We start from the raw sequence: 72,089 nt of genomic DNA on the forward strand, positions 1-72,089 counted from the left end.
TTCCTCAGAAAACTAAAAATAGAGGTACCATATGATCCAGCAGTTACACTCCTGGGTACATATCTGGAAAAAAATAAAAACACTAATTTGAAAAGTTATATGTACCCCAGTGTTCATAGCAGCACTATTTACAATAGCCAAGGTATAGAAGTAACCCAAGTGTCCGTCAACAGATGAATGAATAAAGAAGTGGTAAATATATACAAAGGAATATTAGTCATAAAAAAGAGTGAAATTCTGCCGTTTGCAGTAACATGGATGGACCTGGAAAATATTATGCTTAGTAAAATAAGTCAGACAGAGAAAGATATCACTTAAATGTGAAATCTGAAAAATAATACAAATGTATATAGCAAAAGAGCAACAGGCTCACAGATATAGAAAACAAACTAGTGGTCACCAGTGGGGAGAGGGAAGTGGGGGGCATGTTAGGAGTATGAGATTTAAAAATATAAGCTGCTATGTATAAAATATGTAAGAAACAAAATATATTGTATAGCACAGGGAATTATAGCCATTATCTTGTAATAACTTTTAATGGAGTATAGACTGTAAAAATACTGAATCGCTATGGTGTAACCTGAAATTAATATAATCTTGTAAATCAACTATGCTTCAGTAAACAACAACAAAAGAACTTGGTCTGTCTGATGCTAAACCTCCTGATGGTATAAATAAATACAAAATCTTTATCACAATATGGAAGATTTGTCATGATCTGGCCCCAGCCTCCCTTTCAATCTAATTTTCTATTCCATCACATTATATAACCTACATTCCTGACAAATAATATGGGAAAATCTTAGAGGTCATAAACCAAATTTTATTTACCTTTCTATCTCCCTCAGGATCTGGCAAAATGTCTTGCTCTAGTAGGAACTCAATAAATATTTATTAAATTTTCATTAAAATTTCCATTGCCATGGAAGTGTAGTTTCAACTGTAAAAAACAAAACAGATACTACTTATCAGATAGAAAAGCAGAAGAGTTTTTGTGTTGTTTCAATTATTAATTTGTTTTGAGAATAAAAACCAACTTAGCCAAAATAATATAATAAATAAATATTCTGTGAAAATTATTGCATAACACAGAGTGGTTTTCAGTAAAAGTTTAATTAATCCTTTAGCAAAATAAGTATGGTGTCACATATGTAAAGCTATTTGAAATATTTTAAATTTTTGTTTTCATAAACACATAATTTATTTCGTTTTGTTTCACATAGTTTATAAGAAGGCTTAAATGTTAAATATGTTTGAAACTTGGTGATCTATGAATAAAAACAATAATTAAGGTTTCTTTATCTCAGAAACTCATTACTGTTGTCTGAAATTCTGTCATTTGCTTTATGTAGTCAATTTGTAATGGGGAATTGTCATATAAATTAATAAACAGATAAGTTCACTTTTCAATTATACTAACAAATTATATTATTAAATAAAAAACAGATTTCCTAATTATAAAATGCAATTGAGATATTATTTGAGATACATTCTTTAGTAAAGTTTCTAATGAAATTCTAAAGCCAGATGGTTGGTATTTTTATCATTATGAGATGATTTACATTCTTGGTGTTCTGTGGTTTTGTTTTATTATTCTCTGTGCTGTGTCCCTGGTGAATTTATGCTTTCTAACCAATTATGTAACTCTAAGCTCAGTTCACTTAGGGAGGAATCTGTGGCAAAGCTTAAGACAACAACTTTGTCTTTATGCTTCACCATGATGAGGAAGGAGTTTTTATTACTCCTCTGCTGGCGGAAGGGGTGGGGTGTGGGTACCTCACTGATGTTGTGCTAAGTACATTAAATGAATTCCTTACTTAAACCCCACAATAATCTTTTAAGGAATGAATTCTTTCTGTTCCTATTTAATATAAAGAAAGTGGCATTCCTCTGGTCACACAGCAGTAAAAAACCCTGGGCTGCTTTTCTCCTATAATTTTCAGGTTCACGTAGTTGGAATCTTCTGAGTTAGCCATTAAGCTCTTTTGCTTCTAAGGGAGGTAGACCCACCAGCTGTGTTTTTAGGTTGAGCAAGGTGAAAGGTGCTCACACTTCCATTTTCTGTTTCTGTGACCTTGAGAAATTTATGTAATCTTTCAGTTTCATTCTCTAAAAAGTGAGGATAATAATAGCACTTATCTTTTGAGGTTATTGAGATAGATAAATAGCATAAAGTGTGTAAACCATACTGCCCAGTGCCTTGCACTGAATCACTTTTACTGTTATTATTCTTAATGGTAGAAACACTGAAACAAGTAACCTAGTCAGGACTTGAGGCTTTTCCCCAACAGCCTGGTTTAGGTGAGTTGTCTCTAATCTAGTCATCTGTGTAATCAGAATAAATTTACTACCTCTAAGGATTTCCATGAAGATTTTAAACTGATAGTGTATATAATGCTCCTAGGATAAAGTCTGACATAGGTCTTTGTATATATTGGTTTCTTACTCTTCTCTGTGTGAATTACCTTGGCTACAATCTTAATATATGGGGAATGGAGCCATCGGAAGATGCAGGGACCACCAACTGAGTTTAAAAATCTTTATGAGTTTTTAAGTCTGTGTGGAATACTATTTGGGTAACAGTATTTGGACTGGGAGAGATACTCTAAGGTGCCAAGTTGCAAGTGTACAGTTTATGTGGCTTTGCAGATTAATATGTTATAAAGGAACTTGGTCACTAACATGCCAATTCTGCTTTTAAAAGTTTAACAGCATTGCATAATGAAATAAGATCCTGTGATTTTAATGTCTTATAATGCAAATTTCACAACCTTTTGAAATACAGCCTTTTAAATTAATTTTAGCCAGAAAAAGTACCTTAAAGTATGTAGACTTATTTAAGTAATTCTTTAAACATATTAAACAATGATCTATTAAACTGGCCTCAATGAAAATATAGCTATATTAAACAACTTTAATATTGAATATGAAATTTTTTTTGTCTCTGTGGAAAGGCCCTATTAATTGCCAAGTAAAATCTGTGAAAATACTGCGTATAAGTAAGCATTGATGTGATCAGCCACACTAAAATCAATTTTGGTGGTCAGTTGTAAAAATTTGATGATAAAAATGAAATGTAGTTTTATAGAAACAGTTTAAAATCATTATTTATACAAAATGGATTACTAAACTCTTTATATCATTTAAAGATATTGTCATTTAGCAGAAATTTATGTTTTATTATTTTAACTAAAAGTTTTATATTAGTCCATTGAACCATATTCAGAGATCTGAATCATTTGTAAAATTTCTAGGAAATAATCCAAGTGTTTTAGATTATGAATATCCCATATCTGAACAGTGGGATTACAACATATGTTTTTTTAACTGAAGTCAGCTATATATGATCACTTGCTTATATCTATATTTTTAAACACTTAGACTTTGCATATGTATTCTGCTAAACACTACAAGTCAGTTTATATATTATTAATTTATATAGAATATCACTCAACAGGCTAGATTTTATACTTCAAGGGTTATTTATAAAATTATGAAGGGAAATTTTTACCATATGTGCCATACATACTTGTTTTAGAACCTAATAAGGTAAAATGAGTCACCTCTGGGTTGGAATTCAACATTTGTGTAAAACAACATAATTTTTGATCAACATTTTACTACTGTACAACACTACAGAAAAAATGTAAAAATTTTCAGTAACATAAGAAAATGTATCAATTGTGTTTTTTAGTTGTTTGATTTTTTTTGTTATTTTATACTTTTCCTTTGAAGAGTACCAAACCTGAGGCCTTTTAGTTGATAGCAAGTTGATTTAATATTATAACCTTCTCATTGATAGAGTTAACTAATTATTCTTTGTCTATAAATTCAAACACTGTGGAAGCAGCTAAAATAAATATTCATAAACACTCTAAAATCAAATATAAAATTTTAAATAAGATGTAAAGAAACTGTATTCCCATCACAGTTCAGAATATTTCTGTTGACTATAAATAATCAATTTGATTAGTCAACACAAAAAAGCAATATATACCAACATTTTTCTTGGCAAAGGAGGTATAACAATGAACAAAACAAAAAAATCATTGCCTATAGGAACTTTCATTTAGTGGGAAAATTAGGCAAAAAGCAAGGAATAGTTAACATAATGGTATGAAAAATGGTGATGTGTACTAAAGAGAAAAATAAGAGGGGTTTTAGAAGGAGGTTAGGGAGTTGAATAAAAGAAAATACTGGTTTTGCAAAATTAAATAGAACAGTCAGGGAAGATTTCATTGAAAAAGTGACATTTTATTAAGTATCTGAAGGTGGAGAGGGAGTCAGCCATGCAAGTCTATGAAGGAAGAACATGTTAGGTAGAGGAAACAGAAGTGCAAATGTCCTGAGGCATAGAACAGTTAAGAGGTCAAAGTGAGCCAAGAGGATAGTAGTAGATGTTGAAAACAAGACAGCAGGGCCAAAATGGAGTTGCTTATGCTAAGCTCTACGTCACTACCTTTGAGTGATCTACCTAAAAAGCAAGGATTTTGTAACTTACCAAATAGTTTACTGTGCTTCATATTGTTTCTGAGTTTTTCACCCTGAGCAACTTGGAAAATAAAATTGTTTTTTGCAGAGATGATGAAGAAATAGATTTGCGTTGGGAGGTGGGGGAGTGGAATAATCAGGTGCTCAGTTTTCAGTATATTGGTTTAATAGTTCTATTAGATACTCAGGTGGAGATGTCAAGTAATTAAGTTGGTTACATGAGCTAGATGAGGAGAGAGCTATGGGCTTGAGATAATAATCTAGGAGATTTCAGTATATTTAAAGCAATTACGAGTTCACCAAAGATTTGATAGAAATTAGAATGTAGATGAAAAAGAAATCTGAAGAGTAAACTCTGGGCCCAGCAACCTGTAGGGTTTGGGAATAAACAAATGATTGAGAAGGAGACCCTAAAAAAAAAGAAGAAAGACAATGAGACCATGGGTTACAGAAAATTGAATGAAAACAGGAGGTGGGAGTGAGTGATCAACTCTTATTAATGGAGCAGGGAGAAGGGGAATAGAGAACTGATTTTAATCTAAACCTTTAGCTCAGAATTGTCAAATTCAAGGGAATCTTATGTTATTCAACACAATAAAATTATTTTACAAATTAAAACTACATGTTCAAGAATGCCAAATAATTAATTCTCAATCTACTAATATGGGAATAAAATTTTCTGGCACTTGAAGAAAGAGGAGATTGTTCCTGGCCCTTTTAAAATAGCTCTGAGACAGAAACAGCCACTTTTTGGGGAGATTTGTGTTACTGTTACTTCATACTGTGCTCATTATCTCATCTGCTTTTTATGTTATTTTGGGGGGAGGGATATTTTCCCTGCTTGATTTTAGACATTTGCTACTAAACTCTTAAGTGTAGAACTTGGTGACATATTGAAATTTTTTCCTTTGACCTCTTAATTAAATCTGAAGTTTACCAGCCTCTTTTTGGTCATTTGACCCCTTGTAATTCCTCTTGTTTCAGTTTTACTGAGCACCTCATTTTGACAGGTAAGACTGGTATTCTTATGACATGATAGAATATTTAGCCAATTGACATTTAAGTCTCAGACGGCTGGACATTTTCCTTAACTTCCTAGCCCTTAACATGCTTTTATGAAAGAAGAAGAAAATCCTTTTGTCCACATTAAGGGTCTCTCATTGTTTGGTGTCATCATGTGACAAGTTCTGATCAATGATCTGTTACAGGAAGTGTGACGATTTAATTGCCAGCACAAGGTCGTCTAGAGCTTTTCTTACTCTTGCACATCAATGGAACTTTGAGATGGTGGTTGCTCTGTCAGTCTGGGTTCCTGAGAAACTAAGGTAAGCAGAGAACTCTCTTCCCACCTGCTGACCTGTGATAGACATGTAATAAAACACAAAATACACCTTTGTTGTTTTAAACCCCTTAGTTCGAGATAACATTTCATTTTTTGTTTTGTTTTGTTCTGTTTTTTAAAGTACAGTGTAACCCAGCTAATCTGGCTGAAATAGTTTTGTAGGAAGTCTGCTTCCACAGTTTTTCGAGGATCTAGAAATCAGTGATCAGTGATGGTTTTTATCATTTACATTAATTGTTAAGGACATTTTCACATTTCTAATTTTTATTGTAAAATATTGGTTTATTTGTAAATATATTTGAAAAATTTTAAAAAATGAAGTTAATAAATTTTAAATAAAGCCCTCATTGGTAATATCGATGTATATTATCATTGTATATCAATTACATTTAGTAATTATTTTAATGTTTTTATTCTTGTTTATTTCAAAGTTGTTAAGATATTACTTTAGAGTTAAAATAAAATCCTCATAATAGCTCATCTTTTTTGAGCATTAATTACCTTCCAAACACTGGTCAAAGAGCTTAATGTGCATTAATTTATTAAACGGATTAGCTACATTTGGTCCTGTCCAAACGTTTATTGAGACATTTCATCTGCCAAAAAGTTTTTGATATTTGGTGCTATCCAAAACATCCATTGAGATATTTGACCCATGCCAAAAAGTCTTTGAAATTTGGTCCTGTCCAAAACGTCCATTGAGACATTTGGTCTATGCCAAAATGTCCTTGAAATTTGGTCCTATCAAAAACATCCATGAGCATATTTGGTCCATGACAAATGGTCCTTAATATTTGAGCCCGTTAAAAATGTCCATGCTTAGAAAACATCCCTGGGTTCAAATAGCCCCTAACATTTATTTATACTTTTTGTTGACAGGATTAATACATAAATACTATTATGTTTTATTGGTCCAATAATTGTGTTGTGGTTGTATTGCCAATAATAACCCTTCTTGCCTTGGTAGACTTGGTAATCACACGTAGGGCTAAGTAGATGGGTCAGGGTTTGAATCTTGCAGAAGAGTGTAATTTATATTAACTATATATACTGAGGAAGAGTCGTACAGTTTGAGAAATGCACAGAGGACGACAAGTCCAGGACAGGATCTCACAATGCATGATGTGTTAATATGCTACTGGGCATTTGTTTGGACGTGGCTTGATCATTCAATAAGTGTAGAGTTTAAAAGGAGGAACTTGGTCAAGTTGCTATGTAAAATGGGCTGGAAACACATTGAGGTGAACACTTTACAGAGAGTCTCACTTGTTTGGGAGGAGTGAGAATGGGTATGGCTCTCCTACTCCTTAGTGGTTGAGTGTAATAGACACCTTGAGGGTGATACCAGGCATCTAATTAATCCTTCTACAATCATTCCCAAGGTTAATGGGCAATATTTCCCTTGAATTGATGTCTTATAAAGGTATGATAGCAGTAGACCACAATAAGTGTCTGCTGCTATTCAGAGAGGTTTTAGTGGGTGTGACTCCCACACATACCTGCTAATCAGCATGGACCATCACTGGCTGGTACCTACTTACTAGCTGATTCAGTCCAGATGAACCAGGAGTTGAATCCATAAGACATTAGTAAGGTTTTTCCTACCTAGGCAATCCATCCATCCATCCATCCATCCATCCATCCATCCGTCCATCCATAACCATTTTTCTGTTGCTTGTCAATATGACATCTTTATTTGAAAATTCTTAGTGGAATATGGCAGAAATAGTATACTCACAAAAAGAAAAGCCAATGCTACCTTATAATGGCTTTTGTTACCTTTTCTATTTCTTTAACAGAGATAGGAGTAAAAGGTACAGTTGTTGTAAAGAGAGGGGGACCTGCAATGTCCAGTGTACAACTAGTCAGGATTTGGATAATATTACAATCATTCTAGATGGGACAGGAAAACATCAGCACAGAGTTGGTATTGAAGAGGAAGTAAGGAAGACTGAATAGGTTAAAATGACAGGCAGAAGAAGGACCAAACGCACTACCATCGCAGATACTTCAAAGAACTCTCCATGATATTCATGATGAAGGTCAGAAAGAAACTCATTAAAGTAGCAAGTAAATAGAATTCAAAACAGACAACAATCTTTGCATGGAATTGAAATTCCAGAGGAGTGTATAGTGACCAGATGTGGAGCATTTTTTATGCATGATTCCAGTGCTTAAGATGATGAAAGAATTATTTACATAGCTTATGACAATATTTGATGTTTAAGTGCCAATACCACACTATTCAGTGATGGCACCTTCACAATGGCACCAAAACAGTTCACTCAGTTCTGTATGTGCACCGTGTAGTATTGGATTACAGTATGCCACTGATTTATGTACTAACAATGAAAAGACCAGAAGACACTTACAGATATAAATTTGAAAAAGTACTTGCATTTGCATAAGAAAGAAATCTCAGCATTAACCCTTCATTATGCATGATGGATTTTGAGATTGCAAATATGGATGCAATTTGACTATTCCTACTAAATGCACACGTAAATGTTGATCGTTTCACTTTTCACAGTCACTGTGGTGAAAAATATCTTATTTAGGTCTAACATGTGAGTATATAAAAATGGAAAATAACACATGTAAGTGCATCCATGTTGTTTGGACTTCCATTTTTTTGTGGCTTTGGAAGATGTAATTGAAACTTCTAAGTACATTGTGGGGCATGCAGAAGAATATTTAGATGACCTATTATATTATGTTGAGACAGTATAAGATATTGTGGAAGATATTTTGTGGGCGCAGGTTGTAGAAGAACGCAGAAAGTCTAATGGGACCTGCACTCTGAACCACTAGACTAGATTCCTGTGTGACTAAATAGTCCTTATACCCATTATTTTAGATGTTTTATAATGCACTTGACATTTGGCTGATATTGAACATTAATATTCTTTCCAATATTTTACATGAATAATTTTGAGATAAACATTGGGTAAGCTTTCCTCTTTGTGGTTCAGAATATTTCCATGACTTAGGTGCCTAGAAGTGTCTATTCTGATTTAAAGAACATAAGCTTTTTTTTAGCACTTGAATAAAAAATTCCATATTGATATTTTTCTAAATTATTGTATTAAAGAACTGCCAGCAGTATATGAAAGAGTCCCCATTGAATGGATGTGGATCTAAACCAGCCTAGAATCATGGGTAAATATAGTGTAGGATGGACTAAGGCTATTTCAACATTGAGACTAGAAGTATGTGAAGGACAATATTAAATTACACAATTTCTTTATTATGCCTACCTTGTGACTTTCTCAAAAATCTACTTTCAGTACATGTATTTATAAAATATTCATGTTCTGCATTCACATTGACTTGATTAAATGTAAAATAACAGTGTCCAATATTAGGAAATAAGCAAAATAACTGAAAAAAAACCCTGTGCAACACTGTATCAGACCTAAAGAGAATGTCACACTGTTCAATTTTAAATTAAGAGGACAAAATAAACTCATGATATAGTAGATAAGTGCAGGAGCATGAAGAAAATGTTTACCAGATTGAAATAACAAAGGAGAACAAATGAACCAAATCCAGGACTGAATAACAGAATTACTATGCTTCTTTTGTTAAGCATTAATTTTTCATAGGCTTTAAAAGGATTTGACTTATTTCTTGTGGTTATAGAATATACAAAATCCATTGCCAATGACACTCATTATTATGCATACAGAACCTGGTGTGTTAGCAATGAAGTGAACCAGAGAATAATGCTGGGAGAATCTTCTGCACTCTCTTCATTTAAATTGTAAGCAGAGTCAGAGGTTTGCTAGAAGAAAGAATATTCTACATTTTTGGTCTGCTTTTTCCAACTTTGCTAGAAGAGTTCTTGGTGCCAACGTTTACATCATTGTTTAGCTGACCCCCTTCTTATGACTCTGCTGTTAGTCACTCTAATTTATTCTAAAACTGTGGAAAAAGAGAAAAAAAAAATAGTTGAAAGATCTTAAGATTGTTTTGTAGATTTTATTTCTAAGAGGAGAATGTGTCCCAGTCAGTGTCTATAATAAATCTTGGTTGTTTGTGACAAATTACTTAAATTTTCTGATTCTAGGTTATCCATTTTAAAAATTTAGTAGTATTAGTAACTGTTCTTTTGAAAAGGTTGTTGTGAGTTTGTGAGCTTTAAATAAGCAAGTGTATGTGGAAATTTGAAAACCATAACAATTATGTAATATACAAAAAAAATTGCCACAAGAAATCCAATATTTAATAGTTGTTTATTAAATCTCTTCCCCAATACTATATCTGCTGTATAATTAGATTTTTAAAATTCCATTCATAGCATGATCTGAATGGCTTTTCATAATATTTTAGACCATATTGCTTTTGTTCTTCTCTGAAAGGGACCACTGGGATATTTGACAATGAGAGAAAAATAGATATCTTCTAGTTGGGATAAAAGGTGCCATTGTAAGAATAGATTCCTTGAATAAGTAATAACAGAAATACACCTCTTTTTTCTAAATGTTATTCTCATAATATTTCCATTTATATAAAATGTATTTTTACTTCTATTATAAAATATAAAATCTGATATATAGTTAAGTGGTTTTACTACATTTAGAAACCATTTGGGTCCAGATTTAAGCCTCCATATCTAGATCAAATATAACTATTTAAGAATATACTAATTGGTTATCTCAAATTCCAAAACTGATCTGAGAGTAGAGGTAGTTAGGAGCCATAGCCCCAGTGCATATCAGGCAAGTTAGTGTTAGCATTTAGTAGTTATTTCTGCCATATGCTGGAAGGCATTGTGCTTTTACGTATTGACATTTCCTTTGATACTTCCACAATATATGTTTCAAAGACCAAATAAAGTAGTTTTACAAAGTAAAATTTGGATTTTGATGTCTGCTCAGGAATGGATATAGAACATTAGAAACTTGTTTTACTGTCCTGAATCTGATATTTATTCAAACTCTGTGGGAAATCCAAAAATAGATTTGCAAGTTTCTATTCATGTTTTCAAGGCCCTGAATGAGAAGTTAACAGGAACTTTCCTTCATCAATCATATTGTGGTGTGATTTCTAGCTTGAAACATTGAGCCTTACACTGCAATAGTTGATTTAATGGAATAGGAATTTTGGTTTCTAGTTAGATTCCGTTAACATTCATGTAGGAACATGGTTAGAATTGAAGTCAGTTGTTGTTTTCCAGTTTCACAGATGTCCCTGCTTAAAATTTTAGTGTAATTTTCCTAATACCAATTCTCTTTATAATATACAATTTGAGAAAAAGATAAAGTAAAATTCAATATTTTTGCTGAGTATTATGATATTATTACTTTAGGTAAATATATCAGTCTAGGTATTAAGTATAAAAAAATAAGTTGCAGGTGTCTGTAATATACTGATTGTCAAACAAATAATAAGATCATGAAATTTGCCAGAAGATAATTCAGAATAACAAGGCACCATTTAAAACACACATACACCTGGGCCCCTAATGTTTATCTGTCTGTTTCTCCAAAAATCAAATTGAGAACTTGTTCACAGGAACTCATAAATCGAACCATGTTCTTATAAAAATGCAGCATAAAAATTAGGCATCTGGGTATCTGGAACTCAAACCCTCTTTAAACATTAAAATCAGTGCTTAAATTGCTTCTAAAAGTGAACAGGAAATGCGTCCTGGCTGTGTGTTTTATGTGGCCAGGAACCTTCTGTAGGTGGGCTGTCGAATTATCCAGACACTTGGTGTGAAACTGAACATATTCAAGATAAGTCGCAAATAGGTGTTGTTAAAATAATATGACCTGGGTCTTCAGTTTGATGTGTTTATTTGACAGTTTTCCAAAAAGGGGAAGTGAAATTGTCCTGTGCATTTTTCATAAGTCAGTTATTGTAAATACATTTATATTTGTCTCTGACTCTGTGTCTAACTAACAGCAAACTCAAATTGGAAAGAGCAAGACTGAAAGACGTATTTATTTATTTACTTTTAGTATCCACTATATGAGTTTTCAGACTCAACTGAATTTTAAAGGCATTTTATTCAGATCAATGAATATGGGGAGATGAGATAATTCAAAAGAATATTCTTTGAACTTTTAATTATCCCCTGCATCTATTTATATATAGGGAGTCTGTGAGTACAAGCATTTTTGTTGCTGTTGTTATTTAATTTTTTACTACTATTTTAAGAATGCATTAAAATGTAAAGACACAGAGCACTTGCCTAATGGAAAAACAAGTAGAAAGAGTGAATTGTTTTACTGACTACTTACTATATTCATAACATGTCAAAATAAAGACGCCTCTTCTCTTTGTTATTTATAAGACTGAGGTTCCCTCCCATTGCCCTCAAAATGTGAGAGAAAATAAATCCTAAGTCACACTGCAAATATCACCATTCTAACATGGAATCATCTCCCTCTTCTCACTCAGGAGAGCAGGGACTATGAGTGATGATGTTTCATGTCAATGCATGAGGCCTGAAGTCAATGTTTAGAACTGTCTCCAGAAGCCAAGGAGAAGGTTTAAGATGGGGAAGTATATATTAATTAGCAAAGCTAATGCCAAAAAAAAAAATCAAAATAAATAGAAGGTCATGAAAGCCAAATATTGAGGTTCACCTGAAAACCATGGATAAATTGAAAATAAAATAGATATAAGCATAGAAACTCCATCTATGTTACTCTCTGCAATGATAAACACCAAGTTGGAGACAGGCTGGGCAGGGCTTCTTTTCTTGTTGATCTTAAAGAGTCTAGATTCACCAGGTACAACCTGACAAGTCTGTTATGGAAAAGAGTATCGGTGATGCTTTCAATGTGTGTGATCACAATTATAATAGCAATAATAATGGTTAACAGTAGGTTATCTTAGAACAGAAAGGCAATCTTTCTCTGTGCTGGTCCTTCATCTCAACTATTGTCAGTGGAACCAAGTCACTTATGTGTATTATAAAAGTAACTTAAATGTGTTTTGATCATTCACCTTTATAATTATTTTTGTGTATGTTAATACTAAAATCATATTATTTCTTGGTATACCCAAAATACCTTTTGGATAACTGTCAGTGGCAGCACTTGGTCCCAAGCTTTGGTTGTGGGGAAAGGTTATAGATAAAGACTGGAAAAAATAATTCCTGGGCAAGGACTTAAAATTAAAAACCTATATTGAAAATAGTGCAAATCTAGAGACCAAAAATTCTTATATAGATTGAAGATTAAAAAATATGAATGAAGTTAAAAATTAGGAAACATTCAAGTATTAAAGATGAAGGGAAAATAATAAGAAGACAGCATGGTATAACTGAATGTGGAGGCATAAGCTGTAGAGATAGGGGATCTAAACCTAGCTCAGCTTCTTACTAAGTATAATATATAAATCTCAGTTTCATCACCTAAAGATGAGATTCATAATAGCTAGCTTACTGGTTTGATATGAATATTAAATATAATTATATCAAGAATATAACAAAATATTTTAGTAAATGGAGTAATTGTCTGGCAAGCAGTCACTAAATTAGGGAGTAAAAGTAAGAGTAAGAGTAAGTAGGAAGGAAGAAATTTTCCCAAGCTAGTGAGATGCAAAGTTCAGGGAGTCAGCAGGAGGCCAAGCAGTTTGCCCAGTAACAAGCAAACTTTGAGATGTATTTTTCTTTAACTATTCCATAGCTGTAGACAACTGTGTTAATTTCAACGTTTCTGCAGTATCCTGTAGTATTAGGTACTTTGCCTAAAATATAGAGGATGATCATGAAATGGCTTTAATGAATAGATATATGCATAGAGCAGATAATGCAGTGTAATGAGCATTGGGCTTTAAATGAGGTTCTTATTTCCAGTTCCAAGTAGGTCACTGGATAGCTGTGAGAACTTGAGCAGGTGATTTAATCCCTGGAAGTAGTGTGGTCAACTGATGAAACAGTTTTTAAAATGTAGCAGATTTAATTTTTACTCATAAACAAAATTTATTTTTAATCTTAGCTTTTTTTTTTTTCTCTTAACTCTGGACATATTCCCCAAATGTCTATGGCTTAGGTTTCAAGTGCCAGTATTGGCAGTGACTCTTCATGACATCATTAGATGTGCTGTTCAAATAAAATAAAATTACCACTAACATATGTAAAATATAATTTAAGAAGTAACCAAAGTACACCCAAAAGATGTGGGATCTTAAAGCAAATATAAATGGTATTAATGTTATCTACACCATGTATTGCTCCTCCCAAAAAGGAAACTTAATGGATGAGGCGGTCACTGGGAGAGATTCCTTTCCTGTTAAAAACATAACATCATCATTAATTATCACTCTCTGTATAATCAACCACTGTAGGGCTGAAAACAAGTGATACTCTATCTGGCAGTATTCTGAACTCTGCACGTTTCATGTTGTAATTGGTGAAGTTGATCGTGTTAAGAAAAACTCAACATGGTTACAGAAGAATTAGAAAATAGGAATTTAAAAGCATCAAGCCGTGGATATACTGTCACATAATTTGATATTTTTTTTGTTTTTTATTCAACAAATATTTATTGAGCAACTATCATGTTCTTGGCCATATTCTAGATGCTAGTGAGAATGAGATAGACATGACCCTTGAATGTGTCATTTCATTAAGTACTACAAGCAGGTGAACATGAAACACATACGTAAATGCCAACAAATATCAAATAATGATGAGTACAATCCAGAAAATTAAAATAAAGTGAGGTAATTGAGAATAACTGAATAGTCACTTTAGATGGCCAGAGCAGATTTCTCTGGCTGCTATGTCAGTAATAGGTGACAGAATAATAGTAGTGATAGCTATAAATGCCTTTACAGTGGTCAGTTGCAGGAAAGTGGCAGCTTGAACTAGATTTGGGTTAGTGAAAATGAGAAAATAAAAATATCGGTGCTATGTTTTGGTATAGTATTGAGAGGATTTACTCATATATTTAATGAGGGAACTAAGAAAGGAGGGAAACCAGGATAAAACACTAGATATTTTGCTTGAGCTTCTGGGTCTATAGTTTTAATTACAGAGCTGGGAAAGACTGAGGGAGAAGAATTTGAAGGAGGTAAATAAGAGTGTTCTTGAGGAAGGTGCATTAAAGTTTAAGAATCCTCATATATCCAGTGGAGAGGTCAAGGAGACAGCTGGAGTTCAAAAGAAAGTTAAGAACTGGAGATGTAGATTTTAGAGTAGCCCATATATCTTAATAACTCCGCTTTTATTGATCCTCAAGGCATTGTGCTACTCCTCCTCTCAGTTTTGGTTTTTACAACCTAAAGCTTCCTTGATTTTACGTTTTTTTAAACTTTGAATTCCAAAGACTTTCCCACCACTTACACTGGCTCTGTATCATTAACCTCAGGAAATTTACAGAACCTTTCCAGTACTTATAGTATAAAAAAATGGTTTCATGCATGAATTAAACAAAAGAACATTTGTGCCTGAGTCATGGGGCTCTTTCCAGTCTCTGGAATTTTGATTCTTTATCTGTAAAGAATAAAATTTGGTAGTGTTTTTAATTAACAAAAAAAAAATCTTTGAAACTCTGGTTGAAAAAAAATGTCTTAAGTGGAACCTCAGGAAATATAAGTAAAACAGGTATGTTCTGTTTAAAGGAGACTAGAAAAATTCAGCCTTTTAAGTCAACACTCTATGCCACTCATTTGGTACTCAGACCTGCCCACTTAGGGCTCTGCTTATGTGCCATATGATTAGATGGTATCTAAGGCCCCCTGTGGGACTAATGATTTTATTAGGTTATTGCCTCAGGATGGAAATATCTCCTATGGATTCAGCTGGGTCTGAATTAGTTTTAGACTGTTGCCAATTCCAGAATCTGCAGGTGGTAACCTACACACGTGGGAGCACCTGGATAGGCAGAGGTTAGAGATGGAGACAGAATCTGACAGTCAGAAATGTTCTGTGTAGTGCAGAGCAGTTGCTCTGTGATTTGAAACACATGGTACATAATCTACAGAATCCACAGACTGGAAGAACTACACACTGATAATTGAGATTTCACAGTGTGACATTGTGCATCTCCTCTTTTATTTAGAATCACTGGCCAGGGTGCTAATCTACATCAGGATTTTCTAAATAACTGAGAAATTAACCACTTATACTTTTTTTTTTTTTTTTTTTTTTACTGTTCAAACTGCTTTCAGTTATACAAAATGAATAATAATGAATAAATGCATTATCTTCTCCAAACTTTTAAGAGTACACATGGAATGTATTTTAGCAGCATTTCCTTTATGAATCTCAAGTTATTGCTATGAACAATAACATTTATGTTGTGCTGTAGATAGAGAAGAAGCTCTGTATATGTTAACAAGGTTTCAGAGGACTGACTAATTTAGCGTATAATTGTTTTACCAACTGTATCAATTTCTCCTCACAGGTTTGAATTGTTTGTCTCCACTCTGGTTAACAGATGCCCTTAGGAATTATTCAGATGTATGTACTACTTTTCATCCCTGCCTTCAGTACTTTTCTGAAGTAAAAGGACTATCATTTCAAAGGCTATTGTAATCAGAGTGGTGATTGTTCTCTTCTCCCTGTTCATGCCATAAAATTTATCGAGCACCTTCTCTATGCCAGGAATTGTTCTACGTACTTGTCAGTAAACAAAATAAAAATCATTGCCTTATATTCTAGCAGTGAAGAGAGACAAAAACAAACAAAAAACAAAAGCAAAAAAAACAAAACAAGAAAGCGAAGACAGGTAAAAATACCTAAAAATAGGTAAAATATTGAGGATATAAGACCTTGTGCTATTTTAAAAAATGAAAAATAATGAAGGATACTAGAGATTGGGAATATTGGATGTGAGGAATGTTGGAGCAAGAGTGCAGGCTGCGATACAAGATGGACCTTATTAACACGGTGACTTGGAGCAAATATTTAAAGGAAGTGAGGGAATTAGTCGTGCAGACATCTGGGAAAAGAGCCTTCTAGACAGCAGGGAAATTAGCAAACTCCCTGTTTTGGGAGCATTCCTGGAACAACACAGAGGCTAGTGTGACTGGAATGAATAGTGCTGAGGGAATAATAACAGAAGATGAGGTCAGAGAGAGGACAGAACAGATAATGCAAAACTTCATAAGCCATTGTAAGAATTTAGGTTTTTATTTAAGTTGTGATTGATTCTCCTATTGGAGCATGCCATAAACTACAAATAGCACCTTTTCCCATCAGAGGTATCTTTAGTGCCATAATTCCTGCCAAGTCATATGACCCAAGTGGCAGGATTTCTTGTACCATGGCTGGACCTGCAGCAGAATTCATTCATGCTGTGGAACTGCTGGCCTGAAGCAAATAGACTGCAGACATTTCTCCATCAAAGATGAGTTTATTTGGAATCAGCAGAGAATTGCAATTCAGAGTCTGCAACCACATGAGCCACATTCAAGTCCCTGCATGGCAAGGGAAGGAGAAAGCTTTTATAGAGAGAAAAAGGTAGTTGGGAGGGTCATAATAAACAAACAGCCCATGGCTTTTCATTGGCTGAGTCCTTGTCAGGAAAGAAGAGGAATCTTTCTTTTTCCACTGGGCTCTGCTGTTATCACAGGGTGTGAGATTTCCCCCCCTTTGGTCTCCCACCTCTATTTAATTGAGGTTTCTGTTTATTAATTTTTACAAACAGCTTTTCTTGTCACTCGGTGTATGGCTGGAGAAGTATCATCAAGCACGAATAGGCTGCTTTCAGAACCCAGAGAAGCCTGTCAGGTGTTGTGCTTCCTCCTTAATTATTAGCCTGTATGAGATGCAATGATATATCCTTTATGTTGGAGGTGATATCCCAGCATCCTGAGGATCACTAAATTCCCTAATACTCCACTGATGCAGCAGGCCCCTGAAACTTCATAGTGTTTATGTCTTTTCCTCAGGAGTATGTGTTTTACTAAGGCTTCCTATTTATTTGACATTTCCTTGTTCATTATATCCAGTCAATGTTCTGTTATTGGTAAAACGGATATTCTACAGAACGTCCAGGTGGTTTAGGTCTCTTTGGACTATACTATGACAGATGGCAGAAGGGTTAACTTAGCCTGGAGTAAAATTGTAAATGTGTGCTATATTTTTCATCCCATTTGATTGTGAACTGCTTCTGATTCTCCTTCTTCACAGGTAAAAAAGAAAGTACTTGCCAGATCAATGACACCATACTATGTACCTGAGTCTTTGTTCATTTTTTTCTAGCAGATTCCACATCTGCCATAGCAGCTTCAACTGGGGTTCTATATGGCAAAGCTTGATCATTGGTGTCTGCTACTATTCATCTTCTTTTTATAGTAGGAGGAATGAAATGAGGTATGATAGCTCCATAGACTTTTTATTGGGTTAGCTTCCTTTGAAATCCCAATTATTCATCCTTGATTTCTTTTTGTTATATTACTGTGGTGATCTATTGTTGGCTACCCATCTATCTTGACCTATCCTCTATTAATTGTCGCTATAGTTCTCTGAAGTTAGGCCTGCCTGCTGCCTTCAAATGTTTCCACTCTTTGTTATCATTGGGCCTATTTTTCTTTGAAGGCTAAGTGTTACCTCTTGGTCTCTATCAGTTCAGGATTCTATCATGCCTTTGCTATCAGTGAGCCCAGTTCAATAACAATATCTCCTTCAGAGATGCTATTGTCTACAGAAGAGAGCCTTATTGCTTTGGAAAATAGTATATTCTAGGGTGTCCCACAGAAGATAATTGGCTGAAATTTTCTGATGTTATATGGTATATTCACTCTAGCATGCACACTTCTCTGTGGCTTTTTATCCTTGTCTCTACGATCTGCCACATCTGTTCTGGTCTTTCTACAACATTTAAGATGGGACACCCCTTTCAGCAAGCTTCCAGTTTCCAAACCCCAACTTAGCAGCAGTATATTAATTTCATTTTTCTGAGGTCCTCGCCACAGAGTTAAATACTGCAAAGAATGCTCCCTTATTGATAAACTCTCCTTTGTTCAACTTCCTATCCCTTTGCCCTATATTCGTCATTTTCAAAATTCATTTCTGTAAATACACAGGAAGCTGCTGCTTTCTGAACATGTTGGCTGGGTCCTCCACTCCTGTTCTCCTGGGTATAACTCTTTCACCACGGGAATCTCAGCACTCCCTGGGAAATGTTGTGACTCAACCATAGTTACTGGTCTAGTGACCAAGAAGGAAGGAAGGAAGGAAGGAAGGAAGGAGTATATCCTCAGGAGTGCATGTGTGGTCTTGCAAGGAAGAGACCTCTGGATTATTGTTAAACAAGAGTCAGAAATTGGGTCACATCTGCAGATTTTCAAGTGTATTGAGCCAGATGTGTACATCCCAAGTCGCAGATTACCTTCCATCCCAGTTAATGCTTGAATCGAGAACTAAACCTTCCCTGAAACTCTGCTACCCTTATAATGACATTCTGTCCCTTGGCCTCAACTTCATCTGTTCCTTAGCTCCGGGAGAAGAGGATCTTTTTATATACTGACAAAAAAGTCCTCTAATTTTTACACTTCACCTAAAATTACTGAGTATTACCCTAAGCTCTTCATTGTTTTCCTCCAGTGCATTCATTGTCCTATATAGTTAGTATTTTCTCTAATTTCTCAAATACCTGATGTATTGTATACAAGACTGTGTTCTCTTTTATTAAGATTATTCTATGTCTGTGAAGTATATAACAGTGTCACCACGAGAGTTTACCAGGGGCTATCAGTACTCTACCACCAGTGCTAGCGTACTCATGCCAGTCAGCCAGTTGGTGATTCAGCTCCAAAATCCCATTTTACAGTCTGCTTCTAAGACCACACTTAGGACCAACTCTCTTCAGTCAAAAATCTCCAGTAGACAGAATCAGAAATGGAGATTTCACCCAGGTGGTTTATCGTGGGAGATGAACGACTGTAAGGAATAAGGGAAGCAGGGTAGAGCAGAGTTAGAAATATGACTCAATTACAACAGAGGCCTTAGCTGATGCTACTAGTAATTCTGGAGCTAAGATGGACCCTCTGAGTTGTCCAAAGTGTAGGCAAGAGTGTTGGGCCTTGTTGCCCCTACATTGAATATTCATTGGATGTAAACTACTCTTGGAAATGGGGCATAATCTTGCCACACGAGCTTCCATCCATTCGCGTCAGGAAACGCTGGGAGAAGAACTCAGCTGTGATCTCTAAGCAGCCAACACTCCTAGCACCTGGGGGAATGATTGCCTCCGTGCTTGTGAGGGATCTTGGCAGCGAGTACAACATCCAGTATATCAGCAGAGAGGAAAGTTGTGGGTAAAGCAGATTTTGGGAGAATACAGAATTTAGTTTTAGATGTATCCAGTAAGAAAGATCTGTTTGACATTCAAACGGAGATTTGACTAGGCAGTTTGATGTGAGTCTAGAGTTTAGTAGAGAAGTTGAACTTAAAAAAAACGGATATTTTTCTGCATGTGCTTCTGAGTTGCAGGGCTGATGTTAATGGCTATTGAAATTCTCAAACTGTACACTGTTGTGCACCTGTTGTTTGTTGAATGTCAGTCTCTCGCATTAGAATGTAAACTCTACACGTTTTTGCTTCACCATCCTGTTCCTAGTATCTAGCACCTAGAAGCTCAGTATAATTTTGCTGAATCCCTGCCAGGTCAAGGTGTACCTTTACTTCTACTCAGAAATTTAATTAATTAAAGTATATAAGAATGTAATCTTTTGGTTGCTTTTTTTTTTTTTTTAAACATCTTTATTGAAGTATAATTGCCTTACAATGGTGTGTTAGCTTCTGCTTTATAACAAAGTTAATCAGTTATACATATACAATATGTTCCCATATCTCTTCCCTCTTGCATCTCCCTCCCTCCCACCCTCCCCATCCCACCCCTCTAGGTGGTCACAAAGCACCGAGCTGATCTCCCTGTGCTATGCGGCTGCTTCCCACTAGCTATCTATTTTACATTTGGTAGTGTATATATGTCCATGACACTCTCTCACCCTGTCACATCTCACCCCACCCCCTCCCCATATCCTCAAGTCCATTCTCTAGTAGGTCTGTGTCTTTATTCCCGTCTTGCCACTAGGTTCTTCATGGCTTTTTTTTTCCTTAGATTCCGTATATATGTGTTAGCATACTGTATTTGTTTTTCTCTTTCTGACTTACTTCACTCTGTATGACAGACTCTAACTCCATCCACCTCATTACAAATACCTCCATTTCATTTCTTTTTATGGCTGAGTAATATTCCATTGTATATATGTGCCACATCTTCTTTATCCATTCATCTGTCGATGGACATTTAGGTTGCTTCCATGTCCTGGCTATTGTAAATAGAGCTGCAATGAACATTTTGGTACATGACTCTTTTTGAACTATGGTTTTCTCAGGGTATATGCCCAGTAGTGGGATTTCTGGATCGTATGGTAGTTCTATTTGTAGTTTTTTAAGGAACCTCCATACTGTTCTCCATAGTGGCTGTATCAATTTACATTCCCACCAACAGTGCAAGAGAGTTCCCTTTCCTCCACACCCTCTCCAGCATTTATTGTTTGTAGATTTTTTGATGATGGCCATTCTGACCAGTGTGAGATGATATCTCATTGTAGTTTTGATTTGCATTTCTCTAATGATTAATGATGTTGAGCATTCTTTCATGTGTCTGTAGGCCATCTGTATATCTTCTTTGGAGAAATGTCTATTTAGGTCTTCTGCCCATTTTTGGATTGGGTTGTTCGTTTTTTTGTTATTGAGCTGCATGAGCTGCTTGTAAATCTTGGAGATTAATCCTTTGTCAGTTGCTTCATTTGCAAATATTTTCTCCCATTCTGATGGTTGTCTTTTGGTCTTGTTTATGGTTTCCTTTGCTGTGCAAAAGCTTTTAAGTTTCATTAGGTCCCATTTGTTTATTTGTGTTCTTATTTCCATTTCTCTGGGAGCTGGGTCAAAAAGAATCTTGCTGTGATGTATGTCATAGAGTGTTCTGCCTGTGTTTTCCTCTAAGAGTTTGATAGTGTCTGGTCTTACATTTAGGTCTTTAATCCATTTTGAGTTTATTTTTGTGCATGGTGTCAGGGAGTGTTCTAATTTCATACTTTTACATGTATCTGTCCAATTTTCCCAGCACCACTTATTGAAGAGGCTGTCTTTTCTCCACTGTATATGCTTGCCTCCTTTATCGAAGATAAGGTGACCATATGTGCGTGGGTTTATCTCTGGGCTTTCTATCCTGTTCCATTGATCAATATTTCTGTTTTTGTGCCAGTACCAAACTGTCTTGATTACTGTAGCTTTGTAATATAGTCTGAAGTCAGGGAGCCTGATTCCCCCAGCTCCATTTTTCGTTCTCAAGATTGCTTTGGCTATTCGGGGTCTTTTGTGTTTCCATACAAATTGTGAAATTTTTTGTTCTAGTTCTGTGAAAAATGCCAGTGGTAGTTTGATAGGGATTGCATTGAATCTGTAGATTGCTTTGGGTAGTAGAGTCATTTTCACAATGTTGATTCTTCCAATCCAGGAACATGGTATATCTTTCCATCTATTTGTATCATCTTTAATTTCTTTCATCAGTGTCTTATAATTTTCTGCATACAGGTCTTTTGTCTCCTTAGGTAGGTTTATTCCTAGATATTTTATTCTTTTTGTTGCAATGGTAAACGAGAGTGTTTTCTTAATTTCACTTTCAGATTTTTCATCATTAGTGTATAGAAATGCAAGAGATTTCTGTGCATTAATTTTGTATCCTGCTACTTTACCAAATTCATTGATTAGCTCTAGGAGTTTTCTGGTAGCATCTTTAGGATTCTCTATGTATAGTATCATGTCATCTGCACACAGTGACAACTTTACTTCTTCTTTTCCGATTTGGATTCCTTTTATTTCTTTGTGTTCTCTGATTGCTGTGGCTAACACTTCCAAAACTATGTTGAATAATAGTGGTGAGAGTGGGCAACCTTGTCTTGTTCCTGATCTTAGTGGAAATGGTTTCAGTTTTTCACCATTGAGGACAATGTTGGCTGTGGGTTTGTCATATATGGCCTTTATTATGTTGAGGAAAGTTCCCTCTATGCCTACTTTCTGCAGGGCTTTTATCATAAATAGGTTTTGAATTTTGTCGAAAGCTTTCTCTGCATCTATTGAGATGATCATATGGTTTTTCTCCTTCAATTTGTTAATATGGTGTATCACATTGATTGATTTACGTATATTGAAGAATCCTTGCATTCCTGGGATAAACCCCACTTGATCATGGTGTATGATCCTTTTAATGTGCTGTTGGATTCTGTTTGCTAGTATTTTGTTGAGGATTTTTGCATCTATGTTCATCAGTGATATTGGCCTGTAGTTTTCTTTCTTTGTGACATCTTTGTCTGGTTTTGGTATCAGGGTGATGGTGGCCTCGTAGAATGAGTTTGGGAGTGTTCCTCCCTCTGCAATATTTTGGAAGAGTTTGAGAAGGATAGGTGTTAGCTCTTCTCTAAATGTTTGATAGAATTCACCTGTGAAGCCATCTGGTCCTGGGCTTTTGTTTGTTGGAAGGTTTTTAATCACAGTTTCAATTTCAGTGCTTGTGATTGGTCTGTTCATATTTTCTATTTCTTCCTGGTTCAGTCTCGGCAGTTTGTGCATTTCTAAGAATCTGTCCATTTCTTCCAGGTTGTCCATTTTATTGGCGTAGAGTTGCTTGTAGTAGTCTCTCATGATCTTTTGTATTTCTGCAGTGTCAGTGGTTACTTCTCCTTTTTCATTTCTAATTCTATTGATTTGAGTCTTCTCCCTTTTTCTCTTGATGAGTCTGGCTAATGGTTTATCAATTTTGTTTATCTTCTCAAAGAACCAGCTTTTAGTTTTATTGATTTTTGCTATTGTTTCCTTCATTTCTTTTTCATTTATTTCTGACCTGATCTTTATGATTTCTTTCCTTCTCCTAGCTTTGGGGTTTTTTTGTTCTTCTTTCTCTAATTGCTTTAGGTGCAAGGTTAGGTTGTTTATTCGAGATGTTTCCTGTTTCTTGAGGTAGGCTTGTATTGCTATAAACTTCCCTCTTAGCACTGCTTTTGCTGCGTCCTATAGGTTTTGGGTCGTCGTATCTCCATTGTCATTTGTTTCTAGGTATTTTTTGATTTCCCCTTTGATTTCTTCAGTGATCACTTCGTTATTAAGTAGTGTATTGTGTAGCCTCCATGTGTTTGTATTTTTTACAGATCTTTTCCTGTAATTGATATCTAGTCTCATAGCGTTGTGGTCGGAAAAGATACTTGATACGATTTCAATTTTCTTAAATTTACCAAGGCTTGATTTGTGACCCAAGATATGATCTATCCTGGAGAATGTTCCATGCGCACTTGAGAAAAATGTGTATTCTGTTGTTTTTGGGTGGAATGTCCTATAAATATCAATTAAGTCCATCTTGTTTAATGTATCATTTAAAGCTTGTGTTTCCTTATTTATTTTCATTTTGGATGATCTGTCCATTGGTGAAAGTGGGGTGTTAAAGTCCCCTACTATGATTGTGTTGCTGTCAATTTCCCCTTTTATGGCTGTTAGTATTTGCCTTATGTATTGAGGTGCTCCTATGTTGGGTGCATAAATATTTACAATTGTTATACCTTCCTCTTGGATCGATCCCTTGATCATTATATAGTGTCCTTCTTTGTCTCTTATAATATTCTTTATTTTAAAGTCTATTTTGTCTGATATGAGAATTGCTACTCCAGCTTTCTTTTGATTTCCATTTGCATGGAACATCTTTTTCCATCCCCTCACTTTCAGTCTGTATGTGTCCCTAGGTCTGAAGTGGGTCTCTTGTAGACAGCATGTATATGGGTCTTGTTTTTGTATCCATTCAGCCAGTCTGTGTCTTTTGGTGGGAGCATTTAATCCATTTACTTTCAAGGTAATTATCGATATGTATGTTCCCATTCCCATTTTCTTAAATGTTTTGGCTTTGTTATTGTAGGTGTTTTCCTTCTCTTGTGTTTCTTGCCTAGAGAAGTTCCTTTAGCATTTGTTGTAAAGCTGGTTTGGTGGTGGTGAACTCTCTCAGCTTTTGCTTGTCTGTAAAGGTTTTAATTTCTCCATCACATCTGAATGAGATCCTTGCTGGGTAGAGTAACCTTGGTTGTAGGTTTTTCTCCTTCATCACTTTAAGTATATCCTGCCACTCCCTTCTGGCTTGCAGAGTTTCTGCTGAAAGATCAGATGTTAACCTTATGGGGAGTCCCTTGAGTGTTATTTGTTGTTTTTCCCTTGCTGCTTTTAATATGTTTTCTTTATATTTAATTTTTGACAGTTTGATTAATATGTGTATTGGCGTGTTTCTCCTTGGGTTTATCCTGTATGGGACTCTCTGTGCTTCCTGGACTTGATTAACTATTTCCTTTCCCATATTAGGGAAGTTTTCAACTATAATCTCTTCAAATATTTTCTCAGTCCCTTTCTTTTTCTCTTCTTCTTCTGGGACCCCTATAATTCGAATGTTGGTGCGTTTAATGTTGTCCCAGAGGTCTCTGAGACTGTCCTCAGTTCTTTTCATTCTTTTTTCTTTATCCTGCTCTGCAGTAGTTATTTCCACCATTTTATCTTCCAGGTCACTTATCCTTTCTTCTGCCTCAGTTATTCTGCTATTGATCCCATCTAGAGTATTTTTAATTTCATTTGTTGTGTTTTTCATCGTTGCTTGGTTCCTCTTTAGTTCTTCTACGTCCTTGTTAAATGTTTCTTGCATTTTGTCTATTCTATTTCCAAGATTTTGGATCATCCTTACTATCATTATTCTGAATTCTTTTTCAGGTAGACTACCTATTTCCTCTTCATTTGTTAGGTCTGGTGTGTTTTGACCCTGCTCCTTCATCTGCTGTGTGTTTTTGTCTCTTCTCATTTTGGTAATCTTACTGTGTTTGGGGTCTCCTTTTCACAGGCTGCAGGTTCGTAGTTCCCATTGTTTTTGGTATCTGTCCCCAGTGGGTAAGGTTGGTTCAGTGGGTTGTGTAGGCTTCCTGGTGGAGGGGACTATTGCCTGTGTTCTGGTGGATGAGGTTGAATCTTGTCTTTCTGGTGGGCACGTCCACGTCTGGTGGTGTGTTTTGGGGTGTCTGTGGCCTTATGATTTTAGGCAGCCTCCCTGCTAATGGATGGGGCTGTGTTCCTGTCTTGCTAGTTGTTTGGCATAGGGTGTCCAGCCCTGTAGCTTGCTGGTCGTTGAGTGAAGCTGGGTCTTGATGTTGAGATGGAGATCTCTGAGAGATTTTTGCCGTTTGGTATTATGTGGAGCTGGTAGGTCTCTTGTGGACCAGTGTCCTGAAGTTGGCTCTCCCACCTCAGAGGCACAGCCCTGATGCCTGGCTGGAGCACCAAGAGCCTTTCATCCACACAGCTCAGAATATAAGGGAGAAAAAAATAGAAAGAGAAAAAGAGGATAAAATAAAATAAAATAAAGCTATTATAATAAAAAATAAGAAAAAAAATTATTAAGAGTAAATGTATTCAGAAAAAATTTTTTTTTAATTTTTAAAAATAGATTTATTAATTTTTTATAGTAAAAAATAAGAAAAAGATTTTTAAGAAAAAAATTTATTAGGAAAAAAATTTTTTTAAAATAAAAAATATGAAAAAACTTATTAAAAATTTTTTTAATTTCTAAAAATAGAAAATATGGAAAAAATTATTAAGAAAGCATATATTAGGAAAAAAAAATTTTTTTAAGTAAAAAAAAAAAAAAATGGACGGACCTAACCCTAGGACTGATGGTGAAAGCAAAGCTATACAGACAAAATCTCACCCAGAAGCATACACATATACACTCACAAAAAAAGGAAAAGGGGAAATTAATATATCCTGCTCCTAAAGTCCACCTTTTGAATTTGGGATGATTCGTTGTCTATTCAGGTATTCAACAGATGCAGGCACATCAAGTTGTTTGTGGAGCTTTAATCTGCTGCTTCTGAGGCTGCTGGGGGAGATTTCCCTTTCTCTTCTTTGTTCGTACAGCTCCCAGCGTTCAGCTTTGGATTTGGACCCGCCTCTGCATGTACATTGCCTGAGGGCGTCCGTTCCCCGCCCAGACAGAACGGGGTTTAAGGAGCAGCTGCTTCGGGGGCTCTGGCTCACTCAGGCCGGGGGAGGGAGCGGTACGGAGGAGGCGGGGCGAGCCTGCGGCGTCAGAGGCGTCGTGACGTTGCAGCAGCCTGAGGCGCGCCGTGCGTTCTCCCGGGGAAGTTGTCCCCGGATCACGGGAGCCTGGCAGTGGCGAGCTGCACCGGCTCCCGGGAGGGGCGGTGTGGAGAGTGACCTGTGCTCGCACACAGGCTTCTTGGTGGCGGCAGCAGCAGCCTTAGCGTTTCCTACCAGTCTCTGGGGTCCGCGCTGATGGCCGCGGCTCGCGCCCGTCTCTGGGGTCCGCGCTGTTAGCTGCGGCTCGCGCCCGCCTCTGGAGTTCGTCTAGGCGGCGCTCTGAATCCCCTCGCCTTGTGCGCCGCGAAACAAAGAGGCAAGAAAAAGTCTCTTGCCTCTTCGGCGGCTGCAGACCTCCTCTCCGGCTCCCTCCCGGCTCGCCGCGGCACGCCAACCCCTTCAGGCTGTGTTCACGCTGCCAACCCCAGTCCTCTCCCTGCGATCCAACCAAAGCCCGCACCTCAGCTCCCAGCCCCACCTGCCCCAGTGGGTGAGCAGACAAGCCTCTCGGGCTGGTGAGCGCTGCTTGGCGCTGAGCCTCTGTATGGGAATCTCTCCATTTTTCCCTCTACGCCCCTGTTGCTGTGGGATCCGCGCTGATAGCCGCGCGGCTCGCACCCTTCTCTGGATTTCGTTTAGGCAGCGCTCTGAATCCCCTCTCCTTGCTCGCCGCGAAACAAAGAGGCAAGAAAAAGTCTCTTGCCTCTTCGGCAGCTGCAGACTTTTTCCCGGACTCCCTCCCGGCTAGCACCAAAGCCCGAGCCTCAGCTCCCAGCCCCCGCCCGCCCCGGCGAGTGAGCAGACAAGCCTCTCCGGCTGGTGAGTGCTGGTTGGCGCCGAGCCTCTGTGCGGGAGTCTCTCCGCTTTGCCCTCCGCACCCCTGTGGCTGCGCTCTCCTCCGCGGCTCTGAAGCTTCCCCCCTCTGCCACCCGCAGTCTCTGCCCGCAAAGGGGCTTCCTAGTGCCTGGAAACCTTTCCTCCTTCACGGCTCCCTCCCACTGGCGCAGGTCCCATCCCTATTCTTTTGTCTTTGTTATTTCTTTTTTCTTTTACCCTACTCAAGTACGTGGGGATTTTCTTGCCTTTTGGGAGGTCTGACGTCTTCTGCCAGCGTTCAGTGGGTGTTCTGTAGGAGCAGTTCCACGTGTAGATGTATTTCTACTGTATCTGTGGGAAGGAAGGTGATCTCCGCGTCTTACTCTTCCGCCATCTTGCCCCTACTCTTAAATATTTTCATTCCATGTAGAGAGATACTTTTTCAAACTGCTTTAGAATTCAAAGATCTTAGAAATATGGAGTTTTTAGCTTAGAGTTAATCAGGAATTTGATATAGCTCAATATGTTTATTAAATCATTCTTGATATAATTTTCTGCATTATAATATTTTAAAATTATAGTACATGCATGTAGGCACAGAAAGCAAGTTGAAAAAAGTTGCAATAATCCCTACCAAGAAAGTGTATGGATGTGCTTTAATGATTCTAGAAAAAATATGAAACGCTCACTATTTTTAGCAATCATTTATTAGCAAACAAAAGAAGGCTTTTTCCATCTATAATTTACCTGTTTTGTGAGAAGAGTTTCTATCAAATTCCATGACTTGACACATTTAAGCCTACTGTAAGCAGAGTTAAGATATCTTATTGTTCTTCCTAAAAATTAAATATCTCAATTTTGATTAAGTTAAATGTAAAGAAATTGGTTTATTCTCCAAGATATATACTAAAAGGAAGTAGGGCATGCTTTTCATTGGTCTCTTCATGTTATTAATTTTCTAATTGTAAAGAGCCCTTGTGAATTGCAACTCAAATAATAAACATAACATCCTCTGAGGTCAGTGACTTGACAAGAGAAGAAACTATAAAAAAATAAAATCTCTGTGTATTTTCAAAGTGCTAATTATTAGTGTAAAAAATTAAGGAGTTATAAAATTGGTGGAGTATGATGGTTTACTAGGTTGAAATAATATTGCAGATATGATGATAGTTAAAACCAAAAACTCTATATTGCATCTTTGAAAATGTTATTCTAGCATGAAATACACATACAATATTTTTAAAAATACAGAGCAAAGTTATGCATCATATAAAATAGACTAGCTCAAGATATATGAAAGGTGAAGAATTTCTGTTTGAAAATCATCCTGACAGCTGAATCTGGTAAGAGTTACATAAATAATTTCAAAAAAGTATTATTCACTCTAATTTGTGAGAACTTTGTTTTACTTCCTGTGGACTGCAATTTGAAGGAATGATATATTCAGACATAGGTGGGTGTATGTCTTTATTGAGTTAGAGATGGCCAGATTTCTCATGTAGATTTATATTATCATTATCCAGAAGCACTACCTTATGATCAGATATTTAAGGAATATCACTAGGATAATGATGCAACAGTCTCTGCTCTTACAATTGTCTTTAGAAAGGGTTATGATGAAAAATAACATACAAATAAGGGACAAAGACAAAAAATTCTTTTTATCATAAGCTAGAATCACTCTATAAATAACTACATATTAGATAAAAAGTGCATTTTATTTCAAAAAGTTTCTTTTGAGTATCTACATTTGACATTTTACTTGTTTCTGGATTAATGGAACCTAATGTGATTTCTGAAGACACAGATAAGAGGAGGAGACAGATTCTAAATAAATAATCATTGAAACATAAGTACAAGTAAGTTGTGAGACAATCTATAGTGTAATTACAAAGTGTTATGTGAATTTATTAAGATTTGTCCTATTTGTGGACATCATTAATGGCTTCTTAGAGGGGGATAATGATTTGAGCTAGTTTCAAAAAACAGAAAAAATTTAGCTGGAGAAGAAGGGAATTCTAGGTAGAAGGACTTTTATAAAGGTAAAAATTGTGAAAGACCGTGAACAGAATTATAAATAATATAGCCTGCCATTCTTTGGTGGCACCAAGTCCATCTTGTCCTCCCTCCAAATGGAAGTATTTTAAAACCATTCCATGATTTCCAAGTTTCCATTCAACCTGCTTGTCACGTATTTCTAGACCATTGCTTATTAAGGAGAGCAAAGAGATGGACTATAGTCTTCCTATAACTAAGCCGTCTCTAGGAAAATTCAAGTTTTCATCTTTACAACAGAATAATTTAACAAATATCTACTCCAGTATGAGTCTCTGTGTTGATAATCCCAGACCTAAGACCCTGGTCCACCATGTAATAAAGGCTACATTTGGAGATGAACCCTGGAGATAGCCCCACTCTTTGTGACTTGGTCTACCAAAAAATATGTTATTTAAGCTTGTGAACTGGATCATTCAAATGTATGTAATTCTTTCTGAAGGTTAAGGCAGATTATCTGCCACCCCACCAGATGGAAGTGAGACATCAGATCTGTTTCATTCATACAGAGGGTCTAGAGATCTTTGTAAAGAAGGAGAGTGTGGAGTTTCATCCAGCTATATTTTGGCTTCAGTGAAGACAAAGACCGTTACTTCTGCTTGATTATCAGTCCGTTTATTCAGTGTTCACTACTCAGGAAGAGTAAGTTTGCAGAAGAAGAAAATGGATTAAGTTTTGAGTGTGGTGGAATTTAGATTCTCATTAAAAGTCCATTGTAAATACTACTACTACTAGTAGCTATCATTAATCAAATGCTAGTTTTATACCAGGACTGGAACTATATTCTTTACATGAATTGATTTATTATTTGTGTAATGAATACCTTATATAGATAGGTGAGGAAATTAGAGTTTAGAGAAAGAACCAAAGAAAGAGTTAAACATGTCGCATATACTTGAAAGTTATCCAAAGAGGTGATAGTTAAATTTGTGAAGTGAATATAATTGCTAAGGGAGAGTGTATATGGTGAGAAAAGAGGGCTGATTATTAAGCCTAACTAAACCCTTTTACTTGTGTAGAGATCAGATGGCAAAAACTAGAACTATCAGTGGAATTCCAAGTGGCTGGGCAAGGGAGAAAATGTCTTTTCTTAAAAATAGAGATGTGTTTATGTGGCCAAAAGCAAAAACACTATACAAAGGTGTGATTCAGAAATATTAGAGCCAGGTGAGCATAAGAACAGTGAAATAAATGTAAATGGAGATCAAAATGGGAACAGAGGGCATTTTCTACCATTGGCTCATTTCTTCTACTACTTATGTCAAGGTGCTTAGGTGATTAAGATGCATTTATTAGTCCAGAGTTATGGTAAAGAGAAATGAGAATTTGCTTATCATTCGGGGGTAGACATGGAAAAGAAAACAACCCAAAAACATTACTGAAAATTAAAACTCTTGGGTATATCTGTTAGTGCCCTGAGAAGAAAGAGATGGTATTCTTTAACTGGGTAATATGAGAGGAGTTTAATAAAGTGTTTATGAAAACTAGAAGAGATACTAACCCCAGGATTAGTAATAGGTGAAATCTACTCATGCCTCTAACTCTAAAGAAGAGGAAATTGCTCCCAGAATTCAGAGTAAAACAACTGTTTAAAGAGGACCAACAGATAAAAACTATGACCTGTCTAGGGATGCTACCAACATTGGAAATCCCTTCTGGAGGAAAGACAGTAGAATACATACTGGAACTTTACCTTCCTATATTCCTTAACCTTCTGTTAGTGATACTCATTGGCCAAACCTAACCATAAACTGTAGGATAAGTGAGTTCGTTAATGTAGATCGAATAGGTTAGCCTCCTGATACATACAGCAGAATGGAGAAGGGTTTGCAAGAATGCACACAGAAATTTGGTGTTTAGCAGCAATCTGTCTTCTTAAGATTCTTCCCAAGGTTAACACACAAAAGATATACATTCAGAGGATAAAGAGTGAAAAAATAGAGTTCTGAGGATAAAATTCATAAGAACACCAAACTTTGAGACAAGCAGAAGATTTTCTTGTTATTTAAGAAACAAGAAAAAGGATATATTTCTTATCCTTGTCCCCATAGGATGCTGTACTATTCCATTCTGTCCCATCTGTCCCTGCCCTTGGCCCTTGGAGGTAAGTTATGGATATGTAGAAGATAAATCACATTATCAGTTGTATCATATATTTCAATGTAGTTATGCACAATCAAAGCCAAAATAAAGGCATTTTATTTGTGAATACTTGGTCATTAGTGATATGAAAGAGAATTTATAACAGAAGTTGAGTAGGAGCAATATTTTGGAAGAATTGAGGCATGAATGCTCCCTGAAGAATTAGAAAACATGAATCTAGGTTTTTCTTTTAAGAAATGTGATGGTAAACAGATAATATCTTGAGAGAAAAACATTGGACAGGAGAGGATTCTCACTTCAGATGCAAAAGAATATAATACATTCCTAAACCGAGGTAAAGCAATAATGAAATAAGAAGACATTCACCAAGTAAGGAAGGGATTGGGGAAGAGTGATGCAGAGAATCTCTAAAGAAGATGTGTTGGGGGCGGGGCACAAATTTGGGGATGCAGATGACAACAGAGTGGTCTCCTAGATAAATAAAATAGGATATTTTTCTTTAATACCAAAAGATTTAATTATGACTCAGGAAAAATTGAAGTGAAGGGACAAAGAAATCACATCATAGTTTATAACCAGGGTGTCAGTAATGTAGAAGTGGTCATCTAGCTAAGTGTGAGCTCCATGCAGAAGTATTTTGATTAAGTGCTTTTTGTCAGAAGGAACAGAGTCACACAAATTATTTTAAGTAATAAGAGAATTATTTTAGAGCTATGCAGAGGATAAGGATGTGACCTTATAAGGATAAGGTCCAGAACTTTTCAGGAATGCAAACAGGTTACACAGAATTCAAGGCTGCAGGCTGTGGATATGTATTTTAGTGCTGTGCCATCAGCATAAATCAGTAACTCTCTCTGTACCTATCTTCTTTCCCATTATAAACTGGATGTTTGATTTTATGCCACTCAGTTGAAAATATTCTTACCAGCTTTGCTAGAAATCATTGTTCAGAATTGGCAAGTGCTTTGTATTAAACTGCTAGAAACATAGCATGTCTGTCCTTTGATCCAGTGCACATCTGTGTTTTAATCAGGGTCTGGAGTCATGGTCATAATCATGTTTGCTCTTAGATACTTTTTCAGCAAGATATGTGTGCTTGGCTAAGTCCATAGAATTGGGAGGTAGGCACCTGTGCTGATATATCTAGCATGAAGCGTGAGATACTACTATTGCTGATGAGCCAAATTCTCAAAGAAAGCCAAAGCTAGTGCCCGTCACACAAAGAATTTTCTAAATTGCCCAAATTTGTAAGCCCAAAGATAAGGATGATCGTCAAGAGCAGAGCAGTTTTTTTTTTTTTTTTTTAATTTTATAGCTACTTTATTTATTTATTTATTATTTTATTTTTGGCTGTGTTGGGTCTTCGGTTCGTGCGAGGGCTTTCTCTAGTTGCGGCAAGCGGGGGCCACTCTTCATCGCGGTGCGGGGACCGCTCTTCATCGCGGTGCGCGGGCCTCTCACTATCGCGGCCCCTCCCGTTGCGGGGCACAGGCTCCAGACGCGCAGGCTCAGTAGTTGTGGCTCAGGGGCCCAGCTGCTCCGTGGCATGTGGGATCTTCCCAGACCAGGGCTCGAACCCGTGTCCCCTGCATTAGCAGGCAGATTCTCAACCACTGCCACCAGGGAAGGCCCAGAGCAGTTTTTATCCATGCCGTTACCTTCTGTCTTCTGAGAGATAAATTATCTATCTATCTATCTATCTATCTATCTATCTATCTATCTATCTATCTATCTATCTATCTATCTCTGGACCAAATAGGTATCCTTCCTGCAGAAGAGAATAATATTGGCTACCATAACCTAGTTTACTGAAAATTTAAGATACTAAGTAAATAACTGACCTCAAAGATCTGTGTTTAGTATTATCTCATCACCCCTTAATTTGTACCCAGATAGTGTCCTGTGAGAAATGAGGGCAGAGATAGGCGATCCTTCTGAATCAGCATTTAAAAAAATGCTTTATTCTACTGATGTTTATTGAGAGGGTACTTCTGGATGCTGTGTTTTAGGCCCTGGTGATGCTGTTATAAACAAAAAGGTATAGCTTCTTTAGTATTCTTGTATTTAGCTATTGCCAGACAAAAAGAGAAACACTGCATAATCTCACTTTCTATGTGGAATCAAAAATCGTCAAATCATAGAAAGACTGCACAGAATGATGGTTGCCAGAGGTTAGGGGTGTGGGAAATGGGGACATATTATTCAAGGGACACAAAATTTCAATTACGCAAGATGAATGGTTTTGGGGATTTAATGTACAGCAACGTGACTACAATTAACAATACAGTATTGTATACTTAAAGTTTGCTAAAAGGGTAGATCTTAAGTGCTCTCACCCCCCCACACACAACACACACATACACACACACACATACACACACATGCACACATACACAAGATAACTATGTGAGAAGTTGATGGATATGTTAACTAGCTTGATTGTGGTGATCACTTCATAATATATATGTATATCAAAATTTCAAAATTGTATACCTTCAATGTATACAATTTATATGTGTCACTTATACCCCAATAAAGCTGAAAAAAATTAGCCAAGGGAAGTAGAGCACAGAGTCAGAGTCCAAGAAACACAGAGCTTCCACTAGCCTCTCCCTGAGAAGTCATGGATGGCTTACTTTCCTGTTATGATGTGTGATAAAACAGAAGAGTATTATCAACCAGGGAAGTTCATTCAAGCCTTGGTGCCCAGAGTTTTTATTGGGGCTTGATCACATTCTGCCCATCTCTAGCCCTTCCTGAGGTTTGGCTGATACATTTATTCTCCAGTCCTTCTGGAAAGAACTGATACTGCATGACTCAAAGCTCCCATTGTAAATCATGCTGATAGACTGTCTGGTAGCCAAAGCCCTCATGCAAACAAAGATATTCCTGATCTATGTGACACTCTAAGGACCTAGGCATCATCTCAGGAGTGAAGGGCAAAGACCACAGCTTAATTCTTCACTACACAAACACAGAGGAATAAACTACTAGTGTATGTTATAACTTCATTGTATCTCAAAACGTTTTTACTGAATGAGGACAGCCAGAGAGAAAAGAGTAGATACTATATAATTTCATTTATATGAAGTTCAAAAACTGGCAAAATTAATCTATGGTGATAGAACTCAGAAGAGTATTAACTGATGGGGCTTGATTTTGACTGAAAGGCACAAGAACATTTTCAGGGTGATGTAAATCATCTACATCTTGGTAGGGAGAGTTGTTAACACAGCTATATAGTACATATATATTTATCAAAACTTGAATTGCACCCTCATGGTCTGTATAGAAATTTTTCCTCAATTAAAAACAAGCTGGATATAAAAGATTATTGCTAAGTCTATATGATGTGACTAGATTGAATATGGAAGAACATATTTAAATGGTCTGATATCCTAGAAACAATCTTAAGGAAATTTGTAAAATTGATCTGATGCTTCTGGGTCATATTAAGATGTACAGTCATGAAAAATAGCCAGAGTTGATCTGATTTATTTCAACCACTTTCATATAGACATGGTCTCTTTCTTTTCCTAGAAGTTAAGTGAGACAAAAGTAGTCCCATTTTTCAAACATTCCACTCCAAAGCATTACTAAATTGGTTTATTAACATAACATATGCATACTAATTTCAAAAATTTCCTGCCAGGGAAAATTATGTCTTGTGCAACAAAATTCCAACTCTTTTATTAATGTAAGTTATAAGAGTAATTCTGAGACTGTGATAATTGTATATAAGAATACCAAAGATAATATTAATTATCTTCAGAATAGCTTTGATACAATAAAAACATATATTGGTCATATATTTTATTTTTCATATTTAAAATGACAATATATGGTAGTATACATATGTTTTGTTTAAAATTGTCTAGCCTTTAGACAATTTTTTAATTTCTTAATGGTAAGGGACCTTTTTATATTGCTCAGTTTAGTTGGGGAATTGCAACATTTACTTGTATCATTTGCATAAGTTTCCTTTGAGTCAGTGGGAATGAACTCAGAATCCTGCAGTACTCCAAATGTGATAATTATAGCAATATCTTTCAGTGCTTTTCACAAAAGTGATAATCCTCTCAATCACCTGGTATGTATATATTTATAAAAAATTATAAAGACAATTTCTGAATTATTTTCTTTCTATATTAAATAAGTATTTCTTTTGATAAATAACAAAAACCTTGATTTTGGTAAATTTATAATAAATGTAAATTGGAAGTTTAGGTAAAACTAGAAAATTGGCAGACATCCCATAAAGAAGTGAGGATGATAAATAACAATGTGGAGGTTTTGCTAAGTATTGACAGGGTGTATAAAAAAATATTTTCCTATTTATGACAACCTCCAAGCAAAAAGATCAATATAGCAGAGTACTCAATGAAAGGCATAATATCTATTACATGAAATTATTTTACATTAATACTGGATAAAACATAGAAAATAACAGACTAAAAGGGGCTGTTTAAAATAAACACATTAATCATGCATGAGCCCTGAGAAAAGTTCCTGCCTCAATTTTAAATAATCAGGTTGAATTTTTCTATGAGCTTTTATTTTCATACCTCAAATATATCTCAGCAATGGGTAACTGCCAGCTTATGAATATTTATAGAACATTTCCTAGTTTCTCATGCAAGATAAACTCTGAAGAATTTCATGGACAGAGAGTTTGATTTTGCATGAGTCCCAATTGCATATTTCCTAAAAGTGAAGAGATGTTATTGATAAACTGAAATCACAACAACACTGCTTGAGTCTAAAAATGAATTTGGATTATATGCCATCTAAAAAAGGATTGATTGAGGTGTGGAAGTGTACTCATATCATTATATTTATATGAAATACTTAAAATTTTTTCTCTGTGAATCTTAAAAAAATGTTTCCCATCTGATGACATTTTTATTAGTGAAAATTTGGGGAGATGAAGGGGAGATTTATAATCCTAAACCAGTCAAGATGGTTGGAGTACAGTTTTTTTTCCATCTCCCTTAGGTGTATCTAGAAACAATCTGGTGTTCCATGTTAGGATTTCATGTAGGCAGACAGACATGGTCAGTTTTATTATTATTTTTTCCTAAGATATGGTCAGAAACTGGCATTCCGTATTTGCATTAAGTCCTACTTCTGTTCACAGAATATTGCATTTTTATTATTATTTTTCCTTAATTCAAAATTAAAGTGAGTTTTTAAAGTGATTATTCTAACTTAAAAGTGGTAAAAGTATACAACAAAAATATCACATTCTTCTGATAGCTGATATCTTAGGCAATTACTTCAAATAGAATAGCTAAATATAGTTAGGTTCATGATATAACAAAAACATCAGGTAATCCCTCTGTCTTGTAGTTGCAAAATTGTGTAATAGACACACAGAAAGACTGACAATAGATAGGAGTGTGGGTAGTTTACCACACAAAGGTAAGAGTGTGTGGGTAGCTATGAGAGTGGGAGTCTATTGAAGTTCAACTTTGTTTCTTTTTTCTCAATAAAATAGCCAGCGGGTCATAAACTGAGCATTTGTGTTGAGAAGTAGTGGTTGGAGTTTTCAGGGGAGGGGATTAAATGGTTACATCTGATATTGGGGAGTGAGGAAGTATGATTGCTGGGCACCGTTAAAGATCCTTGAGCTACCTTAGTTGCCATGACTTTAAAGAGAGGCTAGTCAAAGTTAGACCAGTCAAAGCCATTGTGTTTTACTCAAGCCAGTGCAGACATACAAAAGGTAGATATAACCTGGGTTTAAGATCAACAGAGTAACTGGAATGGGAGAGCTACAAGAGGAAAAAGGAACATGCAAAAAATTGATTGTAAAAGTTGACTATGGAAAATAGGTAAGAAGAGGAGAAAGAAAAGAGATAAAGCAATGACACAAAATAGATTTAAAGTTATAAATTATATTTTTGTCAAAGGCATCAGAGATCTTTTTTCCCCAGCTTTATGGAGGTATGATTGATAAGTAAAAATGTATATATTTAAGGTATATAACATGATGATTTGATATATGTTGTGACATGATTACCACAATCAAGTTAATTAACACATCCGTCACCTCTCATAGTTACTATTTAGTGTATGTGTATGGTGTGAATATTTGAGATTTACTCTCTCAGCAAATTTAAAGTGTACAGTATAGTTTTATTAATTATAGTCACGATGTTGTACATTAGATTCCCAGAACTATATTCATCTTATAGTTGAAAGTTTGTCCCCTTTGGCCAACATCTCCCCATTTTCCTCACCTTACTGCCCTTAATAACCTCCATTCCACTCTCTGTTTCTCTGTGTATGACTTTTTGGATTCCACATATACATGATACCATATGGTATTTGTCTTTCTCTGCCAAGTATGGAGTTTGATGCCCAACAGATTAACTAAGTGAAAGACAAAACTTTTAGACACCATCTGTTGTCTAATGAATATTAGTGTGAATGATTACTTGTTGTTTTGTTTTCAGATAACATTTTATGGACTTCAATAGTAATTATTGTACTTAGAGAAATATACCTCTTCATAGTCCATGTGATCAAACATCGTTCAATGACTTTTGTCCAGGTGCTCAGTGAAGAGTTCAGACTTTTTCTCATATATGTAGACAACCTGCCAGTCTTTAGACTATTTTAATATTAAGTTCATCCTTACCTCACTCTGTTCTCCTGTGTTCTGTGCATACATACATATTCTTCTTCTTCTTAATATTCTTATTATTATGTTGTATTAATATATGGTAGTACATGGAAGCTGCATTCCCTAGATCCTGTGACATATTGCTTTAAGCTATTTGGATATTAGCAGGAATCAGTTGGAGATGGTGTGGTAGGTCTCCCCATCTCCTTGCCTCACCCATCATCTCTGGAAAAGATTACATTTCCTCTGTGGCTCCAGGACATACAGAATACGCTTGTGACATCCAGATGCTGTTCATGACACTAGTCTCTCTATTTATGTAACCTTACCTCCTCCTTTTGTTCCTCTAGCCTAGGAGTTAGCAGCTTCTTCTCTTAGACATCTCTGATTTTCTTAACTGTTCTTAGTTAGCTTCTCAGATTTTCTGTCAACTGTGTATCCAATTCACTATCATAATGCCCCTCTATTTTATTTTTTTATGTTGTATATTGAGGTATAGTTGATGTACAATATTATATAAATTTCAGGTGTACAGCGTAGTTATTCACAATATTTAAAGGTTGTATTCCATTCATGGTTATTATAACCTAATGGCTATGTGCCCTATGTTGTACTATGCATCCTCGTAGCTTACTTATTTCATACGTAGTATTGATAGTTTGTATCTTTTAATCCCCTATGCCTCCCTTGCCCCCCCGACCCCACAACTGGTAACCACTAGTCTGTCCTCTGTGTCTGTGAGTCTGTTTCTTTGTGTTATATTCACTAGTTTGTTTTATTTTTTAGATTTCACATATATGATATCATACAATATTTGTCTTTCTCTGTCTGTATTCATTTAGTACAATACTGTCCAAGTCAATGTATATTGCTGCAAATGGCAAAATTTTATTCCTTTTTATGGATGAGTAGTATTTCATGGTTTATATATACCACATCTTCTTTATCCATTCATCTGTTGATGGACACTGAGGAAGCTTCCATATCTTGGCAAGTGTAAATAATGATGCTATGAACATGTGCGTGTACCTTTTCAAATTAGTGTTTGTTTGTTTGTTTGTTTTTATAAGTACCTGGGAGTGGAATTACTGGATCATAAGGCAGTTCTATTTTTAGTGTTTTGAGAAACGTCCATAGTGTTTTCCATAGTGGCTGTACCAATTTACATTCCCATCATCAGTGTACAAGGGTACCTTCTTTTTCACATCCTCACCAACATTTGTTATTTGTGGTCTTTTTGATGAAAGCCATTCTGAATGTCCCTCTATATTAAATACTGGTTTCTATTTCTCTTGCTTGACCCTGAATGATAGAAACATTATGTAAGTTTACCGATTGTTGTATACCAAAATGTCTATATATGTCATTTATTCATCCAACAAACATTTAAGTACTTCTTTGGCATTAGGTACCAAACAGGGTTTTGAGAATATATCAGTGAGCAAAATTAAGTGTAGTTTGTCCTTATAAAACTCCATCTAATAGTTCAGCAGATATATAAGAGATAATACAGAAATTCTTGGTGTTGAACTGGCTGTGAGTAAGGTTGGGGGCGGGGAGGAGATAGCTTTTGCATAAGTAGATAGATATTTGGCAACTGCTCATAAAGTAATGTTGCATGTAGACCATGTTTTGTGGGGAAATGTGCTGAGATGTGTTTTGTTTTGTTTCGCAATGTTGAATTTTAGATGTCTTTGATGTATTAAAACATCCAAAGGGAGTTGCAAAGTAGTCAACTGGAAAAGTGAAGGCTCAAGATAAATACTTGGTTGTTATTTGCAGATGACTAAAATTAGAAGCCCTGGGAATGAATGAGCTCACCTCAGGAAAGGGTATAGAAGGAGAAGTTAGGATGGATTTCTAGAAGTTTATAAACTTGTAGCTAAAAAATAGTCCAATTCGGGAAATGAGTGATCCTCATTTTCCCCAGAACTACCTTTAAATATTCAATAATTATATTTCTACTGTTTATAAATGGATTGTTCCTCAAAATCTAAGAAGAAAACAGCTTAAAAATTCCATCACATGAAATGTTTTCAATCATATATTATAGTTTTCTTTTATGTGTACTTGCATATGACACAAACGTATTAATACTACTTTCTAGATGTTGGACCTTGAGTTATACCTAAAATTTAAAGGTAACTTTTTCATCTAACCCCAACCATAGACCAAAACATATGGAGAATTATGTGGAAACATCTTTAACAGATACCACTTTTTTTTAACTTACTCACACATATTTATTCATTTTTGCTACAAATGCCAGAATATTGATATACACTGTGTTTATGTACAGAGACATACTTTCACTGACAAATAAAATTTTTTTATTAATTCTCATAGAAAAACTCTGTATTCTTCAAACATTTATTTAACACCCAATTTAAAGCCCTATTTAGGGAATAGTTTTAGAATATCTTTTCTTTATCCCCGAGCTTTTTTTGAGGTATAAATGGCAAATAAAATTGTATAGATTTAAGGTATATAACTTGATGTTTTGATATACATATACAGGCATACCTCAGATATATTGCAGGTTTGGCTCCAGACCACCACACAATGGAATAAAGCAATATACACAAATGTTTTGGTTTCCCTGTGCATATAAAAATTAAGTTTACACTATATTCTAGTCTGTTAAATATGCAATAATATTATGTCTTAAAAAACAATGTACATACACCATTTAGGTATATTAGGTGTCTTAAGTTTCAGCAGTATTGCTCTATCTGATGCAAGTTTCCTGGTTTCTCTAATCTGCAGGTACAGTCCTCTGTCCAGGTTTACTCTATACTCTCAGCCTCTTGCCCATGCCCAGATTTAGCACATAATCCAGGAAAAAAAGCAACTGCAAATAATAAGCTTTCCCCTTCAGGAATCTCTCTTTTCCAAAATCTTAGCCTTTCTACTCTTCCCTGTTTCTGCAGCTCTCTGATGTTTTAAGTAAATTATTTCTTTGTTTTATTTAGCTTTTGTAGTTGGTGTGTATGTAAGCATTGCTCTGTTGCAAATTATTCCATCCTAACAATAAGCAGAAATGCCTCTTACTTTAATATTTATTTCCATATACAAATTATGTGAAGGTAGAATGCTTGATTTTGAATCTTGAATTCACCCATTACTGTATACATGACCAGGAAAAAGTCATTTAATCTCATATCATCTCAACTTCTAATTGTGTAAGCAAGAAAAAAAAATCTACCTACTGATAGATTTCTTATGAGGATTAGTTAATACATAGCGATTGAAATAGTGGGTGACTTATTTTCAGTGCTCAATAATATATTAGCTATTATTATTCTTATTGCTTTTACTTTTGTTGTTTAAAATAATGAAGTTAGCAGATATCCATGGCTGCTTGAGTATAATACAATTCAGAAGTTTAATTCAGTTATATATACATTAAAGAGGTGCCATGTGCAAGGCCTACCATAATTACTAAGCACTGTGGTGATCAAAATGAAAGCAAATACTATCTCGGGAAGTATATGCATTAGCAATGTACTTACGTAAAGAACAGTAAGTTCTATAAGAAAAGCAAAATCAAAGATAAGTTTAGAGGCAGAGCAGAGAAAGTTTCCCCTCCCCACCAGATGTTAGATTAACATATTGGCAGCTCAGAAAATAAGTACAAATAGTTCTACCTGCTCAAGCCACTTTAAATACTCTCCCTAATAAGTTCCACTTGTGTAGACTAGAAGCTCTAATTATCAAAATGCCACCCCTAAGCACAAACTAGGTTCCTGAAATATCTTTGAATTGGCTCATTGACTACACTGAATATGCTGCTCAGAACTGATAGAGAAACTGCCAGGGAAGAACTTGGCTGAAAAGCAAATTACATTTTTAAAAAGTTTCGGGAGTGTTTATTGAGTTCCAACCCGTTTAAGAGTCTCTTTCTTAATTGTCTTCATCTAAATGCAAGTCTCATTAAAATGCATGTGAATATTCAGCATTTTTAAAGCAATGATTCTCTTGTCCTTCTTTAATTGTACTTTTACAGAATTTACATTCTGAATGAATTCGGCTAGTGTCAGTTTAAATGGGGTTGAGTATATTTAGACTAATATTTGTGATCAATTCAATGATTTCCTTCTTCCGGCGAACCATGGACGTGAAAAATTTATTGGTTGCTTTTAGGAAGGGAGAAGATGCGAATGATAAAAAAATGTGTGTGTTGAAATAAGTTGAAGCAGAAATCTGAGATATACCTTTAAGATATTCTTTTAAGTCATTGTATTCAAAAACATTCTTTGAGTACCTACTCTTTGCCAGAAATGTTAGAAAAGAGTAACAACTAAATCAGTGTTAGTCTATGATTTTTTTTTACCACTAGCTGCATTCTTCTCAAAATGCACATGTAAATCAAAAAGTGTTAACTTTAATGCTGTAAATGAATATATTGGTAGTATAGTTTATATGTTCCAGATAATTTAATACAAAGCTTATTTTATACTAATATTATAATAGATATTGAATTTGTAAACAAAACTATCTTTATAATGAAACATTGAAATTGTCAAAAGAACACTGATCTTTAGTTCACGAAGTGTTTTTAAACTATTAATGAATATATTTTTAAAATTTCATGAAGATTGTTCTAAAATGCTTTACACACTTTTAAACAAGCATCTGTATATTTCACAATGAAAATATAAAAGGTAAGTAAATCAGAGAACTATTGAAGTTAATCATCACAAATACAGTAAGACAAAAGTTGAAATTTCAACTAGGTACAGTAGCTTTGACGTGCAATGCTATGTATAATCTGTAATGCACAGATTTTTAAGGATACAGCCTGCTACTCATTCATGACTCCAGCATCCTAGAACATACCCTTCCCACCTACCACATTTTGAGAATGTAAAAAGAATGAGAGAGATGAATAAAGTAGGTTTTTGTGAATAGGTTATCTTTGAGAAAAGCAGGGCTGTAAGCCCCTTTTCCATCCCACTTTGTTGGGGGTAGTGTCTACCTTTCAAAGAAAGTGAGGGTGGGACTTCTGTTAAGTTACTCAGAATACTTAATATGAGTCTCATGTAGATTGAAGATGCACTGCTCTGAAGATCTCACTCCTGCTAAAGAAATTTAAGATGACTAGAGACAGTCTGGAGAATTACTTTGAATTTGGAACCTTTAGAATGCTGCTTTGCTAGGATCAATTGGGCTGAACTCCCAGAATTTGTAGCATACAGGTATGCATGACCATTTCTCATGGAAGATATACTAGTCCCATATGACTCTGTGGGATGGTCTTCGATCCTTCATGCTTCCTGGAAAGGTGAAGGCACTCTATCAGCAAAAACCTAGATGTGAACTTCTAGAGCCTGAGGAAGGAGCCAAAAATGAATACCAGAAGAAAATAAAAGCATTCCAGGGTTAAAAGAATTTCAGGATGGGGAGCCTAGTGGGGACCTTCTGAGGATTGCTTGAAAATATTCCATAACAAAATCATGTGGAAATACTTACTAGCTCCACAGAGTACAAACCCAGTTTAAGGCACTATCAATTTAAAATAAGGCCATTCCTCTTCCTTTTTAGAAAATTTAGAGAAGACCTACCAATCACATACACCCTTTTCCTATGGTGAATTTGCAGCCAAAAGCTGGTCCAAGCTACACAAGGAGAGGATATTTAACTTTAAAGAAAGCTCAGAGTTTTGAATGATATTTTAGATTGAACTTTTTATTACTAATTGAGTAAAATAGTAATAAAATAGTGCTTGTGGTGGGTAAGAGCAAACTGAACAAAAAGTAGAAAATAGGTATGGTGATGGTAAGTTCAAGAGTTAGATGATTGACTAAATTTCTCAATTTTTCCTAGAAGATTGGCAAGAGTGGTGGACTAGATTACAGTCTTACTAAACACTTCCCCCATAGTGCTTCATCTGTTGGGTGGGTCTTGATTTGTGTAAGCCTGTAACAGTAATCTTCCCACACCCCAGACCCTATCACAGGGATAAGAGACAGGTAGTGACATGACCTTAAGCTAATCAATACAGGACATTTCCCAACCAAACAAATATGCTCCGGGAGGTAGAAGGAGTCTGCCTTCAATTTTTGAGAGTCACCTTGGGGTCATGAGGGCAGCAAACACTTGGAGAAAACCAAATATACATAAAGCATTCATGAGAGAGAGTCACAAAAATTTAGAGACACGAACCCAACTGAACTGGTCTGAAGTCTGACCTTCAGTGAAATCAATTGCACTCCTCTCTTGTTTGACCTGTTTGAGTTGGGTTTTCTCTTATTTGTATCTAAAATACAGTCATATAGATTTGTTTACAGATTATAAAATAATGTTAAAAATGACTTCACGAAGGACTTCCCTGGTGGTGCAGTAGTTAAGAATCCACCTGCCAATGCAGGGGAAATGGGATCGATCCCTGGTCCGGGAAGATCCCACATTCCGAGGAGCAACTAAGCCCGCATGCCACAACTACTGAGTCTGCGTGCCACGACTACTGAAGCCTATGTGCCTAAAGCCCATGCTCTGCAACAAGAGAAGCCACCGCAATGAGAAGCCTGCACACCGCAGCGAAGAGTAGCCCCTGCTCACTACAGCAACGAAGACTCAACACAGCCAAATAAATTAAAAAAAAAAAAAAAAAAAAAATTATTTAAAAAAAAATGACTTCAGACAATTATACATGATCATGATTTCATATTAAAGATATGCATAGAGAGGATTTCATGGATAACTGCTCCTTTAAGAGGGCAGAATAGCAGTGTGTTTGATAGGGTGGGCAATAGAATTGTGTTCCCGAATTTTAACACCTCATTTCAGATTCATTACTTTTGAGCTGTTTCTTCATGTATCCAAATCTGAAATGGAAATACCACTGGAAAAATCTGAGAAGCAATTCCTACCTTTCTGTCTAGTGTGCCAAACTTAAAGAAAAAGTTTTGATGGGGTTGATTTTCAATAGGTGCATTTATCTTGAGCGAACTGTCCTTATTTGGGGGACTATACTACTGCCAGTTGTCCTCTGATGACTTCAGAAAGAAAGGGAAACAACAAGAGTAAGAATCATAGAGAAAAATAAGGTATAAGTTAATTAAATTTAATTGTATAACTTTCTTTGCTTTTCCATTTTCCTTATGCAAGGTCAGGAGGACAGGTACTGTATTAACTCCTATTGCTGCCATTACCACAATTTATCAAAAATATAATGGCTTAAAACAATACCCATTGATTATCCCACATTTCTGTAGGTGAGAAGTTTAAAGAATCTTGACTGGACTCTCTGTTCGGGGTCTTAACAGGCTAAAATCAGTGTGCCAGCCAGGGCTGCAGTTTTTATCCGGGTCTTGTAGTCTACCTCCAAAGTCAATGATTGTTGGCAGAATTCATTTCCTTCTCATGCTTTCCATGTGGTCCTCCTGACTGTCAAATAAGCCACAGGAGATAAATCCCTTCCATGCTTTTAATCTCTCTTTTTCCTTCTGCTACTAGCCAGAGAAAGGTCTCTACTTTTAAGGGTCCATATGATTAGATTAGGTCCACTGGATAATTCATATTTCCCTATTTTATGATCAACTGATGAGTAATTTAAATTGCATCTCTAAAGTCCCTTTTGCCATGCAACATGACATATTCATGGAATTCATGGAACTAACACCAGTGGGTGAAGGTCCTGGGACTACCACAGGTTCTGTATTTTTTTTTTTTTTTTCTTTTGAGAGGAAGCATGAACATACTAGAATAAAAAGCACTTATTTATATTGTAATCTTGGTTTAATTACATGGCAGTCCATTTATATGAGACGAATAAGCCCTCCAGGTATCATTTCCTTGACACTTTTGAAAAAAGTTGTTTGAAAAACAAACAAATATTTGGCTTTATTTATTAATATTGTGCAAAATCAAGTTTATACAAAAGCTTGATATTATTTCACATGAATCCTAATGCCTCTTGCAGAATTTTGCAAACATTCCTCACTAAATAAATTATTGAATCGCTACATCTGAAGGCCATAAAAAGGCCAACAACATAATAGATGACATTTGCTTGGAACTTTATATCAGTCTTATAATTAAAAATTCATATGAGATCTGTTTTTTCCAGTAACTGCCTTTTGCAAATTACAATGACATTTCTTGAGGCATTAAATATTTTTAATTGTTTGTAACAATTAGTCTTTGCAAAACACTCTGATGAACTAGAGATCTTGACAAACATAACTCAGTAAACAATAGTCCAGTTGGAAGACAAAGTGTTAACAGACTTACAATCCACTCACATGTTATTCACTTTATTTAGGTCAGCTCATTGTTGTACAAGAGCTGTGATCAGAAAAATAACGGAGGAGCTGAGACAAAAGCCAAATGCTTTTTAAAATAAAAAAAAAAAAAATTAAACTAGAGTTTTGGTTATAATACAGAGAAGACTATGGCAACATAAACTATGTAAAGAAAAAAATTATACTGAAGCCAACAGTTTCTTTTTTTTTAATCATAGTTCTAGCTTTCCTATAATTCCATGTATGTCCTTCACAGTTATAATCACAATATACATAAAATCATATATATACTTCTCCTACCTAATATTACAGGGAAAACACTATTCCATTTTTCTACATAACCCTATTTTGATAGTTGGCTAAGTCTGTCAGTTTCATGAAACATAAATTCCTTAGCTATTCTATTGTTGGACACTTAGATGACAGTATGTTTTTAATAATATAAATAAGGCTGAATATTTTGCCAGTATTTTCTTTTTTAAAACAATAGTTAGTTTCCAGAATTAGATTATTTTGAAAAGTTGTTGAATGTTAGAAAGAAATTAGACAAATATTTTGAGGAAAATCCCTGAAATAGTTTTTTCAGACGACTTATTGGATACATATCTTTTGTGGGTATATATGGATTGTTTTGGATGAAAAGATAAGGCCACCCACAGCACAGATTTGTTTTCACACTCCATCTGTTTGGTATATACTGTGTAGATGAGAAAAAAAGTTCTGACCCCAGTGAGACAGAATGTTTAATAATATTTCTATCATATTCTTCAGTTTTTCTGTGTCACTCTCTCCAGATGCCTAACAAGATTGTAAGCTTTGCAAAAACCTTCCAAAAATGGAAGCTACTTCTCAAAAATGAAGAAGGTTTAATGACCACATTGCATTCATCACAAAAAAGTGCTACTTAAATACCAAATAATGTATGTACAAGTATGGAGAGGTACAAGGCATGTGGACTAAGCTTATGGTCTAACTCTTTGTGATAAAGCACACATCCCTGAATGGGGATGTTTGCCTGCGTGTGTGAAAGACTGTTTAAAATACTGTTGTACAAAATTTTTATCTGTTCAAAAATCTGTGTATTCTTGATATAAGTTTGGACTGCTTTAATGATAAATTCTTTATCTTCAATTGCATTTTATGATTTGATTTAATTTTCCATTTGTTTTATTCATAATTTAACAGCAAACAGTAATGAATTTGAAAGGTAAAATGTGAAATTTCATCCAACTCAAAAATGACCCAAACCTGTATCTTCATTATTGCACTGAAGGTTTCTTATTGTTTTCTTTTTCCTTTCCTAAACTAACAGCACTGATTTTACATATTATTACCTTAGGAGTTAATCATGTGTCGTCTTGGAATATATATTGTGTTGTTACTTTTAGTATTATTAATACTGTTAGCTCATAATTTATTTTTAAATGTTCTTAGTGAAAAGGAAGATCATATAAAAATAAACCCAACTCTGCAAGTAGTTAAGAATCTATTGTACTTAATATTTTTGAGACTTCTGAAAATAATTTTAATAGCTGTTCACTAAACTTCCTTCAAGTTTTAAATCCTTGACATTTATAAATGCCTTTGACTTATTTTTCAACATGGCTGTAAATTTCTTGTGGAAGGGACTGTGAATAAAATGCCCCTCACTGTAAGCCACACAGCGCCCAGCAAAGTGTCTTGTATACAGTAAATGCCCAATAAATAACAGTTGATATAGTCAGGGAATTAGCTAAATTGTTAGAGCAAAACTTTTATGTAAGAGTTATCAACTTTGTCACTTTTTGCTCTGCTTTGGTTTAAAACCACTTTCTCTTCTTCTGTTGACAAATGGTTTTTAGACCAGTTTTCTGATTGCTTGTCAATAGTTTGGTCAGGTTTAGAGAAGAAAGTCAATGAGCTTTTTTTCCCACTCTTCCTCATTTTAAATATTAAATTTTCATGTAAATATACAAATATGAATATTAGGTTTTTAGTCAGATAGTTCATCCAAAAGCATTTGCTTCAGGTGGTATAGAAACTCACTATGTTCCTGAGATAATTTGGTATCAGAGTTATTACACATGGGTACTTTTCTATTACACATTGGTACTTTCTCTGTAATACACATTGGTATTGTTACCCTTCCATAAACACATTCCATCTTTTTGGCTTTTATTTTACCTTCTACTTTTACACAAGAGTGGAAAATAGGCATGATTTATAAAAGCTCGTGTTTATAAAAGCTCACTGTTCTTAAACCTGTGTTTCTTAATGTGGATTATTTTTCAGGTCTAATCTTATAGAAATATGAGTATAGAAATCTTAACTGCCATAAAAATATATATATATACACACACACGTTTCTTAATTGAGAAAATTTTGAACTGAATTTAAGTCCTATATTAATACCTAAGTATTATTATGTTACTGATTCACTGACAACGCAGTAACCTGTTTCTCCTCTCATCTAAACACTTCTTTTTCTCTTCACCACCTCCTCCTCTTCACCTTGATCCCAGTCATGGGAATCTTGTAAGACCAAAGGCATGGTCTTTTGTTCTTTTCCTGTTCTTCTTTCTGTGAGAAATATTCTCTCACGTTTTCAGACTGTGCATTTTATAGAAATATTTTTTGCATGTGCTACTACTACTAATTAACCTTAAGTCTTATTTTCATTTTTGACAATAGAAAACTCTAATGCAGGATCTCTGTCACCTCAGATTCATAATATCAGAAACAAAGTCAGCATTTTCCCTCACAAAAGGGATTTTTTTCTTACATAATTTTGGCATATGCTGTAGGTGTTATGCCAGTATTCCAGATCAAATGCTGAAATTCATAGTTAATGCCTCCTTCGCTTTCAGCCCCCAAGGAACTGCTGGTTATCATTTACAATATGTATAAATTGCGCTTGTTCTTTTCCAGTCTCACTTTCATTACTCTCATGTAGATCCTAATGAAACTAGGCCTGAATTGCTGGAAAAACTTACAAATAATCTTTTTATACTTTACTGTTTCACTTAAATGTAGTTTTCTGATGCCTGTAAATAACTGAGGAGTATGTTTTTTAACAGTATCTCTTAAAATGTGAGATGGCAGTGAAAAAAGTTCAAGGCTGTCACATATATAAAAAATCCCTAATATTTAAAAATGATTAGAGAGGGGTCTAAGATGGAGTGTAGGAAGCCCCTGAGTCCATCTCCTCCCGTGGACACACTGAATCTACACCTATGTATAGAACAATTCCTCCTGAAGAAGACTCGAGAGCTGATTGAACAGCTATTGCATATAGAAGGACACATAGGAATAGGTAGAAAAGATGGAGACATGGTATCCACGGAAACCCCACCCCAATGCAGTGACCTGCAGTAAGGAGGCATATAGCTGAGGGGCTAGAGTGCAGACTACCTTCCCTGGGACACAGAAAAAAAAAATTTAAAAAAATCCCAAACAAAACGAAACCCCCAGCAGTTTAAAGGGAACCTAGACTATACAAGAAGGAAATCCATTTACAAACCCTAGAGCTTCTGCCAGTTGGACAGGGAACTGCTGGAGCCCTCTATGGGAGCCCTCAGAGGAGCCAGTCAAACAAAATGAGGAGACAGAGGAATACTTTTCAAACAAAAGAACAAAAAACCCTAGAAAAAAGCCCTAATGAAAGATAAGTAATTCACCTGATGAAGTGTTCAAATAAATGGTCATAAGGCTGATTACTAAACTCCAGAGAGGAATGGAGGAACTCAGTGAGAACTTCAACAAAGACTTAGAAAGTATAAGAAAGAACCAATGAGAAGTGAAGAATAAAATAACTTAAAATACACTACAAGGACATCAACAGCAAATTAGATAATATAGAAGGATGCATCAGTGATCTGGAAGATAGTGAAAATCAATCAGAAGAGCAAGAAGAAGAAATGATTTTAAAAAATGAGGCAAGTTTAAGGGACTTCTGGGGCAACATCAAGCATAACAACGTATGCACTATTGGGGTCCCAGAAGGTGAAGAGAGAGAGAGATAACAAATACCATATGGTGTCTCTTATATGTGGAATCTAAAGAAGAAAACAAAGAAAATAAAACAAAGCTAAAACAGACTCAGATACAGAGAAAAAACTGGTGTTTGCCAGAGTGGAGGTGGATGGGGTGTTGGTCAAAATAGATGAAGGGATTAAGAGGTACACATTTCCAGCTATAAAATAAATAGATCACAGGGATATAATGTACACATAGGGAATAAGGTCAATAATACTGTAACAACTTTGTACGATGACTGATAGTAACCGATCTTATTGTGGTGATCATTTTTTTTCTTTTAAATTTAAATCATCATTTTTAAACATTGAAATGTAGTTGATTTATGATATTCTGTTAGTTTCAGGTGTACAAAATCGTGATTCAGTATTTTTGCAGATTATATTTCATTATTGGTTATTACAAGGTAATGGGTATAATTCCCTGGCTATACAGTAAGTCCTTGTTGCTTATCTATTTTATATATAGTAGTTTGCATCTGTTAGTACCATACCCCTAATTTGTTGCTCCTCCTCTCCCTCTCCTCTTTCTTAACCAAAAGTTTGTTTTCTGTGTCTGTGAATCTGTCTCTGTTTTATATATACATTTATTTGTATCATCTTTTAGATTCCACATATAAGTGATATAATATTTGTCTTTTTCTGTCTGACTTATTTCACCAAGGATAGTATTCTCTAGGCCCATCCATGTTGCTGCAAGTGGCAATATTTCATTATTTTTTATGGCTGAGTAATATTCCACTGTGTTTGTATATATTATATATACACATACCATATATATATATATGGTGATTACTTTGTAATTTATAAAAACATCAAATCACTATTTTGTACACCTGAAACTAATTTAATTATGTATATGAATTATAACTCAATTAAAATTTTATAAGTTAAAAGGATTATAACTAGGCTTAATTTCCTCACTCAGGTCACTCTTTCCTTTATTGCATGTTTCTAACTCTTTCACAATATACAGTTTACACTTGAACAACATGGTTTGAAATGTACAGTTCCACTTATAAGCTGATCTGTTTAAATAAATCCACACTACAGTACTATACAATCTGCAGCTGGTTGAATTCGTGGCTGCAGAGCCATGGATATAGAAAGCTGACTCTGCAGAGTTGTATGTGGATTTTTCACTGTGTTTGGGGTTGGCGATGCTAACCCCCAAGTTGTTCAAAGATCAACTGTATTCTTTGTCTACACTCAACATCAATGCACATACACACACAGACACATAGACACAGACACAGTAAATATATCTAAAGATTACTTTTGAGGAAGCTTTTTAGATGTTTTGTTGATAGATACATCTTGCAAAGCATAGAGCTGCAGTCCTGACAGATAGTAAACACTCAATGATATAGACTGATCAATTGTTTATAAATTCAAGTTGACCCTTAAGATTATATGAAACATACAATTAGAACTCTAGCATATGATAGGTTATCAAAATATCTGAATTTATATCAGGCTTCATTAGTATGCTTTGTAATCTAGATTTTATTTCTTTAAAGGAAAGTCTTGAACTTCCTCTACATCTGGGAAGATTTTTCTTCTTTTGGACAGAACAATGTGTTATATAACATATTGAAACAAATGTTTTCTAGTTTATCTTCCAACATAAAATGGAAATCTGAATATGATATGGTAAAAATATAGACCTTGAAGAGTGAACATAATGGGTAGATTTGATCACTTTCATCCCCAAAATACAGATGTACTCACATATATCTACGTTATCTTGTTACTGATAAATGTGTTTTAGAGACCTCCTAACAGTAAAAGAATTCACTCTATTAAATTTGTTTGTATAAAGATCCCTTTGATAATTTATTCAACAAATATTTTGTGCCTACTCTTTGCCAAATACATGCTAGACTGAGGACAGAAGGAGAAATACAGAGCTGTGCACTTCAGGATGCTGTCAGTCTAAATAGAATAAAATAAATATGTTGAACATAAATAATTACATGTAAGAGCTAAAAGACCTATGCCCTAGATGCAATAGTAAAACAAACAATGGATTGATCAACTCTGATAGGGTTAATCAAAAAAATGTTTCATAGAGGAAGAGATGCTTATACAGTAGGCTTTTAAAGGATTAGTAGTTATTCAGGTGGGGAAAAAAAGGCATTATTATAGGGAAAACTAGCGAGATCCCAAAGGCAAATCTGTCTGAAATTAACTGATGGGGGTTAATCAAAAAAATGTTTCATAGAGGAAGAGATGCTTATAGTAGGCTTTAAAGGATTAGTAGTTATTCTGGTGGGAAAAAGTCATTATTTTGGGGAAAAGTAGTGGGATCCCAAAAGTAAATCTCCCTGAAATTAACATGGAGTTTGGGGAAATTCTAAGTTTGTCATGGCTAGGACAAAGATTATATGTAGATGTTTGGCTAGGGAAGATATTGAAGAAATAAACCAGGTCAAACAATGAGGACTATTGTCATGAGTTTGGATTTTTATTTCTGGTGACTTGGAGACTAGAGACAGTCAATGAATTTACTATGAGAATTGCAGGATAAGGTTGGCATTTTTGACTTTTCTTCAAACAAATTGGAGAAAATATTGTAGAGGTAGGTTTGAATGGGAGGTTAGAAGTCCCTACATAAACATTTTTAAGCATCCAAGGGAGAGGAAGAAGAAGAAATGTAGATGATGACTAGGGGCAGAAAAGAAAGAGAATGCAAAGGAGACAGAACGTAACTGAAAATCCAGACCACTTGTGTCAACATTACTTAACGATTTATTCCAGAAAATTCTTTACCAGGAAAGTAATTCTGTAGACCAATAATTACTTTCACTGTTTGCCAGTTTGCATCAGGAAGTTGTTGCAAATAAATTTATTTGAACAGTTTTCTCATCTGGACAAACAGATCGCCCATTACGATAACATCTTGCTCACCTGGACAAACATCATGCTTTTCAGATACCAGTTTGCTTTCAAAGACTCCTCAAAATTCTTACCACATTGAGTCCACCAATCCTAAAGTACTATAACATGAATTTTGCCCAATCCCAACAAATTCCCCATTTGAAGAACCCACATAACACCACTTCAACCTAGACCCCAACTCTGTAAATACCTTTCCGTAACTTGACTCTTCTGAGACTATTGAGACTCAAGGTGGCATTCTTCCTTGCTGAAGTAAGTTTAATAAACTCAAATTTATTTGATGAAAATATTTTTCTGGCTATCTTTGTGGGAGAGTTTACAGCCAAGGGAACTTACTTATTTCTTGGATATCAGGGGTGAAGGGGAAGGAAGGAGGCAAGGGGGTTATGTATTCATAAAGGGAAGAGAAGAAGAAGATGATCAGTTTTCTAGCTTCAGAAATGAATGAGTATTGCTAAAGAGCAATTTTGGGTTGACCTATTGTGATGACTTATTCTGTATGTTAATTTGAGTACATCACAGTATCCAGGTATTTTGTCTGTATATTTCTGTAAAGATATTTTTTTAGATGAGATTAAGATTTAAATCAGTAGACTTTAAAGCTGATAGCCCTCCATAATATGGGTGGGCCTCATTCAGTCAGTTGAAAGGCTTAATAGAAAACACACTAAGGTCCCCAAGGAAGAGGGAACACTGCTCACAGACTGTCTTTTGACTCAAGCTGTAACTTCAGCTCTTCCCTGGGTCTCTAGCCTAATGGCCTACCCTGAAGATTTGGGACTAGCCCAGACAATTGTATGAGCTAATTCCTTAAAATCTCTTTCTCTTTCTCTGTCTCTCTCTCTTTCACATACACATACATACACACACACAACACATTGCAGTGGTTTTGTTTCTCTGGAGAACCCTAATATACCTATCAATTAGTTCATTATAAAATTGATTATTTATGTATTGAATGCCAATTAAGCTTTGCTTTTTGTATTGAGTGAGGTTACATGTACTCTACCTCGAATATGATACACTTGCAACATGTCAAATTTGCTACTACTATTGAGCCAGTTTATGTGATTTTGACAGTTTAATCTATTTGCCATTATTTCTATTTCATTTAAATTTTTCTCCAGATCAATGTAGAGATTTATTTGCTAAAAAAAATTTTTGGTGACTTTACTTTCATTTACATTATTTTTACTACCATATTACTTATTGTATGCTTAAATTGTTTTATGAGGCGTGCTAAGGACATTACACATATTTTATAATTTAATCACCAAAACTGAGCAATGAGGTAAGTACCATGGTCACGCCCATTTCTCAGGTGAGAAAATTGGGAAGATTTAGGTTAATTAATTTACTTAAGATCACACAGCTAAATTGGAACAAATAGGATTGAACCCAGACTGTATATGTTAGGGCCCATGTACTTAACTTGCATGCCATACTTCAAACTAATAATAGAAATAACCTATATGCATATTTCTATGTTTCATGGCAAACACTAAATAAAACATGACATAGTGGAAAGACATTATGTCAATTATAGTTAAAATAGAGTTCTAATCTTTCTGTTTTACTTTCTAAACTTGTGTTTTCATTAACCTTTCTGGTCTTAATTGGAGTAACTGGATTTGGACTAAATAGGCACTATTTTTTGAAAGCCCACGAATAATTTTATGAAAATGTAGACATTTAAAGTAATCCTGGCATAATAATTCTCAGACATTGCATTGTTTGTTTGTTTTTACATCTGGACATTGTTAAAAGTAGCAGACTGATGTGATACCTTTCTTAATTTTTAAGACATAGTATTTCTTTTTTTAAACATTGATGAATAGACTATTCTACTTATAATAATTCAGTGAAAACACTGCAGGTTGGCAAGAAGAGTTTAATTGCTGTGCCAGTTTCTGATTTATCTTATTAGTGTTCTCTACTTTTATTTTTATATTTTAAGAAATGATTTTAAAGTATTCTTTTTTTTTTGGCTGCACTGGGTCTTCGTTGCTGCATGTGGGCTTTTTTTTCTCTAGTGTGGTGAGCAGGAGCTACTCTTCGTTGCGGTACATGGGCTTCTCATTGCGGTGGCTTCTCTTGTTGCAGAGCATGGGCTCTAGGTGCACAGGCTTCAGTAGTTGCAGCACACAGGCTCAGTAGTTGTGGCACGCAGGCCCTAGAGTGCGCAGGCTGCAGTAGTTGCGCTGCGTGGGATCAGTAGTTGGGGCGTGCGGGCTCTAGAGCTCAGACTCAGTAGTTGTGGCGCACGGGCTTAGTTCCTCTGCGGCATGTGGGATCTTCCCAGACCAGGGAATGAACCCGTGTACCTTGCCTTGGCAGGCGGATTCATAACCACTGCACCATCAGGGAAGTCCCAAGAAATGATTTTTAAGTATTCTTAATCCTTTTATTCTGGGGGCAGACAGTTCAGAAATCCTTTCAAAGATTTCACATATTCAGACACAAGCTTTACTTTTGATTTTAAAGAATTTTTAGAACTGTTTAAATATTTTATTTGACACCATCTAGCAGTCCACAGTAAGTTAGTATCTTCCCTATAACAACTGAATTTCAACTGATTAATTCACATCTCACAATATATCGTTGACTCTTACAATATATCGTTGACATTTACTTTGCAAGACTGTCTGAATATTAACACGTGCTTGTATATGTTCTATTATTTCAATACAATTTACAGACTGTAGTTTCATATTAAATATAGAAGGAAGAAAGTAATGCAAATGATCTAAAAGTTGCAATCATAAATATATGTATTAAAATGTACAAGATTTTTTCCTATTTTGATAAAAAGATCACCTTTTAAAATGCAGATGAGATAATTTTATATTTATACCTTTTGAATAAGAGATAAATATATTTTAAGTATGGTTATATCAGTGAATATGTTCTGTGGAAAAATGAATTAAAAAAATAAAAACCATCTACTTGCTTGTTGTCAATATAGTGTCTTTATACGTAAACCCATGAACTAGAGCTGTTTGTAACAGAAAGCCAGCTACCTAGCTTTTCTGGGGAGGCTAGAAATAGATAGGCTTTGGGGGATATCCTTTATTCCTTTTAACCTTTCCCAACTTCTTATTCTCTAGCTCTTTCAGTGTTGGCCATTTTTCTATTAACTACTTATTTACAACTTACCTACCTTTAGATGTGTTTGAAGCTACATACAATAAAAACACCAGATACAATAATACTATTAAAACCATACAAAAATCCTAAGCTAATTAAAACTACTGAAACTGAGTACAAGGAATGGAAAGGCAAAAAAGGGTGGGGGAAAGAAAGACTGCTTATATAGTAACAATGGTCAAAATAAGGAAGCATGACATCCTGTCAAAATGTGTGAGTTTTAAATTTAATTCTTAAGGACTTCCCCGGTGGTCCAGTGGTTAAGACTCTGCCTTCCAATGCAGGAGGCGTGGGTTTGATCCCTGGTTGGGGAACTAGGATCCCACATGCCGTGGGGTGTGGCCAGAAACTTAAATTTAATTCTTAGCTCTCACCCTGAGAAAAATTTATTTTTATGTACAGATATGCAAAATGAGCTGATAAGTCAAAATCTCTAGTTACAATTAGATTAAGTAAAGTATACAAAAAAAAAAAAAAAAAAGAAAGAAAGAAAGGGCATGAAAGACAAAGATATAAGAAACTTCACAGAATTGAGAACTGTGCTGTGATTACAGTGCAATGTGGAATCCTTGATTGGATCCTAAAACAGAAAAAGGACATCAGTGGAAAAACCGGTGAAAGCCAAATAAAGTTTGTAGTTTAGTTAGTAGTATTGTACCAATGTTACTCTCTTAGTTTTGATAAATACAGAATGGTTATGTGAAATGTTAACATTAGGAGAAGCTGGATGAATGGTCCATGGGGGCTGTCTGAACCATTCTTGCAACTCTTCCATAAGTTGAAAATTTACAAAATGCAAAGTTAAAAAAAGTTATTTAATTATTTAATAGCTAATGAAATAATTACTGGATATGTTTGTAATTCAGTAATACACTACAATAGCAGATGAAAATTATATTTGCTTTCTATACTGCTGTGATGACGTGGTGTAATTAAATAAATCTAAAAACATTACCTCAATTGGACCCCATTAGTGGTGTATCCAGGTACCCAGGAAACAGCAGTCACTAAAGATGGAAAAATGTACAAGAGGAGGAAACAAAAAAAAAGCATTTAATATTGCTGACAAGAAGGGAAGATGTTACACAGGAGCCTGAAATTTTAAAGAACTCCTATTAAAGTAAGAAAATAGTAGGTTAGAAGTTAGAGGAGGTCACTGACTGGTACTTTCCCTCTTTAATGGAAGAGAGTCACTGTGATGTAGCAGGGAGATCATTGGAACAAACTCCCAAAACGTTTGAAGGATAAGGAAAATGCCGTGGTTTAAACAATCAAAATAAGAAAAAAAAAATAGCAATGATTTTACTTCCAGGAATCTTTGTGTAGAAATTCCACAGAACCTGCACATGTCAACTACCTTCTAAAGAAAAGGTGCTAGGCTGTAATATTGCAGGTGGCCTCTAAGTTTTAGGAAACTACCTCAAATTGTAACCCATTTAGTATGAAAAGCATCCTGAAAAAAAAAAAAGGTTATATCATTACTTCACATCTTATGTTAGCAAGATAAATGCCAGATTGCTTAAAATGTTAAATGTAGGTATTAAGAAATAAAAGCATAAGAGAATAAAATTTAGATCACAAATACACGATTGTAGATTGAGATGCTCTTTTTTTGAGATAAAAAATAATGATACTATGAGTGAAAATACTGATAAATACAAAGTATTGAAATATAATACCATACATACCTATACCTACACACTTAAACTTGATATGTACAATTTAAAAAAAAACCCTAAATATTAGTAACAACATATTTTGTAACCAAAGGATAAATATTTCTATTGTATAAAGAATTTCTGTAGATGAAAATATGGAAGTAAATATCGCAACAGGAAAAAAAAGAGCCATGGCTTCAATTCAGTGGGCCTGTAAACTTGGAAATAAACTCTTCTCCCTCCCACACACACACTAGTAATAAAACTAATTACATACTGGAAGGGAAATAATAATTAATTAAAAACTCCCATATCTGAGAATATTCTGTGTATGTTTCAGGTCACTGTCACTCTTTTTTTCATGTATAGTCATCCTTTGCTGACTAGAAGTGTCACCTGCACAATAAACTAATTAATTTTAAATGCCTTAGATTGTCCTTGCTCTCTGTTCTTGCTCCATTAATATTTCTATTTAGGTGCCTCCAACATGCTTTTTAAAATTTACTTAAGTGTGTAGACTATTTTACAGTTTGTCATAACAACTCACTGTCCTCTTGATTCATTTCCTTAGCCCTTAATGAGTTCCAGTGTCTATTTGAATTTTCTGTTAATATATTATTTCAGTAACTGAAATTTAGTGTTACTTTTCTCAAAATACTTTCAGGCATTTAATGTTATATACTTACTAGTGGTGTATCTCTTTTCCATTTCTTTCCATATACACTACAAGGCCTTTAAATTTACTTTTTCTCTAGTCATTTGTATAGTGTAATATACACATATTATATATCTTCTTGCAATATATATGCATGTGTATACATGTATATATAATTCACATATTCAAAGTGTGCAACTCAATGACTTTTGCACAAAATGAATGTATTCATGTAATCAGCACACAGATAAAAGAAGAGATTACCAGCACCATAGTAAATCCATTCATGCTTCCTTCTAGCCACTAACTGCATAAGATAACTAGCGTCTTGACTTATAATAGGCTAATTTTGCTTATGTTTATGTTCTTTTGAAAACCTATTCAGTTGTTACTTCATTTTTTCAGTACTATGTTTCCTTTGCGTAATCATTATCTTAAAATTATTAGTAACATCCATTACATAGGATCTTGTCGCAGAATAGTTAATGAGAACTCCCTCTACTAGCCATGGTAAAGTATTAAAACTAGGTAGCTAGAAAACTGTACAAAATATACAAAACAATTTTTTTCAGATACCACAAAACAGGTAGCACAGGACTGTGATCCCCAAGAGAAGGAAACAAACAAGATAAGGTCTCTAATCACCTGCCTTCCTGCCTAAAGATATTTTCTAGACTCTGATGCAAGTATAGTTATTGAAGCAGAACACAGTGGTCTTTCTGAATTAGACAGAAATTCAATTTCAAGACAGCAGAAGTACCTAGAATTTATGGGACAGAACACCAGAGAGGAGGAAACTCTTCAGAGAAAGATCTCCAAAGATCTGCATATGCATTCTCTTTGAATCTATTGCTGAAAATGAAGTTACACTTATGTAGGGTGAAATTGCACGAATGGGCAAGAATGACTGAGAGCTGCAGGATAAATGATTCCCAGTGCTCACAAAGGATGGGAAGATATTCCACTTCCAATGAGTCTGAGAAGAGAGACTTAAAATTACCTGGACATTCAGAAGAAATGCCAGAGGAAATACAGAACAACAACAGAAATGATTAGAAAAATAGCAAACACATAGATCATAAATTTAAAGCAACCATGTCAATAATTACATTAAATGCAAATAACCCAAACACTCCAATTAAAAGACACTTTGCCAGATTGGATAAAAATGCAACTATGTGCTGTCTACAAGAAATACGCATAAATTATAAAGACGCAAAAAGGTTAAAAGTTAAAACGTGAAAATATATACTATGCAAATACTAATCATAAGGTAGCTGAAGTATTCTATATTAAAAGCTAAAAGAGCAAACTTCATAACAAGAGGTATTAACGGAGTAAGGAGAGACATTTAATAACAGAAAAGGGATCAGTTTATCAAAAAGATGTGGCAATACAATACTTGTGTGCAATAATTATAGAGTTTCAAATGCATGGCACAAAAAAATGACAAAGAAATAGAGAAATCTACAAGTATAGTTAAAGATGTCAACATTTCTCTCTCAGTAATTGATAGAACAAGTAGACAGAAGATCAGAATAAATATAGAAGACCTGAACAATACTCTCAACTTCCATCTGCCAGGGATTGAAAAGCCCCTATACGAAGCTCCAACTGACAAGGAGGAGCTTCTGTGCCTGCATATTGGTTGAATGTACCTGTGGAGGCTGTGTTGTTCCCAGGGTCTGTCTGGAAAGGCTAAGTGCAAATCTCATAGTACATAGGAATTGATGTCCCATAGTGGTAGATTTTGGTCAAGGGAAGACAGATGGGAAGGAGTCAGTATATACATTGATTAGCTTGTCTCTTTCCCAATATCCCAGACTGTTTAAGGTGCCTTAGTATGTACAGGACTGATCAATATGTTCCTTGTGAAACTCAGTAATGGCCAGCTCAGTAATGCAGCCCTATGTAATTACTCTCCCATCTTTTGAATCTCATTTTCTTATTCCCTTCACATTTTCTCTAAAATTGCACAGCACCTCTCCACAATGTTATCATTTAAGTTTTTACCTTAGTTTCTGTGTTCTAGATGAACCGAACTAAGAAAACAGAAGAGGAGTATTTTTTGAGTATTTTTTTCCTACCCCTCCTACCATGGGTGTGATATGAAAATATGATTGTAAAATGTCACCTTGAGTCTGCTCCTGTCTGAGACCTAAGAAGCTTCCATGTGTTGCTCTCCTTTATTTTTGTTATGTCAATGTAAATAGCAAATTATGTGGTTACATATCTTCATTGTTTGGCTACTTCTTGTTCAGCTGAACTATTTGATAGAAAATGCACAATTCAGGAACCTTGAATGGGAAAAGCACTTTTGCCCGTTGTGTAGTTAGTAAGGGTTCAGAGAAATCTGGGCAGCCTGGTACTTGGATTGCTCTCCTTGTCCTCTTCATGCTAAAGAGTCTTAGTTCTGGAGTCTCCGTAATGTATGTTGTGCCTGGACTTCCCTTTAAAAACTGGCCCCACTTGCCCAATACATGGCCATAGGTCTTATTCAGATAATTTTTTGTACCACTTCTGGTTTTCTTTTCATTTTGTCATCTCTTTGACTTACGACCTCTCATATCTCTTGTTTAAAACCATGAATTTAAGACTGAACACCAGAGAATAGCATACTTATTGAATTGTATGTAATGGTACTTCCTGGACTATTCTAAAACTGGGGCCCTGAATATAAAACTAAGCATTAAACATGAGTTATCTCTGTAAAAGAGAGAAAACTGACTCATATTACTTTTGAAAGCACAGACATATTTTTACCTCTATGATCACCTTTAAGACATGTAGGCCAATGCTAATATAACCTGTCACATAATAACTTTGTCATTTTTACCATAATATGTACAATCAATAAAGAATTGAATTTCATTTTCTGAATCATACCTTGGACTCATTCTGCCTTAAAAGAATCTTGAGTTTTTGGGAGCATGACTGTATCATAACTCTAGAAAATTTTCTATTAGAGTTTATGACACACTGTAATGAGAAAAACAAAGACTATTTCAGGTATATTAAAACCATTCCAGCATTGTTGATGATACCATTTCAATCTGTTTGATTTATTTGAAGCTTGTAGTTTAACCTTTTTCAGGACAATATACCACTACAGTGTTCATATACATAGAATATTAGCATTTAGTTAGTGGCAGTGAAGTAGATTTATAGCATGGAAAATATCCCAACTGATAACAAATAATAGACAAAGGAGATTAGATATAGATGTTTAAATTTTATGAAGTTTTTCATTTTAAAACTTGGACTGATTTTAGAAAATATTAAAAATGTTACTAAGGGTGCTCTATAACTTTCAGGCTTTGGTTTAAAAATAAAGCTTTTTGTTTGTTTGTTTTTTAATGATATCTAATAGAAGTGGATTAAGTCTTAAGTTTATTAAGACTTGGCCCCCTAAAATTCAAATAATATATATTTTCTCTTTTACAAATATGTATTTATTCAATCACTTTAGCATATAGTAAAGAATTTAATTAATATTTCTGACTTCTATTCTTTTAACGTCATCAAGAAGTTTGAGTGTAATCAACTCCGAGTTATGAGTAATCTTGATATGTGAGGAGTATAATGTAAGAAGAGAGGACAGCAATAGGAAATAGGATAAAGATACAATTAACTCAGCACAACTCCCTTCCTTATTTTATATGAATTTTAATGATATATAGTATTTTCATTACATTTTCTTAAAAACATATTTTGAGATAATTGTAAATTCACATGCAGTTGCAATAAATAATACAAAAATATCCCATATGCCCTGAACCATTTCTCCAATGGTAATATCTTGCACAACAATATTAAAACCAGGAAATGGACATTGATAAAATCTACCAAACTTATTCAGATTTCACTAGTTTTATATACACTCCTTTGTATGTATGTAGTTTAGTTCTACAGGTTTCTCCCCACTATCTGAAAGTAGAACATTCCTATGAAACCTTTTGTAAGCCGAAATGGTGTAAATCGAAGAAGCAGTTACCTTATGACACATCTTGCTTAACTGATGCACAAGATAAATTGAGATAAAACACAGATGCTCACAGACACAGTTCGATGCTATGGTGGCTTGATGCTGAGATGTTGAGTGCAGTTCCCTGGGAAGAAGCTTGACGGTGCCATTTTCAGCTGTTGGGGCTCCCCACTGCCTCTATAATGGCTTCCTGCAAGACAAACACGGAACACTATTTTGGGTTTTTGCCTTTTTTCATAAAAGCAAAAATCTTCTTTCGATTTCTTCAGCATTAGTTTTTTTTTTTTTTTTTTTTTTTTGCCACGCTGCACAGAATGTGGGACCTTAGTTCCCCAACCAGGGATCAAACCTGTTCCCCCTGCCATGGAAGCATGGTGTCTTAACCACTGAACTGCCATGGAGGACCTCCTGGATTTCTTCTGGTTAGCAAAAACTCGTCCTAATGCAGGTCCTTGGAAAAGCGAAGTGGCATAAAGCAAAGTTAAAAAGTGGGGGATATGTGTATACATTTTATTCCATGTGTTTCTTTTATCAAGATAACAGTCAAGATACAGAACAGTCCTATCACAGAGATCCTTCATGCTACACCTTTATAGACCTGGCCACCTTCCTCCCTGTTCTCCACCCTCCAATCCTTGGCAACCACTAATATTTTCTCCATTTCTATAATTTTGTCATTTCTAGAATGCTATATAAATGGAATTATACAGTATATAACCTTTTGAGATTGTTCATTTTTCACTCATCGTAACTCATTTGTGATCCATCTAAGTTTTGTGTATTATTAGTTTGCTCCTTCATATTGCTGAGTAGAATTTCTCTGTATGGATGCACCACAATTTGTTTAATCATTCACCTGCTGAAGAACATTTCAGTTGTTTCCCGTTTTGGGCTATTATGAATAAAGCTGCTATGAACATTTATATACAGATCACTTTCTGGGACAAATGCCAGTGCAAATGTTGTGCAGTTGTTGGCTCTTTTGGTAAGCCTATATTTACTTTTATAAGAAACTGTCATGTTATTTTCCAGAGTAGCTGTACAAATTTACTTTCGTATCAGCAATGGATGTATGATCCAGTTTCTCTACATTATCACTAGTATTTGATGCTATCACCATTTTAAAATTTTCACCATTTTGGTAGGTGTGTAGTGATATGCTATTGTGGTTAAGTTATGCTTCTCTGATGGGTAATGATCTTGAACATCTTTCCATGTGATTATTTGTCATCCGTATGTGTATCATCTTCAGTGAAATGCCCCTTCATGTCTTATGGCCGTTTTCTAATTAGATTACCTGATTTTTAATTGTTGAGTTTGAGAGTTGTTATATATACTATATGGTATTTCACTGTCTGATAGATGGTTTGAAAATATTTTCTGTCAATTTATAGCTTGTTTTTTAATCCTCTGAACAGGGCCTTTTGTACAGTATGTAATTTTAATTTTGATAAGATACAATTTATAAAATTTTCCTTTTATGGATTGTGCTTTTGGTATCAAGTCTAAGAACTCTTCTTATTTTTAGGTTCTGAAAGATATTCTTTTTTATGTTGTAAAAGTTTAAAATTTTTATGTTTTACATTTAAGTTCAGGATTTTTATATAACGTGTGAGGCTTTGGTTTTTAAAAACACTGTAGGTTTGGTTTATATTTTTACTTCAATTATTTAATTTTAATGAAGTGTTAAAAATTTCCAATGGGAAGGGATTTTAATTTTTTTATTAATTTCTAGATTTATCATAAGGTGATCAGAGAATGACATTTACAACATTTTTACTTATGCACCTTAATTTTCTTTATGATGCAATATATTTGGCCAATTTTGTGATTGCTCAAAGTATACACAGCTAAGAAATGGCATAATATGAATGAAATACTAAAAAGCTGGTCTCTAAAGTCTGCTGTTAACCATTGTACTATGCTGCATATTCAAGAAACCAAGGATATACTGCTCAACTATTAAAAAGAATGAGTTGTACTATTTATTTATCAGTCATCATTATCCAATTAGTTAGAGTAATATCTATTTTATGCTGCTATGCAAGCAAAATTAAAAGGAGAAAATGATGTATATGAAGTGGTCTCATTTTTATGTAATGTGAAAGCATATCTATGTCTGCCTGCTTGAGCAGAAAAAATAGTTTTAAAGATATATATCTTTAAATAAAATTTATATTTCTTTAAATAAAGATCTATATATATGTGTATAGATATATGTCTCAAAGAGTAAACATGGCTTACTTTGTTGAGTGGTGGAGTTGGGGATTGGAGGATAAGAGGAGAAGTCTGTTAACTTTTTCTTTATAAATTTCCTCATTTAGCTGTATTATATTTATCAACTATTATTTGGTAATTTAAGAAAAATAAGCTGGAAAAAATTTTTGGCTATTTTTCTCTGATTTATTTAAAATCATAAAAATAAATGGTTTACACATATTTTTGTAGACTCAATTTAGCACACGAAAATGGTCTTATTTATTAAAAAAATAAAAATAAAAAAACAAGGGTCTGATTAAGTAAAAAAAAAAAAATTATGTAGTCTAGAATGATAGACTTTGAACCCCCTCTCTTTCACTTTACTCTGTCAAGTATGTCAGTTCCACATTAAATTATATCATGTGCTTTGTTTTACAATTAAAATAAATTACCTGTGTTTGTAGAATAATTAAAGTTTGCCAAGGATATGTGATTCATAAATTTAGAGTTATTTCAATTAAAAACTACCATTTGATTGTGGTTCCTGAAAACATACACATCAACACCTGGTAAACGTTTAGGGAGAAATACCTTGATAACATTTAAATCATTGATTTAAATTAATTTCTTTCAAAGATATTATGCTTTCAACTAATACCTGGAAGTGTCACTCAGTGGTGGGTGGCCATCCTGGTGATTATTACTGTTGGAAATATACTAAGAATAAAGACAAAGTAGTAGTTCATCACTTAGCAGCAATTTTTCTATTAAGAAAAGGTTGAAATTGACAGTTAATTCATGAAACTTTGAATCCCCTGAATGGAATTGATATTTGGAAGGGATTTCAGTTTGACTTCATCAACTTAATTTGGATTCAAAAAGAGGTATCATCTTGTCTTTACCCAAGTTTATTTCAAGTCAGAATCTCAGACCAGACTTCCAGTCATGCCATCAATTGTTACCTCTTGCAGTTACTCTGGGAAATATTTATTTTCTATATTTAGTGTGTCTTTATTTCTTAGTTTGATAATATATATTTAAATAACAGTTATCTTAAATATTAGCTCAGGAAATATAATAAATGTCAATTTACAAAATCACATTGATGATTATCTTATAATTTAAAATGTTTCTAATATTAAAAAAACTAATTAGCACAACTCTTATTTTATTCTATTTTATTTTATGTCTAACTGACATAACTTACATAATTGTGTAAGTTACAGTTGTAAAATATGTTGATTTGATAGGTTTATATATTGCAGTATGATTGCCAACATTGTATAACTAACATCTCTATCACATCACATAATTATCATTTATTTTTTATGGGGAGAACAATTAGAATCTAGTCTCTTAGCAACTTGAAGTTTATAATATAGCATTGTCGACTATAATCTCTATTTTGTTTTTTGAAGTATTTTCTTATTTTAAAAGTTATTTTAATGCAAATATTAATCTTTTAACCATTTTAACTGAAATTAGAAATTTGGGCTAAGATTTCGTTTGTAATCAAGCGTAGTTTGTCTTTTTGTGTTGAACGGTATTTCTGTGTTTCGTGAGTAATGGAATGGCTGTGAAATAAATCTAAATTCCTATATCTTTATTGTATAACAGGACTGGGTTATTAGCATAGTTATGTCATAATATTTTTAGGGAATGACAGTTTTTTATGTTACTAAATTTAATTTTCCTACATTAAATGTGTAAAACTATGTGTGTAAAGGGATGGAGTTCTCTAATCACAATGCAACTCAAACTGGAAGAATAAGCAATAAATGGAGAGTAGTATGGCACTCATACTTGAGCTTTAGCATGTTGTAATTCCAAAGATTTAGATAATTCTTCTGGCAATCTATTTCTGTGTAGTAAATTAACCCAACGTGGTGGCTTTAAACAACATTAATTTTATTATATCTCACAGGAATTCAGGCATGGTTAGGATGAACAATTATTCTGCTTCATATAATGTCAACTGGGGTCACTTGGTGATAACTTGCTGGCAGCTGGCCTGAGGTGGAGGGTTCAAGATGGTTAAAATCACATACTAAGCGCTTTGGCAGTAGTGGCTGGAAGCGGGGGTCAGCTAGGCCCCTCTCCCACTCCATGTATTTTCAGGGTGTCTCAAGTTTTCTGTGTATTAGAGAAGCTGGACTTCTCATATGGCAGCTTAGAGTGTCCAGCAAACAAGACACAGCTGCCATTACTCTTAAAATGTAGGTCTGGAACTGGTACAGTGTCTTATCCATCTTACTTTATTAATCAAGGAGGTAACAGATGGTCTTAAAAGTAGGGTGCTACATCAGTGTGTTTTAATATATAACAAACCAGTTGCTTAAACATAATTTTTTCATAATCACTCACACATCTTTGGGGCCCCTCAATGTCTGCTGATATGGGCTAGGCTCAGAAGAGGCAACTCAGCAGCTCTGCTTCAGCTATCTCTCATCTTCCTCTTTGGATCATGGGTTAGCCAGTCATGGTTCAGACACTGAGAGTTTAATCATTGTCAGAGCAGAAAGTAAACTCCCTTCTCTTGAGTTATACAGAAGTGTTTATTGTGGCCAGAATTCAATATTATTAGTTTTTTTTATAGTTTCAATTAAAATTTAAATTTTGAGTTTCAATTTAAAATTGGGCTGACTTTTTAAAAGACTTTATTTTTTAGAGCAGTTTGGGTTGACTTTTAATCATGATACATATTTATTTTACAAAAGCTCAAACTATTGAAAATATTGAGAAGGAAATTTTTTAAAAAATGCTCATAATTAAACCACTTTGTTTCTTTTTAAATGAACCAAACATTTCATATAAATTAAAAGCTTTCATTAGTTAAAGAAAGTGCAGCACAGGGAGATTCATTTATTTATCAGGAGACTAGACTTAAAAACTTCTAAAGAAGAAAACATAAAAATTAAGTTTCATTGTTCTCAAATAGAGGCACAAGCTTCACCCAGTTTATGGAGCAGGTGGAAGGCGTTAAGATCAGATTAGAACCAATGGATTATAAAGTAAAGGCAACATTAAACTTGTTTTATTGTTTCTGATCCCTCATTTACAGAAGATTACATTTCATAAAAGACTTAACTGCCTTTTATGGTGGGAATGTTTTAACACATTTATTTGTAAGGCTTGTAAGGATTTATAAACATTATGTTTTAATTGTTGTTGTAAGACTGATGTGCTATGGCTGCTGCTTTCCACTGCTTTAGTTCAATAAATCTCCATGTTCATATCCTCCAGACTTTTGATTGGCCATTTCAATATACAAGCCAGGATTTTCTTCCTGACCTTGTGTAGGAAGGAGGAACAAAGGCATGGAACATATTCAATAATTAATGTTTTCTGGTATTCAATATATGGTATAGATACTTCAAAAAACCTTTACGATGTGAATATTGATCAACTATGAAAATTGAGACATACCATTTTAAACTTTTAATTTTAGGGATTTTAATATTTTTAGCATACTTTTAAATATTTAGTAGTGATTATTTTTGCATTATTATTTCACATATACTAACTTACTCATTAATACACTGACAATAAATTAACTTTTAAAACAATTAGTGAATTAAAATGTTAACATGTTAAGTTACTGTATAAAAACAAAGCTGAATTTACAATATCTTGATAATTTTAAGTTAGAACATGGAATAAAATACACATGTTGACTGTATGCAGGTTATCAATGAATAGTTCTCCTATGACTCTCCCTCAAAACCATCCAGACTATCCTACTATTGATATTTTCGTGAAAGGTATTTAGCCCAGGTCAATAAAATTAAATTGGAAGCAGTTTGTTTTGAGTATAGTATTTGGAGTGTAATACTATGTTAAAAATGATTAAAGAAGACAGTTTAGATGATACAAACAAACTTTATTTAATACATTGTGAAATGGACAGTCTCCTTTAGGAGAACTGCAAATGGGGCAGAAGGCAGCAAGCTCTTATAAGAGAAGTAAAGAACAAGGATGAGAAAAATAGAAAATATCTAAGTGGCTGTTACCACATAGTCAACTTTGGGGTGAGAAGACCCTGAGTTGGCCTGGCATTTGGGGATTGGTTGACTGGATATACCGTGTTTCTGGTCAAGCAGAGCATTTACAGGGACACACAAATTATCTAAATTTTGGTTTGTTGACATAGTACCCAGGCAAAAGAAGCTCCATCTTAGGCACAGGAAATTATTTCAACTACTATCGTTGGGTATATCATGAGACAAATCACCTACCATGTAACATTTCATCTTAGTTCACTGACCATGTATGCACCTGATTTTGTTCAATCAACACATTTTTATTAATCACCTGCTATGTGCCTCATGCATAAAGAAAAATGTATGATCATAAGGCAATAAAAGATTCTGGTAAATAAAACAGCCAGCCATATAAGAGAAATATTTGGAAAGCTAAAATTGAAAGCTGGTAATTTAGCTGAAGAGAAAAGCGATTCTCTGGATTTGTTCACACAGAATCCCCTAAGCAGGACTGTAGGGCTTGGGCAGAAAAGCAACTTTACAAAGATGGCATTGATAATTATGGATTGACTATCTTGGTTCATAGAAATAATCTTTAAGCAGAGTCAATCACAACAGTAAAATGACGGATTTTACTGCCTGAATTCAATAGAGATTATTGAGAGGGTGTGATTTTTATACTGGTAAATTCTGTAAAATATGAGCCTTTGGAAATTGAGGACTTTGTCTAGATGGTTCCTTGCCTCCCTGTTAGCTTCAAAGTAATGTTTTTAACTGTAGAAAATGTGTTATCTTTGCTTCTAAAAAAATTTGCACATAATTTTTTTGGTAACCATCTCTAAGAAGAAAAGAAAATTGACTATCATTATAGGAAGTTAATTTATTTTTAGAAAGTTAATTTATTTTTAGGATGAAAATAGTTTTGAAATCATGTATTTCATTAAACCCTGCCCCAAAGAACATGTTGTTAAGAGAAGTTTTACACTCTTTCTCACAATTCTTTTATTATTTTGCCAGGCTAAAGAAGATTAGATGCATTCATACCTACAGCTTTAGATGGAATTCCCTTCATTTATTTGAATCTCTTGAAACTTCTTTTGTAAATGATAATCCAAGTCCAGTTAACAAAACAATCTTAGATCATCTAATAGCATGTGGCTTAAAGTAGTGAGAAACAATCCTGTAGTACATTGCTACACATGACATTCAGGTTTGAGCTACTACAAAGGCCTCCTAACAGAATGAAGCATAAATCAGCGCAAGCTGTGGAAACAATAGTTTTCCAAATATTGTGCTCTAGTGTCGACAGAGCGCCATAACACGAAAACATAACAGAGTCAGGATCAGACCACACTCAGGTTTTCAAAGGAAAATATACAGTGCTGCACAGCACAGATGCCACCCCTCTCCTCCCGGTATACACACATCTGTCGCAGTTCTGAAGTAGGTCTGTTTGGCTCAGAGGAGGCAGTGATGGCACTGCCATTAACTGTTTGATTTCAGTGAAGCTCAAGCTAGAGATTTTAGGAGGATTTCTGGAGTGCCATTTGCTGAGACTTGTTTCTTACTGATACCTTGCCACTCTTTTCTGATGTTTACGTGGGGCCAGTTTAAAAAGATATTGCCACTTAGACTTTCTTTTAATAGTCTTCAGTGGCAACAGTGCCCACAATACATAGACAAAAATACTTTTTTTTTTTTGTTTTTACAAGACATTCTGTAGTAGTTAACATATTTGTATTTGTAACTCAAGATAGAATGGTCTGGATGCAGTAAATTCATTGCTGCCCTCTAGGCCCCAACCATAAAAAGACATAGTCAAACTTGTCCCTCTCCTCTGCCTTTCCCTCCAATGTGCTGATCATGAGGTGTATTTATTGTCTAGGATATAAGGCGTAGGAGATTTTACAGATTTTCATCATGGTGTTTTATACATTTTTACAAGCTTACTTAAGTACAATATTTTTATCAAAAAATAATAATAATGCTGAGACTTTCAGAGGCTACAGTGCAATCAGATGATCAGTTTAGGCCCCAGTCTTTGAAGAAGCAGTGCAGTTGGGGCAGGGGTGAGGGTAGGGGGGCAGATGATCGATCTAAATTTTGGTGCTAAGAGAGCATCACGAGCCTTTATACAGATAGTTAGCTTTTAACCTTCGATTTTAATTACGTATGTGTGTCAGAAATTTGATTTTAAATGTACCTCTTATAATTCCTGCTTATTAAATTGACTTTGGATGTGTATTACTGTGTGCCTGTTTATGTTGAGGGGCAAAAAGACCAAGAAAAATGTGGCTCAGACTCAGTGTCCCCCTAAGGATTACCCCAGTGGTGAGTGCTCCAACAGAAGGAGGAATAGGAGCTCTAAAAATTCTGAAATTTTTCTCAAGCATATGTATATATTTATTTCATATATAATATCATATATATAATATTATATATATATTCAGCAGTTAGTAATAACTGACATCTATAGTACACTTATAATGTGCCAGGTACCATGCTAAGATTGTTACACATATATCTCAATCTTTGAACAAGCTTTAAGAAGTAGATACCATAAAAAAATCCCAATTTACAGATGAATAAATCAAAGCACAAATAGTTTGCCCAAGATTACACATGCATTAAAGTTGTAATTAAGAATTAGACAATCGACCTTGGAGGTTGCTTTTTAAATATGGTAGTTGCTTTTTAAACCTGCAATCATGTGGTAAGCCATGCAGAAGCACTCATAATTTGCTTAAATGATTTTTAAGTTTAATGTTGTTAAAAGACA

The sequence above is a fragment of the Balaenoptera ricei genome, chromosome 10 (genome assembly GCF_028023285.1).
Source record: "Balaenoptera ricei isolate mBalRic1 chromosome 10, mBalRic1.hap2, whole genome shotgun sequence".
In the NCBI taxonomy this organism is placed as follows: Eukaryota; Metazoa; Chordata; class Mammalia; order Artiodactyla; family Balaenopteridae; genus Balaenoptera; species Balaenoptera ricei.